This window comes from Trachemys scripta, chromosome 18 (genome assembly GCF_013100865.1).
Source record: "Trachemys scripta elegans isolate TJP31775 chromosome 18, CAS_Tse_1.0, whole genome shotgun sequence".
Lineage (NCBI taxonomy): Eukaryota > Metazoa > Chordata > Testudines > Emydidae > Trachemys > Trachemys scripta.
In genome coordinates, this window is record NC_048315.1 from 1754408 (window position 1) to 1823534 (window position 69127).

General features: G+C 62.6%; 1 protein-coding gene across 2 annotated transcripts; it reads right to left on the reverse strand.

The window, feature by feature from the left end:
* Positions 1-1664: 1664 nt before the first annotated feature.
* SEZ6 (seizure related 6 homolog) lies at positions 1665-59516 on the reverse strand. 2 transcript variants are annotated; one of them, XM_034752755.1, is made up of 17 exons: positions 59286-59516; positions 26254-27081; positions 25115-25245; positions 19346-19538; positions 14389-14574; positions 13809-13977; positions 11874-12040; positions 11558-11752; positions 11182-11320; positions 10565-10761; positions 9844-10038; positions 8483-8674; positions 7875-8072; positions 7370-7408; positions 6175-6292; positions 5704-5806; positions 1665-5250 (listed from the first exon to the last, which is right to left on the reverse strand). In XM_034752755.1, exons 1-17 carry the CDS (start codon positions 59368-59370, stop codon positions 5221-5223), a joined length of 3165 nt encoding a protein of 1054 aa, XP_034608646.1. In that variant the 5' UTR covers positions 59371-59516; the 3' UTR covers positions 1665-5220. The 2 variants fall into 2 exon arrangements, with proteins under 2 accessions (XP_034608646.1, XP_034608645.1); XM_034752754.1 differs by having other exon boundaries at positions 1665-5266.
* Positions 59517-69127: the final 9611 nt, after the last annotated feature.

Consider the following 69127-nt stretch of genomic DNA (forward strand, 5'->3'; position numbering starts at 1 on the left):
GAAGCTGCAAGAGGCCTTATGGCGGTGGAAGGGCTTTTCGACGAGGAATGCTCTGCAGCGTTTCCTGCAGACAGGCTTGGATTCACCTGATCCCCTCTGGAAGTTTGTCCATACCCAAGTCCCCAGCGCTCACACTTCCCTCGGCCTTTGAGATCTGCATGCTCCTGGAGGAGCGCTGCTGGCATGTGGTTTATAGCCTGAAATCCGGCTCTGGGTGGATGGAGCTGGGGCTTGAGCCATTCATGTTTTTGAAAATGAGTACCTAGGGCAGCCTTCCCCTGGCATCGGCAGCTGAATAGACACCAGTGAAGAGATGGAGCACAGGCCTGCAACGCTCACGGCAGCCCTGACCATAGCGGAAGCAGGCAGCTGCGCTCCCAGCTGGGTCCAATGCATGGTCTACAAGGACACAAGGGGGTCCAGGAAGGTCCCATGGGGCTGCCCTTCTCCTGTGTCCTCCCATTCCCGGAGCTCGGCTCTGCACCATCACGCTCCATCCAGGACAGTGCCCAATTTCCCCAGCCGGGGGTGGTTGGTGTGTTGGGACCCTGAGTACGTCTGCAGCAGGGAGTGAGGTTTAGACATCGCCCCAGGCGGTTTCAGCGGGTTCGCCCTCAACACATACAGGTGGCTCTTTTGGCTGCCGGAGGGATGGGGAAGCATGACAGGTGAGGACAGGACAGAAAATTCGGGCCGCCTGCCGCTCTCGTTCCAGGGGAGGAAGGTGTGAGAAGGTTCCCTGTGCTCACAGATTGCAGGCCCCAGGAACACGGCACCACCACGCAGAGCAGGTTCTTCTAAAACACCAGTTTATTAAGGAAACAACTGAAAGAAAAGCCTGGCTCTTCTCCCCAAAACGGACCAGCGGCTGAAAGCTGTGACTGTCCATGACATTTTACACGGGAAAAGCTTCCAGCCCAGGCTGGGGCTTGCCAGGCCCAGGGGCTCCGGCTGGGTCGGGGGGCAGCAGCACTAAGCCCCCCTTTCCTCACTGCCCTGCACAAGCGCTCTTCCCCTCATGGAGACCGTGCAGAGCTCCCTGTCCCTCCAGCACCGGTGCCCCTTGCTGGTGGGATGCCCCGTCCTGTCCGTCTCCACAGCCCAGCCTGCTGCTTCTCACTCCCTTCTCACAGAGAACAGCCTGGCAGGCGCCGTGGCTGGGCTGGCGGGCGAGGGCAAGGGGCCCTGGCAAACGCGGGCTGGGAGCCGCTTGGGCTGGCGTCTCTCTCAAAGCCCCATCAGGGCTCTCTGGGAAGCAGCCGCTGCAGCCAAACACTCAGTCCTGTCCTGGCGCCACGCTAGGCTCTCTGCAGCAGCGGGACAGCCATTCAGAAGGGCCCGAGAGGCAGAGGGGGGTGGGCTGGGCTAGACGCCCGGGGGGCCAGGAGGATTCTGGCTGCAGGCTGGAGCTGGTGGCCACCACCTCAGGGAGAATGGCATCTTGAGCGCAGGGACCCTGGGCAGGTGCACCTGGGTGGGAGAAAAGGTCTCCCTGCCCCAGCCTCCTGCAGGGGCTGGGCCTGGATCCAGGGACTGCACTATCAAAGGCCACACTGCCGCACCAGCACCTGCCCCAGCCCACGCACACAACTCACCAGGGGTCTCCTTGAGCCACATGTGACCGAGCCGGGGTCCCCCCCCCCCCCCCCCACACACACACATCTGCCTCCTGCCGGGCATTTGGCTGGAAGAACGCTGGCAGTGGCTGGCGGAGCCCAGGGCTGGTTGTGCACAGCCAGAGCCTGGCGAACTGGCAGGGGCGTGAGCTGGCTCTGGGGAGCTCGATACTCGCCTGCCCTCACTGCTTCCCATGCCCCAGGCAGCCCTGCCCAGAGCCAGGCAGTGGGCAAGTGACCAGACACGTGGGTCTGGAGTTCACTGTCCTGGGGGCTTAGGGGCAGGTTGGGGGGGTCCCTCAAGCTGCCTCACAGGGGCTAATCAAGGTGCCCCGAAGCCCGCAGGGCAGGAGTCACGCCCAGGCAGGATGGCTGCCCGTGGAGCTGTGTGACCTGCCCTCGTTGTGCCTGTCCCCAGCCTCTCTAGGTTGGGGCAGGCGCTGGGGTGAGCAGGTGAAGCAGTGTGACCTGACGGGGGCTGGCAGACCAGCGCCAAGGGTGGAGCCCAGCCACCTGGAGGTGCCACTTCAGGGTGGGGCTGTTGGTTCCCAGCCCGTTCCTGAGCCCCTGGAATCACAGGCCCCCTCTGGGTCTGGGCGGGAGGGTATCATGCTGCCCGCCACTGACAACCTGGGGGAAGCTTGGACTTAGCTTGGGCCCATCCTCCTCCAGTGCCCCCTGGGCAGCCGGGGGCTCCCCTCAATGAGACTCGGCCGTGGGGCTGAGCCGCAGCCTGGGGTCGCTGCTGCCCCTTCTGCAGGCCCTGAGCCTGGTGTTGCATTGTAGTCCTGCGGCTCCCATAGAGTGCAAGACCCCCCCGTCTCTCTCTGTGCCAGGCCAAGAGACCGTGCCCTGTGCTTGCCCACTCAACCCTGCCTGGGCCACCCCCTTGCTGGTCAGCATTAGCTGCTTTATGCCCTCCCCAGACCATGGGGCAGCTAGGCCAGAGCAGGTTAGAGCTGTCCCTGCCCCAGGGGCCGGGTCCTTGGCCCAGGCCCATCTTACCACCACTTCGTCTCTGACCTGCATGGCAGGAACACTGCAGCCGCTGTGCCCAGGGGATGGCCAGCACCTCCTCATGGCCTGCATCTGAACACGCTGCACTGTGCTGGGAGCCATCTCTGTCAAGGCTGGGCCCTAGCCAGGGCCACTGGAATCTGCCTGTTTGGCTCAGGAGCACCCCTTTAAACCGGGGGGAAGGGGCTTGCTCCCTGGGCTGGGGATGCCCCCACTCTAAGCCATGTAGTTCTCCCACGAACCCCACTGCAATGGCAGCTTGTTGCACCCTGCGGGAAGATGCAGGCCTGCCGCTGCTCACACAAAGGGAGTGCGGGAGAGTCTGGGCCCTGCCCTTCGGGCTTTCTTCTAGATCCCAAGGCCACAAAGGTCCCTTATGACCACCCAGCCTGAGCCCCGTACAGCACAGGCCTGAGACCCGCCCCAGGAATCCCTTGGGCAGAGCTGCTAGAAAAACAGCCCATCCTGATTTTAAAATGGTCAGTGACGGAGAATCCACCCCAGCTCTGGGTCAGTTGTTCCAACGGGAATTCCTCTCACTGCTAACAATTTCCACCTTACTTGTGCCAGTGTGAACTGCTTAGCTTCAGCTTCCAGCCGCTGGCCGGGTTAGACCCTTCTCTGCTAGATGGAAGAGCCAGCGCACTATCAAATGTTTGTTCTTCCTGTAGATACCTGTAGACTGGGCTCAAGTCACCCAGAACCTTCTCTTTGCTAAGCTACACAGTCGGAGCTCTTGGAGTCTCTCACTAGGAGGCAGGTTTTCCAACCCGTTCCTCGTTCTCGGGTCTCTTCTCTGAGCCCTCCCCAATTTAGCACCATCCTTGACTTGTGGACCCCAGAACTGGACCAGGATCCCAGCAGCGGTTGCGCCAGTGCCACACACAGAGGGAAAAGCTTTTTGCAGTCACTGCTTGTAACACAGCCTGTAACACAGCCTGCAGTCTCTGCTCCTCCACATTGACATTTAGCAGGATTCAAACACAGTTTACCAAGCAATCCCTATTGCTCTTAGCAGTGACCTGGCCTCTTCATTGTGTACCACACCCCCAGTTGTGTATCATCTGCAAACTTTATCGGTGATGATTTGGTGTTTTCTACTGATGATGTTAAATAGCACAGGGCCGCGAACTGCCCCCCGGGACACACACCTGTTTGATGACGATTCCCCACCTACAATGACATTTGCAGACCTATTACTACCAGGTTGATTTTACAGAATTCTAACGTGAATGTCGTTTTTACACTGGCCCCGGAGGCTGGCAGCAGGGGCAGGGCTGTGTTACTGGCGGGTGACTTAGGTGTCTCACACAGCGAGATGCAGTGCTTGATATTCAGGGCACAGTGCCATGCCAGCATTCCTCTAGCCTACGACCACGAGCCACTGAAATGCCCTGCATTCTGCTACCCCTGCTACACACACAGAGGGAGGGTGGGGAGTTGCAAACACTCAGCGAGGTACAATGTGTCTCTGAGTAGTTCCAGGGCTGGGTGTTTTGCTCCCATGAGCCAGGCTCAGAGCCTCCTTCTCCTGCACCATCCAGTAGGTGCCAGAGGAGGGCAAACTTGCATTTGGCTTCAGCAGCTCATCTCCCTGGCTCCCCAGACTGCACTGTTATCCCGGCTGGCCAGCTGCCCCAGCTCCCTGGCTGCAGGCAGGATTCGGCTCTGGCTCCAGGGAGCGGTACGGGGAGCAGGTGCTGGAATCCAGTCACTCCCCGGCTGAGGAGCAGGAGACAGCGACTGCAAAACGTCCAATTCCATGGCATGCATACTGACACTGGGCTGTCCTGGGATATGGGGGGAGTCCACGGCTGCAGATTGGCAGAGTCCATGGGGCAGCGCACAGCTCTGCACGCGGCTGCCTCAGGCTGGCTGCACACTCAGGGAGGCGATGCTGCGGCGCTGACACTCGGGTCAGATTTTCCACAAGCACGAGGGCAAGAATCCTCCCGGCTGAGAGCGAAGCTGAGGCCCTGGAGCCAACTCGGCAGCAGGCTCCTCTCACCTGGAGTACGCAGGGCCCGGTTCAGACCCCACGAGCTACAGCTCAGCGCCTGGGACACGAGGGGCTGAACAGGTTCGTGGGAATAAAGCGTCTCCTTGGCTCCCTTTCCCCTGCTCTGGGCTGGGCCAGGCTGGCGATGGGAGGGAGGCTGCAGAGCCCAGCCCCACGGGCACGGTGTTATCCCCGGTCGCTGTGGGCAGGAGCGGGAGGCCGTGTGGCTGGCTCTGGCCTGGCCTGGCAGGTCCTGTGCGCAGCTCAATGCGGCGTGACAGAGAGTCCAGGGCCCATCACACCCACATGGAGCCCAGAGCCTCCCAGTTTCTCTGTGCACAGACCCTGCTGGGCTGGGGGCTGGGGCTGGGCAGGGCAGCGCCGGCAGGAAGGGGCCAGGCCGGGGAGGGGAGCTGGGCCGCTGGCTCCTCCTGGAAAGCGCTTGGGCAGAGTCTCTTGGGGACAATATTTACAGTCCCTTCCCGCAGGACGCCGGCGGGGTGTCCGGAGGGGCCCGTCGGCATGGGGGGCCGAGGACAGTGCTGCTGGGGCGGCCCCTCCTCCCGGCTCGGCTCAGCTCAGCTCGGCCTAGATGGAAACTTCATATTCCCTCGTGTCCTGGAAAGGAAACAGACTGCAGGGGGTTGGACACTTGCCAGCGCTGCCGGGGTGTGCTCTGCCCAACCCCACTGGGGGCAGCGTCCCCACACTCGTTCCCCCCCCCCCCCCCCCCCCGTTCCCTTCCTCCCTCCCCCCTCCTCTCCCTCCACCTTTCCACCCCCCCCTTGGGGCTCCCTTTGCAACCCCCTCCTGGGGTTGGCTACTGCTGCACAGAATGACCCTCTTCTGCTCCACGCACATACTGGGGGGCTGGGGCAGACCCAGCCAGGGCCCAGGGCATTCCCCAGTGAGGGGTATGGGGCTGCCCGTTTGCACAGCTGCTCTGCAGCCCTCCAGCCAGGGCCGAGCCAGCCCCCAGCACCCAGCAGTGCCCCAAGCACCTGGGTTTACTCCCAAGCTGCCGACAGCCCAGGGCTGCTGGGGCCCGACTGAGCGGGGCTCAGGACTTACTCCTGTCTCGTAGGCGGTGTTGTCAAAGGCCGATTCCACGGTGATGTGATCGTAGGGGTGAGAACCAGACAGGGGCAGCTGCAGGGACGGTTTCCCCTGGAGCCTGCAGGGGACAGAGACGAGCAGGCAGTGACCCAAGCTGGCAGAGCACTGATGGGCTCCCACTGACAGACAGGGCTGGGCAGGGCGCAGATAAGAGAACATGGGGCCCAGGCGGGGCAGATGAGTCCCGGGGCAGATGAAGTTGAGCCGGGGCAGATGAGAACATGGGGCCCACGCTGGGGGGCAGGGGCAGACAGGGCTGGGGACTGGGCAGGGGGGCAGACAGGGTTGGGCAGGGACAGACGGGGCCAGGCAAGAGGCAAATGGGGCCAGGCAGGAGGGCAGAGGGGCCAGGGGCAGACAAGCCCGGGCAGGGGCAGACGGGGCTGGCAGGAGGCAGACTCCCCCCTCCCTCCCCGTGGCACTCACTTGGAGAAGTAGAAGTAAATGCCTCCAATGAGCAGCGCTACGACCAGCACTGGCAGGAAGATGGCGATGGCAATGTTGGGGCCCTCCTGCGGGTTCCCCGAGGGCGAGACCTTTGCGACTGCGGGAGAGACAGGGAAAGGGGGGGGGTACAGAGACCGGGGCAGCGGGCAGGGGAAGAAGAGAATTTACCAGACTCTTTGGGTAGCTTGGTGGGGATGAGGGGAGGGGGGATCCTGCCCCCCCCTTCTCAGGGCATTGGGGTTCCACCCCTCTCCCCCCCCAGGCACTTCAGTGACAGGTGCCCTGCATGGACATGGGACCCAGCCTGCTGTGCCTCCTCCCCGCTCACAGGGGAAACGGTGCCTCCTGCTGGCCGCCCGCATCCTGGCTCTGCGCTCGCTGCTCAGCCCAGCCCACATCCCCAGATAGCCCACCCCCAGGGGCACCCACTCCCACCCACACCCCCATGGGCACCCCCACAGACACCCACATCCCACCCGCACCCCCGGGGCACCCCTCCCACCCGCACCCCCACAGACACCCGCATCCCACCCACACCCCCACGGGCACCCACTCCCACCCCACCCCCAGGGGCACCCACTCCCACCCGCACCCCCATGGGCACCCCCACAGACACCCGCATCCCACCCGCACCCCCACGGGGACCCAGTCCCACCACACCTCCATGGACACCCCCATGGGCACCCACTCCCACCCGCACCCCCACCGGCACCCCCAGGGGCACCCCCTCCCACCCCCCCCCCAACCTGCACCCACACCCTTACCCCCAACGGCACCCCCTCCCACCGGCACCCCCACCTGCACCCCCACCAGCACCACTCCCACCAGTACCTGCACCTGAACCCTTTCTTTGATCCCTCCTTTGCTGAGTCTCCCTGGCCGGCCCCTGCCGGGTGAGCCGTCCCTGTGGGCAGAGCTGCACCTGCAGGCCCCAGCAGTGAGGCCAGCCCACCTGCCCTCTGCCCCCAGCACCACCACTCCCTGCATCTACATCTACATCTCCACCTGTCCTGATATTCAGTGTCATCTCCCCACCCGTCTCCCGGCCTCAGTGGCTCCCAGGCCACCCCCCTCAAGGCCCCTGCCCCACATCTGCCCTAGAGGGACCCTCCTGCACAGCAGCCTGTGGAGAGCCTGCAGGGAGAGCCGAGTGAGACCTCTGCCGGGTTCTTACCGTCCAGGTTGCGGTTGCTGTAAAATTCATCGTAAGCGACTGGAAGAAGAGAGGGATGAATGAAAGGCGGGAAGGGGGGACAGCAGCTGGGCAGAGCGAGGGGGGCAGGGCTGCTGTGGTTATTAAGTGTGAGCCTGTGGCCGGTGCTTCGCTAGTGGCTTGGCCCAGCGTGGCCCCCCTGCCCTGGGGCTGACATGGGCACATGCTCCCTGCGCCGTGGGGCGGCAGCGTTAGTCAGGCTAGAGAAGGGACAGTTGGCTTTGCAATGCCAGGGAGAAGCTAGCGCTGGCAGTGGCCGGGGCGCCACGGTGGGGGGTGCGTGTGTCCCTTGCACACTCACCATTCGGTTGTGGAAGGGGCGGGGGAGGAGCTGGCGTGCCCAGGGCGCAGTGACCACAAGGCAGTCCCTGCCGGAGAGGGCAGTTCTGCAGGGAAGCTGAGACGCTGGGGGCTCGGGGACTGGCTGGCCCACACACACTGCTCACCGGTCCCCGGGCAGACTCACCGGCCTTGCAGATGGGGGGAGAGCTGTTCCACTGCGAGGGGTGGCCGGGCACACAGCGGAGGCTCCCCTCCCCCTGCAGCACGTAGCCCGTGGCACATGAGAAGCGCAGGGTGGCCCCCGCCTGGTACAGTCTCTTCTCCGGGGTCTGGACGCCGTGCTCTGGGGCGCCCGGGTTGTGGCAAGGCTCATATACTTCCGCTGCAAACGTGGAACAGAGCTGGGGTGAGACGCACGCCTGCAGCTCAGCCACGGGGTGGGGCCGGAGCTTCCTTTGGGGGCCGTGGGGAGCCTCCCACACGGGGCTCAGCCCTGGCCCAACTGCTGGGGGACTCTTGGCGGGGCTGGGAGGTGGGCAGCTTCTTGCCAGGCTGCTGCCCAGGCCCTGGGGGACAACCCAATGGGATGCTGTGCCCAGCACGATGCCACCTGCAACGCCCCCTTCCCGAGCATCCCATGCTTCAGGGTGCCAGCACAGGCTGTAGGGCCAGGGCTCTCCCCAACCCTGGAGACAAGCAGCCAGGTGCCCCGTGACCAGTTTTGGGGGGAGGTCCCCAGCCAGCCAGCTGGAGCAGGACCCCACGCAAGCAGCTGGCAGAGCTCGGACTCACGGGTGCACTTGGGGAGGCGGTCACTCCACTTGGGGCCCCCGGCCTGGCGGTCCCGGCAGGTCAGCAAGCCGCCCCCCGTCAGGACGTAGCCCTTGTCGCAGACGAACTGCACGGTGGAGCCCACGGGGAACTTGGAGCTGGAGATGATCCTGCGGCTGTGGTTCACGTCCCCGGGGTCCTTGCAGGCGGTCACTGTGCAGGGGAGGGAGGCGAGACTCACACCAAGCTGAGGGGCAAGGGGGAGACGCCTCCCCGCACGGCTCAGGGCCTTGGGAGGGCTGGAGCCAAGTTGGGCAGTGGCCCTTAGCGCTGCAGAGTGTGGGGGGAGGGGAAGCGAAGCTGCTGGGGAGGGGGGGCTGCAGCCCAGAGCCGGTTACTGCCCCTGCTCGGGGGAAAGGGGGAGGCTGCAGCCCCCGCAGCCTGCAGAGCCACGCCATGGCAGGCAGCATGGCTAGTGGTCGAAGCACAGGGGACCACAAACGCCTACAGTCTCTTCCCAGCACCCCCATCTATGCCCTGCGGGGCGAGGCCTCCAGCCCCTCTGCACCCCAGAGAGGGACACAGTCAGACCCTGGGCGCCCGGAGCCCTGCCCCAGGGCTGCAGTGGGCAGGTGAGAGTCAGGCCCTCTGGGGCCAGCATTGAGGGCACAGAGCTCCAGCAGGGGGAGCTCTCGGCCCAGCAAAGCTGGCCTGAGCCAGGCAGCCTGGGCACAAAGGGGTGCAGGGTAGTTTGGGGGAGGCGACTGTTGGCGTCCTGGCAGGGTTCCGGTCTGGGGGGCTCTTGTACCCCAGCCCCATCCTGCTGAGTGCCGCCGCCTGGGGGGCAGCCCCACCCACCCCTCCCAGCTGGGAGCCCGGTTCGGAGCTGAGGGGGGAGACAAGGCACTGTGGAGGGTCCCTCCCAACCTATGCTCCAGCAGCAGCAGCCAGTGCTGGAGGGAGGCCAGGCCTGGCCAGCTGATTGTCCCCTGGATGGCAGGGGGCCCAACCAGCCGGCACTGGTGCAGAGGGGCCAGGACCCTGGCAGAGCTGGCCTCCATGGCTCCTATGCCGCCCCTCCTTGCATGGCTGCCTCTCCGCTCTGGCAATTGTCCACTGCTGCAATAGCCAGTGGGAGCGCGGGCAGGGGGAGGAAGGGGCTTGGAGCTGCGGCCCAGCCCTCCCTGTCTGTGCCCTGTGTCTCTGGGCTGGGTCTGACAGGTGGGCCAATGGCACATCTCCTGGAGGCAGCAGGCGCTGGGGGGCAGCCCAGAGGGCAGGGCAGGGCAGGCGGGGAGGGGAGGGGACCCCCGGTGCAGTCTCTGGGGCGTGTGGGTCTGTGGCACAGCCTGCCCCAGCAATGGCCCGGGCCCTGCGCTCACCTCTCTCACAGGTGGGCAGGTCCCCGCTCCAGGTCAGGTCCCAGTGGCACATGAGCAGGTCCGTGCCCACGAGCTCAAAGCCGGGGTAGCAGTGGTAGTTCACCATGGTGCCGTGGATCAGCTCAGGGTGGGACGTGGTCTTCCAGCCGTTGGGAATCTCGGGCAGCTCGGGGCACGTGTCGTTGCGTGGAACCTCTGCAGGGAGAGATGAGTGAGACCGCTGCCAGCACGGGGGCCTGGCCACACAGGCCGGCTGCAGGCTGGACTCCTGGGTTCTATCCCCAGCTCCGAGGGGTGGGGGCGTCTAGGGATTTAGAGCAGGGGCCAGGACTCCTGGGTTCTCTCCCCAGTGCTGGTGGGGAGTGGGAGGTCTGGGGACAAGAGCAGGGGGGCAGGACTCCTGGGTTCTCTCCCCAGTGCTGGTGGGGGGTGGGAGGTCTGGGGATGAGAGCAGGAGGGCAGGACTGCTGGGTTCTCTCCCCAGTGCTGGTGGAGGGTGGGAGGTCTGGGGGCGAGAGCAGGGGGGCTGGGGGACAGGACTCCTGGGTTCTCTCCCCAGTGCTGGTGGAGGGTGGGAGGTCTGGGGGCGAGAGCAGGGGGGCTGGGGGACAGGACTCCTGGGTTCTCTCCCCAGTGCTGGTGGAGGGTGGGAGGTCTGGGGGTGAGAGCAGGGGGGCAGGACTCCTGGGTTCTCTCCCCAGTGCTGGTGGGGGCCCCTCACCGAAGAAGTGGATGACGAAGCCCTGCTGGTAGCCGAAGACAGCGCCGCCGGGGTCCGACTGGAACTGGATGGTGACGTCGGCCATGGCCGTGTAGAGCTTGAAGCGGCGGTGGGTGCCTGTGTACTGGCCCAGGATCCGGGCCGTCAGGTCATCCCCATCGTAGAACGTGAGGACGTCGCCCTTCCCGATGCGCAGCCTGCGGGGAGAGAGGGGCTGGGGCAGACGCCCTGCGAAGGGGACCTGTAGAGCCCGGCTTAGCTGGCCCTGGCCCTAGGGGGGACTCTCCCCTTCGGATGAGTGGGGCTCTGTGGGTGTGGACTTCACTTGGGGGGGTTCAGCCAAGACTATCCTGGGGCAAAGGGACCCCAACCCGGCCCTGGCCCCTTTGCAGCCACAGACCCACGGGGAGGCAGCTGAACTAGCCTCTTGCACAAGGGACAAGGGGCAACCCACGGGGCTCACAGCTCTACCAGCCATCCCCAGGGCAGCTAAAGATCGCCGGCCTTAGCCAGCACCCAGGGCAGGCTGCCCTCACCCCCCGCCCCGGGGCAACCCACAGGCCCTTGCTCCTCCGCCTCCCTGGGGGACCTGCCCTGGGCAGCCTCGGCTCACTCACACTTGGACGTCCAGCATGATGCGCTTGTCCTCCTCCACGTGCAGGCCCCAGATGCAGTCCTGGCCCTTGCCATAGGCCTCCGGCCAGTTGGGGGACAGCACCACGCCCGCCGAGTCTGTGATCTCCCCGCTGCACACAGCTGCAGGGAACACGACACTGAGCTCCTGGCCCTGCAGCCCAGAGCTGCGGGTGGGAGGCCTCACAGCAGCCCCCCTTCCCGTCTCAGCGCGCAGCACAGGGGGCGCTCAGTGCAGGGCCTGGGCCCCGGCTCCGCACAGGCCTGGGAGCCCAGGGGAACAGCGCCCTGCCTGCTCTGTCCCCCCAGGCACCTGCCTGCCCCCTCCCCTGCCGCCTGGCTTGGCCTCAGCAGACAGACCTCGGCACGCCGGCTCCGTCTCGTTCCACTGGGGGTCGCTGGGGTCCACGCACTCAATAATGATGGAGCCCTGTTCCAGGGTGTAGCCGGGGTCGCAGCTGAACTCCACGCTGGTGCCCACGGCATAGGTGGCGTCGCTGGTGGTGAAGTTCCCGTACTTGACGAAGGGCTCATAGCAGTGCCCCTGCTCGAAGGCTGGGGGCAGAGGGGCAGGGGGTTAATGCTGCCACCCGAAGGGGGCTGGGATCACAGGGCTCGTTCTCCAGGGCCCCAGGCCAGGTGTCTCTCCATGCCCTGCGGGGGTCTCAGGCCTTACCTTCGTAGCGGAGCGCCACGCCGGTGGAGGCGCCGCTGCTGTCGGTGGTGAGCTCGAGGAAGAAGTGGCGGGCAGTGCTGAGCAGCCCCTCGATGGGCAGGTACTCCACCTCGTACGAGTCGTACACCGGCGGTGCCTCAATGTCCTTCCCGTTCCGGATGATAAGCCTGCCAAGCAATGGGCACAGTACCAGCTGGGGGGAGGGGGGCACAGGCCTTAGCAGATCCCCGCGGCCTGGCCACTGGGTACTAGGGCTCTGTGGCTCGGCCTGCTGGAGGCCTGTGTGCATCGGGAGAATGGGGGGAGACGAGGGGCAGCTGCTGATGCCTGGAGGCAGGAGGGCAAAAACCACAGGGGCAGCGTGTGACGCTATATAGAAATATTGTTAGAATATGATTATAGCATCACTAAGATGCAAGAGAAGGCATGCGAGGTGTCATTGGAAGTTATGCTTTGCTGAGTATGATTATCCTATTTGTATGCATGGATCATTTTTGTATCTAAAGTTAGGAATATTGACTATACATCTGTACTACAAATACGTTTGCACCTAGGGAACGCCCCCAGACAGAATGCAATCAGTCTGGCTGCCTAGCTGGGGACAAGTCAATGGACTATTAGAGAAAACAATAGGCCTTTGAAGATTCTAATCTCTCACCTTCCTGGGATGCTCAAACAACCTCTGACTTCTGGCTGCTTTGACACTGCAGGGTCATGTGATTAAGTCCCCTGGTACTGGACTCCATGATAGAATAACAATATTTTTCTACTGGGGAATAGGGGGGAAACCACACTGGAAAACAAAGGATTCCCGCCACATGTAAAACCTATTTAAGGCAGGGGAGGGAGATAATCAGTGGTCATTCTTCACTAACTCCCTGCCCAGCATGACTGCTGTGACCATCAAAGAAACAAAGACAAAGGGTGGGGGGAGGGGGAAGGACTGAGCCCAGGCTGGGAAGGTGTCTGCCTGTGAAAGGGACACCTGGAGTTTTAAGCTGCAAGCAAGAGCAGCTTGTCTTCCAGAACCTCTGCAGCCTGCCTAAACCAACATTTAGGGTGAGAAATTACTACTTGTAACCAGCTTCTTTTCTATCTTAAGCTATCATCGTTTTTGTTTTATTTGCTGGATAATCTGCTTTGATCTGTTTTCTATCCCTTATAATCACTTCAAATCTATCTTCCGTAGTTAATACATTTGTTTTTGTTTTCTCTCAAACCAGTTTGTGGAATTCATAACTGGGGAGTGGGGAAAAGCTGTGAATATCTTCCTCCACATTGAGGGAGGGGGCGAATTTCATGAGCTTATGCTGTGCAGTTCTCTGTGCAGCGCAAGATGATATAATTTGGGGTTTGCACTCCAGAGGGGGTGTGCACTTGAGTGCTGTGCTGATTTCAGGGTCTGTGTCGTTCTGCACCTGGGCGAGTCCCTACCTGTGTGTGCTGGAGGAGGCTTGAGGGCTTGGCTCAGCAAGACAGTGTAAAGGGAGCCCAGGCTGGTGGAACAGGTGGGCTCAGTGGTACCCCAGTACATCAGGTGGCACCCTGGAGGGTGGGTAACCCGTCACACAGGGGAGCTGTGGTGCCCTGGGTATCTCCTCTGTCCCCTCTCCTAGAGGAGCTCAGTGGGAAGACAGGCCCAGGCATGGAGACGCGAAGGGCAGCCCCTGGTTGGGGCGGAAGCCCCAATACCTGTCGCTATCCAGCAGGGCTGGCTAGAGCCCTGACCAGAGAGCAGGGCAGCCTCAATGGCACAGCTGCTCTGGCATGTGCCATCGGTGGGTTTCAGAGTCAACATCCATTTGCAAACACATGTTGCAAGTCCTACACAGAATGGTAGGGGAGCTCTAGCCCCCCAGGCCTCACAGACATGTCCATCCTGCTCCCCTGAGGCAGCACCCTTCCCTCGTATGGGCCCCACTCCCTGCCCCGCACCTGTCATCATCCTCAGCCAGCGAGACCTTCTCAAAGTGCAGGTGCAGGCGCTGGCCCTCTGGGGCCTCCAGAAGCCAGTGGCAAGTCAGGTTGTTGCTGTAGTTGCCTGGGAAGCCGGGCGAGATGATGCGTCCGATGGTGGCATTTCTGATCACCCCCCCGCAGGCCGCTGCAAGGGGAAGCTGAGGGTTAGGAGCACTGGGGAGATGGCTGCCAGGCAGTTGCTTGCACAGACAGGGGCATCAGAGATGGGGCCCGTCAGAGCGCCCTTGGCCACATACCGCCTGGCTTTGCAGCAGTGGGCAGAGGGCAGTGCCTGGAGCCGGGCTGTGGCTACAGGGCAGTGGTTGGAACATGCCCAGTGCTTAGGGGGCACCCCACAGCCCGTGGGAAGGTGCCGGGGTGTGGGACCCTCTCTTAGGAGGAGGCAGCCAATCAGGAGCTGGCGGTCTGGGGCCAGGCTCAGGCTGAGAAGGCCAAACTCACGTCCCTTGTGAGCAGCTGAGGCCTGCTCTGGTGAGGCCCGTGCCTGGCCAGGGGGGCATCCGGCAGCACTGGGCAGCCCCTCCCCCCCACTCACCCACACAGACGGGCTCCCGGCTGCTCCAGAAGGGCCGGGTGGCGTTGAGGCAGGTGAGCGCAGGCGGGCCCTGCAGCTGGTACCCCGTGGCGCAGTAGAAGTGGGCGCTGCCCCCAGGGTGCAGGCTGGTGACGGAGACATCACCGTAGGCCGGTCGGGAGGGGAAGTTGCAGCTCAGCAGATAGGCTGGGAGGGAGGAAGGGAGAGAGAGGGGCATTTAATGGCAGGGCCTGGCAGGCTGAATGGCGGGAGCGCTGTGCTCCCTGGCTTGGCATGCCTGGGGACTGTAGGGGCGGGCGCCTGGTGCCTGTGGGGCTGTGTGCCCAATGCCTGGAGGGGTGGGTGCCTGGTGCCCGCAGGGGTAAGAGGGCCGAGGCCAGGGCCACAGGTGGGGGCGGGACCAGGAGCGGAGCCCCTGGGTGTGGGGCCAGCAGCCAGGACCCCAGGTGGGGGGGCCAGAAGTGGAGCCTCGCGTAAAACCTGGGGGTGCTGCAGCACCCCCCACATCCCTAGTTCCTGCACTTATGCCAGGCTGGGGATCAGCGGGATCCTGCCCCACAGTGTGGGTGTCACGCCTTCCCTCTGAGAGCCACAGGGCAGGAACTGGGCTGGGAGGAGGTAGGCTTTCTCCCCTGGAAGTCCCAGCTGCTGAGCTGTTTTCTCTCCTCTCCCCCCATTGCATGGAGACCCAGAGCCTCTGGAAACAGCCGGCCCCATCTGGGGGCCGCATCCAGTGGGCGCAGTTACAGGTGGGTCGGACAGGGTGTTGTTCCTGATCCCAGCCAGCAGGTGGCAGCAAATCCTTCTATCTGGCCAGGCAGCTGGCCAGAGGGGTGCAGCCCCCAGGCCCTGCCCTGCCCGAGGGTGCTGCCTGCCCAGGGACACGGCTCTGCCAGGCTGCAGGTGGGGGGCCAGCCTCCTCGATGCCCCTCTGCCAGGGGAGCTGGCGTTCCCCACCCCGCCAGGAGCCTGCAGGGATGAGCCTTTTGCCCCCGCTGATGCCTTGGGAACCCCGGGAGCCACGGGTCCGGACTGAGCGGGCTGCTCCCATGGGCTGCTAGCATGCCAGAGTCCCTGCCGCCCTGGGGCAGGTGGCGCTGCAGGGCGTGGGCAGGACACAGGTGAAATCTGCCCAGGTCACACTGGGTCTGCGCAGGCCGGGGGTGCTGGGGCCAGAGCAGGGCTGGCAGGACCTTTGCAGCTCCACTCTGGCCGAAGGGCGCTGCACAAGCCGGGTGGGGAAGGCAACTGACAGTGAGGGAACATGCTGGTGCCCGGGGGAGGGGCACAAATGTGGCCCTAGCACCCGGCTCACGTTGCCCACACACCCGGGCACAGCCACGGTGTAACAGAGGGGACACTGCTAAGCACTCTCCTGCCACGGCCAGTCGCTGCTTCCCAGCCTCCGCGACTCAGGGCTACACACTGACTGCCAATGAGCTCACAGCCTCTGCTTGTGACATCACTCCATCTCCGCAGCAACAAGCTGTGATGTCACAAAGAGGCGAGCCTGACCTCAGCTGGGGTGGAGGAGGGATTTGGAAGAGGGAAGGATCCCAGGGGCACTCCAGTCAGAGCACCCACAGCAGTCAGAGCACCAAGCCAGCACCAGCGCCATGCAGGGCAAAGTCTAGTTCTAGTGCAGAGGAAGGGCAGGGCCCTGGGCCCCTTTGCACTCGAGCATGAGGCCCCGCCAGGGCCCCTTTGCACATGAGCGTGAGGCCCCACCAGGGCCCCTTTGCACTCGAGCGTGATGCTCCGCCAGGGCCCCTTTGCACATGAGCGTGATGCTCCGCCAGGGCCCCTTTGCACGTGAGTGTGACGCCCTGCCAGGGACCCTTTGCACACAAGTGTGACGCCCCACCAGGGCCCTGTGCCCCTTTGCACACCCTGGCAGCCGGCAGTAGTGAGGCCTGAGCCCAGACTCCTGCACTCAGGGGCTGCAGCCGACTGTGCAGTGTCTGTGGGTGATGGGGGTGAGACCACACTATTGGGGGGGGTCACAAGCAGTCCAGCGCCTGCCCTAGGAGCTCCCCACGGGGGAACCAGCAGGGGAGGGGAGCAGGGATGGGCGCGATGGCCAGTGGTAGCCAGCCCAGGGCTCTCAGTAGCCAAGGGCCTGACCCAGTTGTCTGGGAATCGAGGGTGACTCTCAGCTCATGGAGCAGCTCAGCAGTCCCCAGCAGACCAGAGCTGGGCCTGTCTGTACAATCCCAGGTTACAGCTCAGACCCTGGCCCTGGCCCTGGCCCCCCCTCGGCCTCAGGCTGGGGAGCACAGCGGGCGCTCGGTGCGCTGGCAGAAGGGCCAAATCCCAGCAGGACGCTGCCCCTGAGCAAGAGGCAATTCCTCCTGCAGAGGGTGCTGGGACCCTCTGCAGCCGTGACCTGCCCCCCCGTCCATAGAGTCCCTGCCCCAGGCCCATCGCGGCCATAAGCACCTGCGGGGGGGCCCTGGGGTACCCGGGCATCCGGCTGGGGGGTACCACAACCCGGCGGGTGGGAGTGACTGAGTCATGCCCAGCCCCCACCTGTACCCAGAATCCCCCTGAATCCGGAGGGGGGGCGGGGGCTGGGCCCATCAGACATGAAAATAAAGGAGCGTGAAGTGCGGCTTTTCCCATTAATTTGCTGCACGTTGCCATGACGACCCCGGCTGAGGGACGCGCTCGGCACAATCTGTCATTATTTCCCCATTAATAGCGTCAGGGCGGCACCAGGCCTGTGGGTGAGTGAGGGCAGGTCAGGGGGGCAGCCCACCCTTCACAGGAGATTCTGAGGCAGACAGAGACCACCCCCCAGCCGAGTGCCCCTGGGGGTATTGCTTTGCTGAGGAACCTTGGGCAGGTTAAGGAAACAAAGGACCATGGGAAATGGGAAAGGAGGTGCCCCCATCCCTGAAACCCACCGAGCTCTGCCAGTGTCCCTTAATCCCAACCTGCAGCCCCAAACCCACCGAGCTCTGCCAGTGCCCCTCAATCCCGACCCACAGCCCTCGATAGCCCAGCCATGGGCTCTCCCGATTCCCCAAAGCCACCAAGCTCTGCCAGTGCCCCTCAATCCCAACCCGCAGCCTTTGATACCCCAGCCATGGGCTCCCCCGACCCCCCAAAGCCACCGAGCTCTGCCAGTGCCCCTCAATCCTGACCCGCAGCCCTCGATAGCCCAGCCATGGGCTCCCCCCATCCCCGAAACCCACCCAGCTCTGCCAGTGCCCCTCAATCCCGACCCGCAGCCCCCGATAGCCCAGCCATGGGCTTCCCCCAGATCCAACAAGCTCCACACCCCAAGGGTCTGGACTCCAGCGCCCCTCCTGCCCCCCGCCAGGCCCTGCCCCTGTCGTGCTGCCCAGCCATCCGTCTTCAGCCCATGCTCCTTGGAGCCTCCCACCTCATTGGCTGGCTCGGCGCTGACTCCCTCGGGCTCTACAGCCCAGCTCTGCCATCAGCCGGGTGGGGGCGAACCTGGCAGCCCCTGGGCTGAGACACGGAGCAGCTGGTGGGCGGGGAGTGATGCTGAGCCTGGGGACGAGGGGGCTGCACATGGTGTGTGAGGGGATTCACTCTGGGGGCTCGATGTGGGCATTGCAGGCAGAGGGGGCAGGGCGAGGGAGGAGACAGGCGCACAGGGCAGGATCATGGCCTACCCGAGGCTCTGCTGGGTTCCAGGCCCAAGGGGAGGGGCAGGGGAGAAAGTCCCTGAGCTCCAGGCAGGCCTGTAGGTGTGTGGCTGGCTCCCCCACCAACAAGCGCCTCTGCAGAGCACACAGGAGGCTCCCCGGAGGCACGTCCCTCGGCTGGCCCCGTGGCACATGGCGCCGTGCGGGAGGAGCGGCTCCACCCTGCTATCAGCGACAAGGGGCCTAACTTTGCCGGTAATTATGTTAAATGAGCCCGTAATTGCTCACACCAATTATCTCTCCATTAGCGCGTCTCTCTGGTTGGTGCCCGTTTAACCTGGCGATGTCGCAGATTAACTCCGCCGGCAATTCCAGAGCTTTAAACAGGCTAATTGGCCCTGGCTGGCTGCAGCTGTGCCCGGGAAGCAGGTTCACCTGCAGGGGAGCGGGCAGGGCCCGCCCTGGGCGCAGACCCTTGGCAGGATGGTGCCATGCCATGCACTGGACGCAGGGGCGAGATGGCTGAGCTCTGACCCAGGGTTGGCCTAACTCCCCGAACTCTGGGAGGGAGATGCTGCTGGGTGTCCCAGGCTGTGGGGGCAGAGGGGTGGCGTGGTGGCCTGGGAGGAAGAGGGGGGCTCTGGGAGGGACGGGGGGGGTGTATGTGACCCACACTCAGCCAGAGCTTGCCTGGCAGCTCCCAGCCAAGGTGAAGTGCCAAGAGCCCAGGTGCAATGCCAGGCTGAGCTCTGGGCAGACACAGCCCACAGGGGTGCCATGTTACATGCCCAGTGCGCCCATGGGCTGATGAGCCAGATTACAAAGGGACTCTAGATTGGCTCCATGGGAGGGGAAAGGGCCCCTCCCCAGCCTCAGCTGCCTGGCCCCCCTTCCCTAGGGGCAGGGGCATGCCCGGCCCCATTGCTAAGTCAGGTGGCCTCTGGGTCCAGCACGTGGCCTGGAGATGAAGCCGACGGACACTGGCTGCCAGTCCCCTTCCCAAACCTGCCAGGCTGCCTGGCCCACCATCTCCTGGGAGCAGCCCCACACTGCTGTGGGGCAGCACTCCTCTCCCGGGGGTGGGGCTGGCTCGTGGGGCACTGGGTCTATGGCGCAGGGCACCACATCGCGCCACCCAGCCCTGCTGCAACACCAGAGCTCTTGGCCCGCAGGGCTCTGCCCACCGGTGCGGGGGCAGCTGTGTGACCCTGCTGCGCCCCACCAAGGGACGAGGCCCGCTGGCTGCAGGAGGGCACCGTGTCTGGCTGGCGTGTGGGGGGTAGGATGGCACAGGGACCGTGGCTCCGCAGGGCACCGCAGAGAGCAGGCCGGGACTGTACCTTGGAAGCGGAAGCGGAAGGTGCCAGGGCTGGCGGGCTGGGGGCTCCGGAACCGCACGCTGACCCGATTGGTCGGGCTGCGGATCACCTGGCCCCTCATGAGGAAGGACTCGTTGGCCAGGACGACAGGCTCTGCGCCCCCGAAGGTCTCCATGGCGACCGTCTCCCCTTCCAACAGGCTGATGTTCAGGACCTGCGGGAGGAAGGGGCATTGTCAGTGGGGCACCAGGTTATTGCCAGCACGGGCACTTGCCCCCGGTCCTGTCTGGGCGACTGGCACAGCAGGAGACTGCGTTGCCCCCACCCCAGCTAAATCTGAGAGCCTGGGGGGAGTGACCTGGCCAGCTGCCCCACACCCACGGGCTCCAGAGACAGCCCACAGCCCTCTCCTGCACCAGGCCTGCCAGCTCCCTGGGGGGCAGGCAGTCACCCAGACTGCCCTGGAGAGGGGCCGGTGCTCACCCCCATGGGGCCTGTTTCCTCTTCTGGAAGGGGATGTGCCTGCCCTGCCCAGCTCCTCCCCCGACACATCCCCCCGCCGCACCCCAGAGCCCCAGTGCCAGGTGGGCACGTCTCTCTGTGCCTTTTCCCACAGCCAGTCAGCGAGCGGTGAGGCCTGAATGCGCAGGGCCAATGGCAGCACCAGCTTTCAAACATGCTTAGCAGCCCTGTAAATCTTGGTGCTGGGAGATGCCTTGGACAGGCGGCGCTCGGAGTGCTGCTCCCGCACGGGCCGGAACCGGCCCGCGGGCACAGGGGAGAGCCCACACGAGAGCTGTCAGCTGTGCCCTGGCCCCGCCACTGGGCTCAGTAGCAGAGCTGGGGACAGAACCCAGGAGTCCGGGCTCCCGGTCCCCCCTGCTCTAACCCACCGGATCCTACTTCACGCTGAGCTGTGCTGCCCACAGGCTGTTTCTCCCAACCCGCAGCAGGCCCAGCCCTGGCTAAGCCCTGTCATGGGCCTATCGCTGCAGTAGCCCCTGGCTGGTGCTGCCCACGCTGCCATTCGCTCCCCCAGGGACACCGCGCCAGCTCCCCCAAGCAGCCTTTCAGTGGCAATAACGCCTTCGCTCCATTGCCATGGTAACTAGTGGCTGTCCCAGCCGCGAGCTTCGGAGCTGTGATCACTGCCAGCGCATGGGGCACGGTGCCAAGGCGCCTCCACGGGCTCCCTCAGCTTGCCACGGGAGCGGGCAGCACGATGGGCCCATCCATGACCTGCCCCCCCCAAAGCCTGTGGGGACTGGCCCTGGGCATTGTCCTGGGAACGCCGGGGCTAGCGACTGCTGGGGGCAGATCCGGGATCTGAGCCAGAAGGCAGCTTGGCCTCATGGAGGGGTGAAGGGACAGGCCCCAAGTGTAACTGCTGGGTGCCCCAGGCCCAGGGGTGAGGCTGGATGGACAGGAGGGCGGCTTGTCCCTCTGGAGACTCCGGGTCACCCCTGGAAGGGGGCACAGCGGTGCCAGTCCCTTCTGCGGGCTGCCGGGGCCACGTGGCCCATCCCCCAGGGCACAAAACGTCCTGCACCTGGCGCAGCCACAGCATGCAGCACCTGAAGACAAATCACGCCGTGGCTTGTGCTGGGCCTGGCACTGGGAGAGGGCAGTCACTGGGGCTGCAATGCTGCCAGCATGCAAGGCAGGTACGGGTCACAGATGGTACCTGCCTGCTGCAAACCCCTAGTGGAGACACCATTTGCACGGGTCCAATGAAATCAGGGAGAGCTGCACGGGTGCAAACCACATCTCCGTCACTGGTGCCTGGGGCAGCAGCACCAGAGACTGGAACGCCAGGGAGGCCTGCAGCCCCCTCTGCCAGGGACAATGGCTGCTCGTGCCAGCAGTACAGGGGAGCTCACAGCCAGCGTGCAGGGACGGAGGCTGGCAGAGCCCAGAGCAGCCCCCGCAGGGGCTCCAGGTACAGGGGGCTCTGCGGGCAGCAGCTCAGACGCCAGGCAGGAAGGGAGCCCTGGGAACGGCACGTGGCAGCCTGCACATGGCTCACGGGGGGCACGCACATTCGCTCCCTTGGCCTTAACCGGCAGGCGAGAGCCAATGGGAACCGGGGACGAGGCTCTGGGCACGGCGCGATGGATCCCGGCCAGCGGGAGATGGAGAACCGCCAGCACAACGAGCTCCAGATGGCGAAGAGACACAGCCAGCTGGAGAGAGGGGCCCAGCCACCGAGCTAGCAGAGCAGGGAGCCTCCAGCAGGATCCACACAGCACACAGACACTCCCCCCAGCACGGGCACACGCACACACTCATACACCCCTCCCCCGCGTGCACACCCCCCCCCCCGCGTGCACACACTCACACACCCCCCCCCCCGGCATGGGCACACGCACACTATAACCCCCCATGCAGACGCATACACATTCCCCCATGCGTGTGCACACACGCACGCACGCCCCTCCACATGTGCACACACACACTCAGCAGCAGTGAGGAGAGGAACGCAGCAGAGGGGTCCGTGGCAGGATGCTGCAGCCGCAGGCCAGGCTGAGTTTGGCTGCGTGTCTGCAGGTTGCTGCAGGGCTCTTGCCTGCCAGCCCCAGCGGTGCCGTGCAAGCGCCACGTGACTCACAGCACGGCAGTCAAAGCGCAGCAGCTCGCCCCCGGCCCCAGGGGCTGCTAGCGTGCTAGAGCCTGCAGCCCACCCACATGGGTGTGGAGCGGGGGTGGGTCCCACAACAGGCTATGCCCTGCTCTAACTGAACTGTTTTCACACCGGTTGGATCACGCTGGGCACCGTTTGGTGCAGAGGCGGCCTGGATGGGAGGCAGCTGGAAGCTGGTTTATGCAATGGGAGCTGAGAGCTGGCCAGGGCACAAGCTCACGCTGGGTTCGTGCATGTGATGCCTTCCCCGCAAGCGGCTGCCTCGTTGAGTAACAGCTGGCTGCTCACCTTTGGGGGCAGGGCACACACAGGGCACAGAGAGCCGCAGCCCGGGTTTCGTAGCTTCCTCTGGGCCAGCGCAATCCCGTCGAGTCCCCGTGCACCTCCCCATCCCACTTCCAAGGGCTAAGGGGCTCCTGGAGTGAGAACGCGGCTGCCCTCCCAGGCAGAACAGACCGGGCCCTGCCCAGCGCTCTCAGTCAAGCTGCATCGCATTCACGTAGGCCAGCCATGGATTCTCACGGCGGGCGCGGTCACGGCTGCCACTCAGCCACGCAGCGTGGAAATGCAGACAGATTGCCCGGCACGGGTGAGGAAATGGAGTTCTCTCCTGTGATTGTGCCGCAAATTCAGAAACTCCAGCTGGGGTGGGCGGTGTCCTGGACGGGACCCTTGGCAGCAGCCAATCCTCCCCACACTCAGGTGAGCTCTGGGGCAGACACAGGCGGAGCACTAACGCCTCCAGCCTTGTCCAGGCGAAGGCAAGTAACTGCCCCACTCTCCCTTCACTGGTTTCAGCATCCCTGGGCCTTGACATCTGCAGCTGTTCCAGCCAGCTGCGAGAGCAGAGCAGTCCCCACATGCCCCCGCGTACCCCACAGCCTCATGCCCCCTGCTCTGGGGGTCAGGATCACCCCAGCTTTACAGGGGGGCACCACGGCTCAGAGAGACTCAGCCAAGGTCTCCCAGCACTAGGAATTTGACCCAGGTGTCCTGAGTCCCACCCGGCTTGGCTCTGAGCCACTCGCTCGCTGCTGGAGGTGAGCGAGCATCCACACACTCACGGGCTCCCGGCTTGCTGGGAATCCTGGGAAGGTTTAACCTTGAGGTTGCCTGGCAACAGTTTATATTTTAATGGATCGTTATAAAATATAACAACCCCTGCCCCGTTTGGGACTCTCCCACTGGTGGCCCGGGGGTGGGGCGCCGGCGGGGAAGTAGGGATGGCGTTTCAGCCCGTTCAGTGGTCACGGAAAGCTCCGAGGCCCTGTGGCTGGGGGATGGCCGTGCAGCCCGGCACACACACTGCAAGGACCAGCCCCTAGTCCCTAGCGTCCATCCCCACTTCCCTGGGGCCAGCGGGGAGGTTCCAGGCCCCGAGGCCTGGCTCCCGGCAGCCCTCTGCTGCAACGGCATCATCACTTATCCTGAGAAACCCCAAGCTGTTGGCTTGTCTCATTAGGAGGTGATTGGATATTAACGACGTTAATTAAGCAACGCTAACAACGCTACACGGTAATGGAGAGCAGTGCCGGTACACACGTTCTCGCCCCACGCCGCTAATTACCGCGAAGTACCTGTCGGGCGGCGGGGGGTGGGACGCCGCGTGTGGGCCGGCACCGTGCTGAACTCCTCGCCGTGCTCTTCAACTGCCGCGGGATGGAGAACGACGGGTAGGGGGGAAACTCCTCGCCTGTCTCCATGGCGATCAGCTTCCCCGCCCCATAGCCAGCCCCAGCGCAGCGCTGGGCTCACCCTGCCATAACGGGCCACCCCCTCCCACTGTGCCAGGGCCGGCCCACAGGCTGATCTCCCCCCAGCCCCTCAGGATGCCGGGTGATTGTGGGCTGACCCAGCCTGGGTCTGGGGGATGTGAAACCAGAGCCTGGCGTAGAGCTGGAGCATGACAGAGGCCCACAATGCCCAGCCCCGGGCAAGCAGAGCCTGCCTGGTTCTCCTCCCAGTGCCGCCGCCCTGCCCTCTCTGCGTGGGCAGCCGGCGCGTCACCCACCCTGTCTCGACGGACGGGGCCTGTGTGGCAGGTGGAGGTGGCGGGTTATTTATTTATTAAGATGGAGTCTGAAAGCTCTGCTGTTGCCGAGGTCTAATTAGGCCCCAGGAGGGGGGCTGGCTGGGGGCTGGAGCGCATTGTTCAAATGTCGCCAAATACCACGTGCATTGATCTGACATTCTGTTACCCTTTCACGAGAGCAGCGCTGCATTCGCATGCCCCTCGGTTGAGGGCTGGGTTTGCTCCGCAGCGGCAATTCCAGCCCCCCTGCAGCCACCTCCTGCTGGACGGGCTCCTGAATTGCGCCCCGGGTCCCCTGCTATTCCCCCTGGGGGTCCCTTCCAGCTCGCCAGCCAGCATTTCCCTCCCGGGCGGTTCTGCAGAGCCAAGAGGGAAAGTCCTGGAGTGCTGGGTCATGTGCCGGCCACAGACCCCATCAGAGCAGGGCTGGCCTTTGCTGCTGTCTCCAACCCACGGCACCGTGGCTGTGCAACCGCCCAGCTATGAAACACGAAACACCTGCCCAGGGACTGCCCAGCGCCTCACCTGCCTGCCTGGCACCACCGGGCTCAGCTGCACCGGTGCCCAGGCACGAGTTCCAAAAGGAACAATTGCCCCAACCCCCAGAGTGAAAATCCTCCCTACCCACACAGCCGTGGGTGACCCTGGTTCCTGCAATGGTGCCCATGCTACTCACTCCTGCAGCCATGGCAGGGCCTGCCCTGCCCCTCCAACCTGGCACCGCGGCCCAACTCCCTGTCCCACAGCTGGAGATGCCCCCTGCCAGGTCGTGAGGGGGAGGCCCAGCATGCTTTGCGCAGAGGGATTTGCATATTGAGTGCCCTCTGGTACCACTAGCGCCATCTGTTGTGGGGGAGGAGAGATGCAGGGTGCTCAGCAGCTCCGCCGGGGCGTTCTCAGCGTGAGGCTTAGGGGCTAAAGGCAAGGGGGGGAGCCAGGTGTTTTGGCGGTTTGAGGCACTTCGCTAGGATTCCATTCGCGCCGTGAGAGACCCACCCCGCCCGTCCCCCGCGCTGTGCGGCCTCGAGCGCAGGTGTGTTTCCCACTCAGGGCCTTGGGGCCTGCAGGGTCCCCCCACAAGCTGGCAATGCGGCATTCAGGAGCCCCCGGTACCGACCTTGATCTCCACGCCATAGCCAGGGTACCCGGAGATGGTGTAGGTGCAGTCCAGGCTGTCATAGGGTGAACTGACCGGCTCCGGAGACTCCAAGGAGCCCTCAGGGCCCGTGAGGTTCCAGTTGCACGGAGCTGGGGGCAAGAGGAAATCATGGGATCAGACAGGCCTCACGCCTGCTCCCTGCTCCGACGGCCCATTCCACCCCTCCTCCCCAAACAGAGTCCAACATCCTCACCCTCCTCTCGCTCACCCAGGCTCCGGGACACCTTGTGCTGATGACAGGGTGGCTCATGGTCTCGTCCCCAGCCAGGGAAGTGGAACCCCTGGTTAGCCTCATCCCCGGTACCCACCAAGGGCCAGAAGCAGCCTGTGCCCTCCCTCCCACCAGACCCATCGCCTTAGATACGAGTTTGCCCAGGCCAAGGCCCCATCACGCCCCATTTCACATGCAACTGTGGCGCTGGGCCAGAGGCCCTGGGCTAAACTGGCCTCCCTCTAGGGCGCGTCTATACTGGGCGCAGCTCCAGCAGGGGTGCAAAGGCGGGAGCGCTAGCGTAGACCAGGCACTGGTCTCGTCTCCAGTACAGCTCCCACCGCACCCTTCCCGGTGGGGCCACGGCCACAGCCCCCCACCACAGGAGGGGCCGCACGCCACAGCAACTGCCGCCCCCTCCTGCTGGGCCGTGCACCCTGGGAACCTGGGGGCTGAGTACTGCTAGCGGAGAGGTCAAAGCAGCTGATGTCGGCATGGCGGGACGGTCCTTACAGCCGTTCCATACCTGGACAGCAGCTGTCCCATCAGGGTGCTCACCAGCCCAGTCCCAGTGGAAGCCAGCTCCCAGCCGAGGCAGCTGTGTCTCCTGCAGCCTGGGACCATCTCCCCGCCATGTGGTGACACGCTGGCTGAATGCCTGCCACACACTGGGCGTGGAGCGATGCAGCCAGTCAGAGCTGTGCCCAACTCCTCCTCGCCTTCCCTTGTGTCACCAACATGTCGTGACTGCCCTGCGCGACGGCCCACTGACACCCCAAAAGCGGGTCCAGCTCTCTCCGAAGACCGTGCCCCCACCCCCACCCTCTCTTTAGCAGGCAGCCTGGCCTGGTGCCCCTGGCCCCTGCTGGGGTGGGAGTGCCCTCACCTGGCACCTGCACCGTGGTGATGGTGGTTGTGGTGATGATGGTGGTTGTGGTGGTTTCCTCGTCGTCCCCAGAAATCGTGGCTGTGGTGGCAGCCTCCATCCCGGGCTCCTTGGCCCTTGGCAGCGCTGGGCTGGGTGCCCGCGGTGAGACAAATCGGGCTGTGGGGGTGATGGCGGTCGGGGTGTTGCTGGTCACCATGGTGGTGGTGGCTTGACCCGGGTTGGGCAGGGCGGCCTGGGAGATGGCAGGCGCGGGGGTAATGGGAGGCTCCGTGGGGACAGAGGCAGAGTTGCTCTCGGGGCTGGCTGGCCGGGGATCTGCCCATGACGCCATGTGGCCTGCAGCCGTGGTCAGCAGCTCGGCGGTGAACGCTGGCTTGACCATTTCTGGGGTCCTCTCTGCGTCTCTGGCCTTGGCCTTCTCTCCCACCAGGGCCGTGGTGCTGGTCATGGTCACGGGGGCCGTGGCTGGCACAGTGAGGGATGTGGTCAGGTCAGAAAACACCGGAAGGTCATCTTGGTTTGGCAGGTTGGCTCTGGGGGTCTGGGTGATCCGTCCTGGCATGTCAGGCATGACTGGGCCTGGCCCCCCCAGGCCCCACGTGAGGAAGGGCACCTGCCTCAGATAGTCCTTCTTCGCCAGGGCCTCGTGCAGGAACTCCTCCAGCAGGGGGTGATGGTTGAGCAGCGTCAGCGTGGGGGCTGTGGTGACAAAGCGGACCTCGCCCTCCAGCTCGTCCGGAGTGGGGGGCACCGTCTGGTCCCCCTCAGCCTCAGAGCTCCCCGCTGCCTTCCGGCCCACCATGTTCGGCTCCTCCGAGGCAAAGTCTGGAAGGAGGAGAGAGGCGGCTGAGAACACGGGCGGCCAAGGGGGAAGGGGCCAAGGAGAGGCGGGGAGCTGGGCTGCCAGAGGCCTGGCTCTATGAACCTTGGCATCGCACCCCCCACCCCCAAGGGGACCAATCGTGGCAAGTCACGGTGTGGCGGCTGGTGCTCCGGGGGCACCCAAGTGCTCAGAACACCCCTGTCCAGCCAGCAGGAGACCCCCCAGGATGGGTGGTGCTCAGACCAGCTGCCAATTCCCTCCACACCTGCTGACAGCCACAAGCCTCTGCCAAGCTTGTGGGGACAGATGCTATGTGTGCAGGGGGACAGGTCCCCCCCAGCACAGCGCCCTCAGAGCAGTACTCCCCTTCCCAGAGGTGTGGGGGGGTCTGCAGAGCTGCCCCCAAAAGGCCCTGCACTGCCCTGCTCCTGCTGGCAGTCATGGCTTTTACACCACATGCCCTGGGCCGCTGGCTGCTGAACAAACTGAGCCATTGGCCTCCACACTGTGCCCAGGGCCCCAGGGGAGGGCAACTGAAGCCCTGCTGGGAACACCAAAGGCCCCAGCTTCTCTGAGAGACAGCACGCCCCTTTCCTGGGCAGCAGGCCCCGAGTAAGGCTCCCAAGCGCTCCCCAGGCCAGTCTCAGCAGCTGGCCGTGTGCCCTGCCCAGCCTGGTCACTGACGGGAAGCTGCTAGGAGCTGTGCTGAGCTGGGCCAGCCCATGCCAGTGCCCCACACATTGCAATGGTGCCAAGGGGGCACAGCTCTTAGCCCTGGCACCGGTATCCTACAGACCCAAACTATCGCACTTGGCCCTGGCACTGAGAGACACAGCAAGCAGCTCCATCGGGCAGCCAGGCTGGGGGCCCTCCATGGGGCTGGGGGCCCTCCATGGGGCTGGGGTCCTGAGCCAGGGCCTGGAGAATGGAGGGGACAGAACGCTAGCAACAGGCAGCTGTGTAACTGCCCCAGAACTGCGCCCACCCCGCTCCTCCTACCCAGACAGGCTCCAGGCCTTACCGTCCCAAACCAGGGATTGGATTGGAGCTGACCCCCCCATGACTGAGACAAACCCAGCTGCCAGCCAGCCCCCTCCCCACCCAGGCAAGACAGGGGTGCTGTGAAGGCCCCCTCCCCATTTCCTGCGAGGAGGGGCGGGCAGCCGGGAGAGGAGCGGGAGCCGCGAGGCGGAACGGTATCTAAGAGGAGGCGCCAATCGCTTTCAATAAAGCTGATGACTTTATCGGGGGACGTGTGTTTCTGGGTAAACAGAGCCAGGGCTGGAACGTCACTGACTGTGCAATCAGCAGCCGGTTTGGCAGCCCGTCCACGCGGCTGATGGGCGCTGCCGAGGCTCTGGGGAGATGGCGCTTCCGGACAGCATTGGGGCCCTTATCCTGCACGTGGCTGCTCCGGAGAGTCATGCCCAGCAATGCAACACTTGCTAATGGATGGGACGCAACAGTTTGTGGGGGCAATGCCCCCTGCCCTCCCCAAACTACGCCCGTGTCTTCAAATAGCTTATTCCGGCAACTGGGTCTCTTGATGGACTCATCCGCCCTCCGCCCCCGACCTGGCCTCACCAGCCCCCACCTGCCCAGATCCTGAACTGGGCCCTGATGTCAGGAGATTTTAACTCTAACCACATCTGGTTCTTTGCTCCTGGGTCAGTGCCTCAGGGCCTGTTCCCAGCAGCTCTCCCCCAGCACGAGGGCTGGGAATGCACTCTTTTCCGAAATGCCAGCCGAGATTTCCCCCCAGTCACCTGACTCCAGGAGCTGGGACATTAGGCAAGCAGCAGACGTGGCAGGAGCTGGCAGAGTGTCGCTCTGGCCCTCCCGGGCCAGCCGCACGGGGTAGGGTGGGCAGGGCAACCCACACGGCTCCATGGCAGGCGCGCTCCCCTCCTGCCAGCACCGCAGCCTCATTAGTGGCCCTCCCTGCACATTATCTCCTAAGCTATGCAAATAACCTGTGTGTGAAGCCATTTAAAGTATTTAGACTAAATGAGAAAAGGCTTTCATCAGTCCTAATGAGCCATTGAACATGGCTCCCTGGCGAATTCGCTCTCCCTCCCTCTCCTCCCCACCACCGCTTGTGCCCCAAGAGCTGGCGTGTGATCCCATCTCCCGGGGACGGCTCCCACACATGCCCTGCCCTGCCTTACCCAGCAGGGGTGGGAGGGTGGGGGGACAGAGCTCCCAGAACGCCCCCTCCCCCGTAACAGAAAACATCACAGCTCAGCCATGCGGTCACTGGTGACACCAGTGCTGCCCGGAGACTACGCCACAGTAGACTTATTGTAGGGCCTACGTAAACGGTGGCTGAATTGTTTACTCTTTCCAGACAAGCAGGGAGATTGCTTTGGGGAGTGGAGAACCCTTGATTTTCCCAACGGGAAGGGCGTTCCTCATGTGCTAAGGGGGGTCATAGCCACATTACACTGTCTGCCTGGGCCTCGTGCAGAGCCGGCTGCTCGGGGTGAGATGGGCCCTCGCCAGGCCTCAGGCCTTGTCTTCAGCTAACTCTGCCCTGCCCCTTGGTCACACCTGGGTTGGGTTGTTCGGAGCTGGTGGGGAGTGAGCTGCCCTGATCAGGGCGGGAGTGGGGACAAAGCGGGGCGCGTGTAGCTCTCAGGTCCCCAGTGTGGGGCAGTGACTGACCGCCGGTGAGGGTGGTAACACCTGTCGGGAACATTGAACTCCAACTGCAGGAGGAGAAGAGCTCTGCTAACGGAGCTAAGGCTGGCGCTGGGAGCTCCTGGCTCAGAGAAGGCAGGACGGCCATGTCGCGGGGAGCTCCCGCCCCCTTCGCCCCCCGGCCAGAGTGAGCAGGCAGCCCCCCTCGCTGCCCAGCGCAGCTCCCTCAGGCCTGGCAGCACCGGGGACGTGGCAGATGCACGTCAGGATGGGCGTGGCAGGGGCCATTGTGCCACCTGCCAAAGGGGAGCAGGAGACTCCCGCTAACGTGCTGCAGCAGAGTTCAGCTCCCGGGGAGGGCGGGACAGAGAGAGCCAAGGACGCGCCCGGCAAGGGCCAGCCATGTCCCAAGGGCCCAGCCCGCGGAGCACGGCGCGTGTCTGCAGGAGGCAGCGGCACGAGGTGGCCAGGCGGCGCGTGCTCCGAGACAGGCTGTGTTAGCGCACAGGGCACGTCCTGGCGGAGCGCTTACACCGCGCGCCAGCACTGATGACATGATACTGCCAATTAGCAGGTAATTATACTGAACGCTACCAAGGGCAGGGCCCTTCAAGGATTAATCGCCACGTGACTGCCACTTTGAAGGGACTATTAAGAGGCTTTAGCTTCAAAGATTGGGGGAAAAGTTATTGCTCCAGTTCCTGAGTCCTGCTGAATGGGGTGCTCAGAGAGTGGGTGGGGGCTGTCAGCCAAAGGCCCCCCCCAAGCTTTGCCAGTGCCCCTTACTCCCGACCCACAGCCCCATCCCCACTATCACAGCCCCAGGCTCCCCCCTCAATGCAGTCCTTCAGCACCTCATGCTATGTTAGTCCCACTCACCCTCACCCCAGCTAACGCCCCTCGACCCACAGCACCCAGGGCGTGGAGGAGATGCTGGCTGTGGAGAACGTCTCTCCAGGCCACGACAAGTTGAGTTCCCCCCCACCCCATTTTCACTTGTTACTCCAGGCACTTCTGGGGTCACTGGACTCGCCAGACCCGCCTAGCCCTGGCCCTGACACTGCCAGTTCTGTCAGAGGAGACATAAGGAACAGCTGGCGAATGGCTGTTTCCTGCCCTGGTACAGCCGGATTTACGTCCCTTCCTACTTTATAATTAACCCACTTCATGGCACCAGGCATTCTCCTTACCATGGCAAGGCCCCCTATGAACCCAGGTGTCCGGAGGCCAACAGCTGGTGTGCTGGCCCCCAGCACCACGTGCATGTAGAGCAGGGTTGGGTGGCAGTTGGAGGGAGCCCCTGCTCTGCAGCCTCCAAGGCCAGGGGCCGGGATGCGCCCCTGGGGCCGGCGGGCGGCCTTTCAGGGGCGTCCCCAAAGCGCCGGAGGAGCCTCGCTGCACGGTAGTGGCCAGGAGAGGCCCTGCCCCCCGCCTCCCTCGCTGAGCAGGGAGAAATATGCCTTGTTGCAGAAGTTCTAAGAGGTTAACTTGCACCCAGCACGACTGGAATTATTTTTTAATAGGATCCATTTATTATACCATAAAAGTTAATGAGTTTATACTGAAGGGCGCCAGAATCCCTTTTAGGTTTTAATAGGGGATTAGCACTCCAGCCCAAGCCCTACACCGGCTCATTAACTGCTGCCTGCAATGGCTCCCCACTCCAGGGGGTGGGATCTCTGGGGAAGCGATTCCCCCAGCCCCCTGGCCTGGCGTACTCATGGACACAGCCAGTCAACGCAGATTCCCCTTTGTCACCAGGCCTCGAGTGGCCCCACAGGACTCAGCCACCTGCAAAAGCTTCTGGGAATTTGCCTGTCCCGGGCCAGGCATCCAGCAGTGACCCCAGGGTCACCGAGAGCCGTGTGGCCATAGCCCTGCACGGAGCCTGACCAAACCTGGGGCAGATGGGCAGAAAACAAGGCCGTGTCCTGTGGGGTCTCGGAGCCAGACAGCCCAGGAGCAACCAGGGAGTGGCTGTGCGGAGACCAGTGCCAACAGAGGGGTGCCAAGTGCACGGCCCCATCTCTCCTGGGCAGGGGACACACTGGCAGAGAAGGGCAGCAGGGTGCACTGGTGCTATCGGGCGGTGCCAGCCCTAGAGAGGGAGAAGGCTCCGGTGCTGGCACTCCGCCCCGCCCTGCCGGATGCTGCCCCCAGCCCCGGAACCAGCCGGCTGCTGGGCTCAGCTCTCCCCGAGTGGGTTATTTTCTCCTCAGCGCTCTAAACGGCTGTGATAACTCTGCTCCTGCTGCTCGCTGGATGGCTCTGATAATGAGATGTAACTTCTCAATGGGTGTTTTGTGCTCCAGCAAAACGTGTAAATAAATTGAAATGCTAATAATACCCCATCAGGAGAGATTCACTCCGCGACCCCCGCAACCTCATCAGCGCCGGCTCCTCTGTACCAGAGGCTGCCGGCAGACGCAGGGCCAGCCAGGCGGCCCATTATGTAACGCTGGGCTGGGAGAGCCCCTGCGGGGGTGGGACGGAGGCAGCCGGATATTTTGGTGAACACCGAACAAGGCTCTGCAGGAAGAGCCATCGCTCAGTAGTGCCCCCGCTCCCCACGGCGGGCGCTGGCCAGAGGCGCTGCTGGGCAGTCCTGGAGCGAGTACCAAACGTTTCCCACCATGCCCTGAGCAATACGCTGGGCTGCAGGCAAGGCAGGACCAGAGAATGGGGATGCAACGGGCTGCACCAGGTACCCTACGGGTGCTGTCAATGCAGAAGGCCCCTGGGCACCGCCTGCCCTGCCCCCACCCTCATGCCTGGCACAGGCTGGGTCCCAGCCCCGTCCCACACCCCTTATGCCACAGCTGGGCACATGCTAGCCCCCCACTGGAAGGGGGAAGCCAGCGCTGGGTCACCGCACATGAGGTGGCCAGAGCCACCAGCCAGGAGGCTGGGCTAAAGGCACCCTCTTTGCCCAGTGGCGTGTTTATTCCCCGGAGCCCTCCGCACTCATCTTCCCACCTGCCACTGAGAACAGCCATGAGCCGCACGAGACGCCTGGTGCCCGGGTCCGCCAGGCGGGTGGAGAGTGCTGAGCCGGGGCGGGGCTGACTGAGCCCTAGGAACCGAGTCGGGACTGCCTGGGCTACCGGCCCCCTGCCAGCGGCGCCAGGGACAGCGCTGGGCAGCAGCACAGAATAAACCTCACGCGCAAAGAGGTGGGATCCCCCGGTGACGAAACAGGCACAGAGATGGATTCATGTGCTTGACATCACACAGCGAGGAGGTGGTATGGAACCCAGGAGTCCTGCTCCTCCCCCCGCGCCAGCCCCCACTCCCCGCCCAGAACGGGGGATCAAACCTGAGTCAGGCTCTGAGCTCCACACTCCCCCCAGATGCATCTGAAGAAGTGAGGGTTTTTACCCACGAAAGCTTATGCCCGAATAAACCTATTAGTCTTTAAGGTGCCACCAGACTCCTCGTTGTTTTTGTGGATACAGACTAACACGGCTACCCCCTGATACATACTCCCGCTATTCGGCTCTGCACCCCTGGCTGGGGACCAAGCGACTGGAAGGGGAGACCACGCCAGCAGCGGGGCGAGCGGGGGGGTGGGTTGCCTCAGGAAAACGGCTCAGATGTGGAGCTGCTGGAGGCAGGGATCCGGCAGCGTGGCTGCTTGTTAGCGGAAGGCCCTTTAGACTGCGGGATTAGGCACTGAGCTGGTAACAAACACTGGCAGATCAGCCCGACGCTGCGGCTAATCGCACATAAGTCAGCACTGGCTTCTGCTGAAGGAGGCTCGTCTGCTCGGCAAAGCCAGGAGAGAGAGAGAGATCGGCTCTGCCAGGCTGTGGTGCCCACAGTGCCCTGGGGCGGGGGCTCCCAGCCAGGGCCGGCTCCAGCTTTTTTGCCGCCCCAAGCAGCGAAAAAATCAAAGAGAACAAAGAAAAACCCGATTGAGCTGCCGCCGAAGTGCTGCTGAAGAGGAGGAGAGGGAGTGAAGGACCCGCCGCCGAATTGCCGCCGCAGACCCGGACGTGCCGTCCCAATACCGGATGGACGTGCCGCCCCGGGCACCTGCTTCCTTCGCTGGGGCCTGGAGCCGGCCCTGCTCCCAGCACACCTGCCATGGGCGCTGGGTGCGCCGCCGCCCCGTGCCAAGCAGGGCGCTCTGGGGCCAAGGGGCAGGCGCTGCCAGGAGGGCTCTGCAGGAGCGAGGGGGTCAGGAGCCAGGTTCCCGAGAGCGAGGGGCCCAGCTCTGTGCCAGGCTCCGCTACTGAAGCTTTGCCGGGCACATGGGAAACACTCCCTCCGTGCTCCTATTACTAGCGCAGGAACAATCCGCTGGGGGCCGGGGCCACGCCTGGTAACCGGGCTGGGGATGTGGGGGCACAGCACCTTCGCAGCACAAGGGAGGGTCTCAAGGCCGCGGAGGCTCCCGAAGCGGCGCCCCCCAGCGGAGAGCGGGAGGGGCTCAGAGCCCCGGGGTGACAGCAGCCCCAGGACGGCTGCCTGCGCCTGGCTCCGGAAGAGGAGGAATATTTGCCTCCTGTGCACCCAGCAGCTGCTCAGCGCGGACGCCATGCTCTCGCCACAGAGCCTGGCAGAGGAGAACTCTCCCGCTGCCCGAGCTCGCTGGAGACGGGACAGTCGCTGGCTGGAGCCTGGGGCAGCCGCTGCACAGAGAGGGTGGGAACGAACTGCCTTCTGGAGTCCTGCTGAATCCGGTGGGGAGTTCTCGGGGCCCCGGGCCTAGGAGGGGCTGGGAGCAGGAGCCCTGAGCGCACAGGCCCCGAGGGGCATGGGGAGACGGCAGGTACTGAGTGATGGGGCCACATTCCCCATGGGACAATGGCTGCACCGCCCAGGACCCCAGGCAGCAGCGGCAAGGTGGGTGCCACATGGTACGCCAGCCACAAGCCAAGACACACACACCCCCGGCCCAATGGACGCTGGCCCTATGGGGGGCCTGGCACCCGTCACTGTGCTAACGCCCCCAAGCAGCCAGGTGGGTTTCAGATCAAAGGGATAAAGATGACGCTTTCTCCAGCTGCCATCCAGGGCAATTGATGTCCTGTGCAGGGCGGTGCCAACCGAGTGCCAGGCCGAGGTGTTGCAGGGGCCAGGGCAACTGCCGCTAAGAGAGGAAATTCCCCCCAGGCCCACAAAGCCTCTCCCCACCCAGGCATGTCCCCGCTGCTGGCAATGGGCGTTTATACAGACACCACCCAGAGCCCGTTGTCTTCCCCTTCCTCTAGTGACCGCTGCACGGCCGGTGCCCCCCACCGCTGATCCCACAGGCCCCACCGTTGCCACCCACACCCTGAGCACAGCGCGGCGACGGGACCTGCCTTAGGCCAGAGAGAGAACCCAGGAGTCCTGACTCCCCGTCCGTTTCGCTAACCACTAGCTGGCCCTGCCCACCCTTGCTTGTGCTGTCATGGGACAGGCACTAATGAGGCCTCAGCCCATCAGCAGAGCCCTCCGGTGCGCGTGTGCAGGCTACTCCAGTGCAGATTGGCACAGAGATCCTGACAGCTCCCCCTCCCCGGGACCTGGGCTGGCAGGGCCTGGCTGGGCTCTCCTGGGCTGGCCCTGGATTGCAAGGGGCACCCTGGAGCTGAGCCCGCAGGGGAGCTGTGCGGAGGGGCAGGCTCGCGGGGAGGGCACTGCAGGCTGGCTCCCAGCAGCCTGTCCGGTGCTTGGCACACACCACATGTTGCCAGCCGGAGCAGCTGGTCTGAGGGCCTAAACTTCCTGAGCGCCAGTCTATTAACAACGAACGCACGTTGGGGCTGCTGGAGAATAAGCCTCTCTGTGCTGTGTGCGGCAGGTGAAGGGGGGGCGGGCAAGCGGGGGGTTCCCAGCAGAAATCAATAGTGTCTAGTGTAAAAAATAAACAAACAGCAGCTGGGAACGTGCTCAATCGATATCGCGCAGTGCACGAAGCAATAACCTAGTGCCTGGCAAAGCGAGCGAGACGGGGCAGCGTGCATGCCGGCCGGGGGCCCAGCCACTGCCGCTCTGCACTGCTGGGGCCTGCTGGAACAGGCAGGCTTTGGGGGAGGGATGGTTTGACCGTCAGCATCTCTGTGGCACAAGCTCCCGCTGCACATTGCTCCCTGCCCTACGCTGCTGTCCAAGAGCAGCTGTGCCCCAGAGGTGGCTGCATTGCAGCAATCCTGGGGCCTCTCCCACGTGCTCTGGAAGGCCGGCCAGGCAGCAGGGGAGGAGGGACGCGCTATCACTCAGTGCTGGCTGAGCTCTCTGCGCCCCCCGCGACCCCAGCCAGCAGAGGGGACCTTTGGTTTTCTTTGTAATTGTCTAAAGCCCTGGCTGGCAGGAGCCTTGCCCAGTCCTCACTCATTAACCTCCCCGCGAACAGACCCTGTCTGTGCAGGAGCCGGGTGCCGGCTGCCATGAAAATGAGGCAATTAGAGCGAGCAAGCGGCCCTGGGCAGAGGGCAGGCGCAGAGAGTGGGCTGGCTGGTCGGCTGACAAAGCAGCTCCCTGCAGCATGGCCAGGACCACACCAGTCACCGCTCTGCAGATCAGAGCCCCCCGCTCCTGTCAATCAGCCTCAGGCCCATGGCAACAGCCCCCAGGACCAGCATGCACCTGCAAGATGCACTAGCCCCCTGCAGAGCCCGTGGAGGACCCATGCCGGGCACCTTCCTGGGGCACCCCCACCCCAACCCCCACACAGCTGTCCCTTCCTGCACGGAACCCTGTGATCACGGGGGAGGCCGCTCCTTGGTCTATCCCCGCCTCCGATGTCTGCAATGACCTTTCACGGCATTGGCTGCCAAGCTCGGAGCAAGGAGGCCGGGGACGCAGGCAGGAGGCCCATGGAGGCACGGAGGGCTTGCTTGGAGGGGAGCAGTCTGCCTGGGTTGTTTGCTTTGTGGGGCCTGGTGAGATACTGCCCCGCCCACAGCTCCTCCCCACAACCTGCAGCCTGACTTTGGGAAGGGTGGGAATTTCTGAGGCTTGAGAAGTTCTCGGGAACAGGGTGAAGCGGGGGATGGAGAGTCTCCCCCCACCCCTCCACTCCCGCTGCCAGCCCGCCACCAAGGTCCCTCCTGCATGCGCCGCGGCCCCTGGGGCCGGGAAGGCTGACAGCAGAGAGACATGATGGGAATGCAAGAGCGAATCGTGCTCTGGGTCAGCTCTTGTTCTCCATCAGCGCGGAGCTGCAGGGCAACTCACATTGTGCAGCCAGAACCGGCGTGGAGCTGAGAGCCGGGGCAGGACGCTGGCCGCCCCGGCTGGGAAGCCTCTGTCCCTGCTGCACACTCTGGGGCACCCCTAGTGTCTGGAGCAAGGTAACCCCTCCAGGTAGCACCATGGGTCTGGCCCATCAGGGCCCTGCCACACCTGCTGGAGTGAACCATGTTGCCAAGCTAGCAATGCATTATGGGCCACAGTATGCAAATGAATCCTGCACAGACTGGCCACAAGCCGGACATTGCAGTCACACGGCTGCTGCGCCAGGAGAGGAGCTGGTGCCGCAGGCAGCTTCCATTGGGCAGGTGCCCCCTCAGCTCACACTTGCTGCAGCTGGTCAGCACGGAAAGCTCTAAGCGCTCAATGCATGGGGAGCCAACATGCAGCAGAAGGGGCTGCCTCTTCGCAGAGCGCTGGCCTGGCCACTGCACCCCCAGGCCCGGCAGCATGCGGGGTTGTGGTTTGGCTGCAGCCTGGGCCCTGTACTAGTTTCTGTGCTTCAGGCCGCTCCTGTGAGCGGGAGAGTCGTTCTCCGTGTCCCCCCACCGCCTGCTCCAAATGACACCTTCCACCACATCCTGCCCTTCAGGGGCCACCTATGTTCTCTCCGCCCTGGCCCTGGCGAGACGGCCCCACTCCCCTCCCTTGGGTTGGTGGGGTTAGGGATCCAGGGAGCCAGTTCACATCAGCTACACCCAGCTGGTGCTGGCCCTGCACAAGGAGAGGCAGAGAGGGCAGGGCAAGGCAGAGTGAAGCCCCAGGCTAGATCACGGGGACCCTACTTTATGCACTCCAGGAGCAGCAAGGTGCAGAGTGCACAGGGAGGGCAAGGTGGAAACCAATCTGGCTACTGGGCGAGGGGCTGGCTGGGCAAACACAGATCTGAGCCCCTCCCTACACACGCACCACGGTGCCTCCTGCTCTGGGGTTGCCGGGTCGATCCCCAGAGCCAGCACTGGTGGTTGGCTGACATCTCTGCAGATGGTAGCAAAAGAGATGGGAGGAGGGCCTGCTGCGTGGAGTGAGGGGGCCTGGGCAGCCGGGATCACAGGCCCACAGAGCCTGACTGGTGTTTGCCCCTCATAGCTGCTCTGTCACACCTGGTTTCCATCAGGCAAGCTGCGAGTCCAGCAGCCTGACGGGCTGATGAATCCAGGTGGGGCCGGGCCCTGGAAAAGGTCACTATAAATAAAACATGGCTACGCTGCTCCCCTCCGGCCACCTGCTGACCTTTTGCTGCCCACAAGTTCCCACCCCCTGTCTCCAGCTCCAGCCACACAGAACGGGGCAGCCTGGAGCCCTCCTGGGCCAGCCGGCTGGACACAGGCCTGGCACCAACGTACCCTGCTGTCCAAAGTGCTCCCCAGGTTTTGCTGTGTTGGACTCCGTCCCACTATGGAGGTGACATCGCTTCCCACCAACCCTGGCTGCTCCCAACGCCCCAGGCCGGTGCCGCTCGCTGCAAGGTCCATGGCGTGCTTTAGAGACACACCATAAAGAAAAAGACCCAAACAAATCCCCAATTAAAATTTATGCAAAATTGCGCCCGGCGCTGGTTGCTGTAGGGCAGCGGGACTGGCATCAAAGGGTCCAACAGCAGGGCAGGCACAGGTGACCCAGCCCAGCCGGGCGATGGAGGAGCGTTCTGTGCGCAAAGCTGGGCCGGGCGCTAACGAGAATGGACAGGAGCCCTCCAGCGACGGGCGCTAACGAGAGACGTGACAGGACAGGAACGATGAAGCTTTAATTCTTGCTGGTCTTACTCAAGCAGAAAGCCCGCGGTGCTGGGGTGAGGGCTGGTGCCAGGGCTGGTGCCAGGCAGTCACCCCCACCCCTCTGGGCTGTCCCCGCCCGGGCCAGCCCCCTCCCTGCCTCGCCGGGCCATGCTGGGGGCTGCCCCCTCCCCACAGGGCTGGCTCACACAAAGCCAGGCAGCGCCTTGGGCTCTGGGGGCTCCTGGGGCTGGAGGGAGCTGGCTCCCCAGCCCTGCTTGGTCCTGTTTGGGCCTAGATCCCGTCTTGCGCAGCGGATTCTGCCCCCACATTCCTTGCCTCCCTCCCCCCATGCCTGTGCCCTCAGGAACAGTGCCCAGGGACCCAGACACAGACCCTGCTGCCGCCGGGGCTTCCCGCCAGCTGCTCTGGGTGCGAGGCAGCTCTCCTGGGTCTGATGCCTGGAGCCGCCCACCCCCCCGCTCTCAGCCCCTCGCCAGAGCTCCTCCCTGCAGCACTGCACTGGTCCCCACTGGGAGCCTGGCACTGCGCTCCCGCACGCATGCAGGGAGCGATCCACGCGCCGCCCCCGGCTCCCGCCGAGCCCTGTGGTGGTACCCGGGGGCTGGCCCGGCATCGCCTCCAGCGCTGGAGCTCCGGGAGGCCGCGCCGGTTTAATATTCCTGCCGGCGCACGCAAGGAAGCGTTTGACCTTGTGTGTCTTGCGATTCTCCTTGAATTGAACAGTCATTTACCCACTGACACGTGTCACATGTCGTCTCAATAGGCTCCCTCGAGCATCAAGGAGAAATACAGCGATGACAAATGACGGCTGACATATCAACTGCAATGTTTGGAAATTACAGCCATGTAGCGGTAATGGAGCTATCCTGTCAGAGCTGTGCTACAGCCGGCCGCGCCCGCACCGGGGCCACACCAGGACGGGGCGCAGCCGGAGCACCTGTGGATCCCCTCCCAGACACCAGCTGGGGAGGGGCTGCTGGTTCCCAGCAGGGGAGGGGAGGGGAGGGGACTTTCTGGGTCACTCGACAAATAAAAAACGGGAGGAGCCGAGTGAGTCCCAGCAGACGGGTGGCCAGGCGGTGCACTGGCCGAGGCTCGGGGGGGAGGAGTGGGTGGGAAGGGGGGAGGGGCAGGCTGCCGGGAATGGCCACTGTGAGAGGGGAGCATCGGAGCCTGGGGGGGGGAGGGGGCACAGCGCTCCAGCCCGGCTCCAGTACGCCTGCAGCCAGCGGGAGGCCCCCATGCCGGCCTCCAGCCAGCCCGGTGACCCTGTGGGCCCTGGCACTTCCTGGGAATGCCCCGAACTCGACGGTCTCTGTGGGCTGGCTCAGCTCAGAGCCGTTTGCTAGCAAATGGTGCACCAGCGCAGCCTGGCTGGGCAGAGGACGCTGGCACTTGGCCAGGGTAGATTGGGAATTCCTTCCCCCACCCCAGCTACAACCTGCTTGGCAGGACCAAGCCCCAGGGAGCATTCCCCTAGCGGGGCAGTGGAGGGAGGATGCGGGAGCACGGCTTCACCCTGCCACCTTCTCCCAGCCCAGCTGTCCCATTGCCTGGCTGCTGTCCCAGCCTGACCGTGCCATGGGGCTCCGTGCCGGGGGCACCACAGGGCAGGCGATTTGCTACCCGAGGGCCCCTGGAGAATGGGAGAGGCCTGCTGGGCTTGTCCTATCCCCCACGTCCTCCCTGGAGGCAGCTAAGCCGAGGGGCTGGCAGTACAGAGGGGCAGAGGTGCTGGGCAGAGCCAGCTCCTAGCAAAGCAGCTAGCCTCTGTCTTTCTCCACGTCCCCTCCCCCACCGCTGTCCTAGGCAACCCACGCCCAGCCTGCCTGGCAGATCCTGCTGCAGGCCAGAACCTCAGGGCTAGAGCCCCAAAGCACCCCCCACCCCCATTCCCAGCTCCCCCGGCGGCCCCACCCCGTGTCCGTCTAATCCCGATTCCCCGCTCTCCCGCCGGAGCTAATGCATTTGTACAGCAATTTCCCTGAGCAGTGGCGATGATAAATGGCGCGTCGGCTGCTATTTCAGCCCCGGGAGTCATCGCCAGGCACACACAAAAGGAGCCAGCCAGGCTTACAGTGACATTTTCTCCCCGAGCCAGCGTCACTTGAAACAACCCCTCTCTCTTCTCATTGCAGGCAGCGCGGCCGTGACCTCCTGCAATGTGTACTCGGGACGTGCTGGAGCCGAAGCCGGAGCCCGACTGGGTTTGGGGAAGGGGAAAATAAGCAGCTACAAGAGACATTAAAACAAGGCACGAGCGGCATGGCGAAATAGTGACCCGCTTCGCACCCACGCTGGAGACGCCAGCTGATAGCCCCTGCCACGGGGCTTCTGCGCAACTTTCCAGCCCGACACCTTCTAGCCCCCGCTGGAAAAGCAGCCCCCGGCTCTGCTCCATGGGGATCCCCGTGGGCATTGCAAACTGCCCCGTATGCCAGCTGGGGCCGGCAGGCAGGAGAGCTCCCCGGAGCGGAGCAGAGCGAGCCGCTGGGGCTGGGCGCCTGGCAGACGCTGCGTCCCACACTGCAAAGGCACTAGAGGGGATGGAACCCGATGGGCAGAGTCGCGCCAAAGCAGTGGAGGCACTGGCGTGAGGAAGGAGCCTGCGTTAGCCAGGAAGGGGGACCAGGCAGCCTGCCGGCGCAGTGCAGGTTTCTGCCATTCCTCACCACGCGCGCCAGGGGTGGCTCAGAGCGTCTATCCTGTACGAGACACAGGGCAGCTGCCCAGGGGGCCCATGAACCACGGGGGGGCCAAGCAGAGTCCATTGGTGGCGATCCCTCACTCACGTGCCCTAGGAGCTGTGCCCTGGGCGGGGAAGGACGCCTAGGCTGGCTCTACACTGCCTGTCTAGCACCAAACCATCGCTCCCTGGACTCTCTGGCAGCTGCCAAGCCGCAGTGGCACGTGGTGGTGAAGCGAGTCCAGCTACCCAGCACCCGTGGGTCCCTCTGCACGTGTAGTCTGGCAGGGCCCTGGACGGACCAGCTCACTCACGCTCACTTGGCGGGCGCGTCATGAAAATACAATTTCCGCCGTGAGGGAGGGGTCACTCCCAAACAGCTGTTCATGCCTGGTCATTCGCTGAGCGAGGTGGGCAACTGGCTGCCAGAGTCACATGGCAATATTTCTGTTCCCCGATTGGCTGGCTAGCGTATCATTTCCCGCACGCACCATGTACCCACAACAGCGGCCAGAGAGAAGGTCGAACAGCCAGGAATGGGCTGGGCTTATGCCCAGGCCTGTTCTGAGACACCTTTGCCCAGCATCTGGCCAGCTCCCAGTGCCAGGAGAACAGATGGGAGCTCAGATGCCGAATACTTAGATCCGAGTTTTGTATTTGCAGCCACGCTCCCGCTCCAACCTCCCTGGAACCCAGCACGACCTCCTTATGGGGGGAGCTGGGCCAGGCGGCAGCACAGAGCTGCCCCAGCTCCGATCTGCTTCCCCAGTGCATCTGATCTCCCGAGCACACAGCAGCGAGTGGGGCGGGGGGCTTGCTGACGCTGCGCCTTGGCTGAAATCCTGCAGCGTTCAGCACCCAAAGCCCGGCTGCAGGGAACAAAAGCCACTTTCTTCCCCGCTCGCTCGCTGCGATCACATCTCATTTCAGGTCAGAGCATGAACAGCAGCGGGGAGAGGCAGAGGCCGGGCACGCGGGGCGAGCTGCAGTGTGGGGTGCAGGCCCCTGGCCCCGCAGGCTAGGGGGCAGCTTGCAGTCACCAGTGCGTGAAGTTAGAAGCCATCTAGCGGGGGCTGAGGGGGGCACATGAGAGGGTAGGTTACTGGGCGGGCTCTGTGCCCATGGGCAGCAGCTGGTTGAGTTCTCCCCCCATGCGGGCTCTGCTCAGAGCTCAGTGGCCTTTGCTGCAGCGCCCAAGGTCGGGGGCCGGTAGCCAGGCCGGCGATGCTAGAGCTGTGCCAATGAGGGGATGCTGGAAAGGTGCCAGCGAGCACACTAACAGTGCGGCCGGGGAGCTGGGGATGTTTGCTGGCCAGGATGAGCCCTGGGGGCAGCCCACGCCGTGCCACGAGCACGGAGAGCCTCGCTGCATGGGAAGGGGCTGTTGGAAAAGTGTGGTGGGGGACTGCTCAGCAGTGGGTGGAACAAGGGACGTGGTTTCTAGTCTCACCTGTGCTGGGCTAGAGGGGGAGGGTTTGAGGGCTCCTGGATCCTATTCCCAGCTCCACCACAAGCTCACAGCGTGACCATCTTGTGCCTCAGTTTCCCCAGCTGGGGTGAGCAGGAAGTTCCTTACCCCCAATTGTGAGCTGGGTGCTCTGTAACCGCACGCAGCCCCCGCCGCCCATGTGGCCCTGTGCCCGGGGTGCGGACAGGGCACGGGAAGGCCTGACGGGTGCCAGGACGGCTGCTGGCAGCGTGGGATCCGTATCATGTTTCCCGAGGTGTGTTTGTGAAGAGCCACTTGTGCTGCTGCTGCTAATTGGCTGCGCTGCAGTGGATTGCGAGCACGGCAACTGCTCTCCCCGGGGCCCCACTGTTTGCAAACACGACGGCAAAGCAGGAGAGGGGAAGGGCTGCGCCCTGCAGCGTGGCCTGATGCGGAGAGACAGGCAGCGCTGAGCACGGCTGGGGCTCCAGGGCGACTCTGCTCTGCCCCCCCACACACTTCACCAACCCTCGTCTGCCAAGGAGACCCGAGACCCCAGCTCTGGTGCTTCCAGGTGTCTGGGAGCTCACGGAGCCACCCCATGCAAGGGCCCTCCCTGGCCAGTCCCAGCCCAGCAGTTCCCTAGGGTCAAGATTTCCTTGGAGCCAGAGATCTGCCTCCCATCCTGTACCAAGCCATGCGCACCGCCAGTGCTGGGTCACGCTGGGCACACCCCAGCACCTCCTGTCCGAGGGCTCGCCGCACTTACAGGGAGCTGGGCACGGGCCCATGACGCAGAGGGGAGGGGACATGTGCAGGGGCCTATGGGGCTCACCTGCAGGAGAAAGCTGTCTCCAGCCGGGGCAAAGCAGCCAGCGGGCTGTAGAAAGAGCCCAGGTGGGTGGATGGAGAGAAACCAAAGGCACCAGGGGCTGGCAGAACGGGAGCAGGCCTGGCCGGGTACCATTCCCCCTCTGCCACGCAGCAGGAGAGCACAGTCGGTTGTCAGCTGTGCCTAGCCTCCCTCCGACACAGCAGCCACCGCCCTGTCCTGTGAGGGGAGAAGGTGCATGGAGGGAGCAGGTCGCCATGGGAACGGCCCAAGGCAGCCCAGAGATAATCCGCAGGGCCGAACGCTGCGGAGGGGGCAGCGCAGAGGGAGCGTTCAGAGGCAGACAGCCTGGAGCCCCACCTGTACCCCCAGCTCCCAGGGCAGCTCACCCCCCTACCTGCCACACAGGGAGAGGAACCTGGCCCTGCCTGGGTTGGCGGTGGCGCACTGCCAGCAGCTGCGATTCTGCAAGGGGCGCAGTGCCCTCCATTGCCAGCACGTCGGCGGAGCTGGCAGTTAGCCAGCCTCGAGCTGGGCGCCTGGCTGCCTGCAGGGCACGTCCAGCCGCCGTCCCCAGTGGCTGGGATAGGATCCAGCGCATGTCGCAACTGCAGGCGTGCCCTCGCCAGCCAGCAAGGACGAGAGCAAAGGAGTTTTGCCCTTTACCAGGCTCCCCCCTCCCCCTCGCCCCCATCTCTCTGTGACACTCACAATAATTGAAATCCACTTGCGTTAAGCGTGCGAGATCTGCTTGTTCCCTTTCCATGTTCGGCTGCTCAGCCATGTCATCATCCCCTGCAGCCACAACTCCTCAGCCGCACGCGGGAAGTTACTCGCATGGCCTGTGAGCCAGAACCCAGCCTCCCCCTGCAGAGCACTGCCAGCACATCCAACCCCCTGCCCCCACTGCCAGGGGCCTGTAACCAGCACGGTAAGACTTGGCCCTCAGCACTAACCGGGATTTGGCTTCAGGCAATTAAGAAGCGACCCCTTAAAGCAGAGACCCTGGAGCTGGCAGAGCGAGAGGCTCCCAGGTAGCTGGCATGGAGCGCGAGCCTGCCATGACCAGCCTGGCACCAGGGGTGTGGGGCTCTGGGGCACGTTCCCTACCTCTCCCTGTAGGCCCTTCCATCAGCCCAGGTCTCAACAGGCCCGGTGCCCTTTCCCGGCACCATGGGGTCACCCAGCCCTTGGAGGCAGCTCCGGAGCCCTGCTCAGCCACCCGCAGGAACCAGCAGGAGAAGGAAAAGACACACCCACATGCCAGGGCCTGGCACCTCCATGGAGAGCTGGGGAAGCTGTGCTCGGTGGGCACCAGCCTGGTGTGCCATGGCGCGGGGCATTCTGTGCTCGGGAAGGGAGACGAGACCACATATCCAAACGCGCTTCCTGTTCCAGCCTCAAACCTGGGTCTGAGTCACTTGCCCACTGATTGCAAACACAGCACTCTGCGCCGTCCAGGATCCCCACCTTGTGTTTGTATAGGACCTACGATAAAGGGCCACTCAGCCAGCTTGATTCTGGAGCCATTAAAGACCCATATTCTAGCAATAGATGTAGACGTTAAAGTCACCTCTTCCCTCCCCCAGCATCCCCGTGTCCTCTGCTGCCACACGCTGCCCTGAGCCGGCTCCATCTGGCACCTGTGCTGGCACCTGTGCTGTCTGCAGCTTGCCTGGACGGGCAGCACTGCCAGAATCTTCGATATTTCATTCGCAAGTGGGGATTGTCTATTACATGCGTTCAGGCAGACGCGTGCAAGGAGTTTAAAAAGGAGATTAGATCCCTGCACCTGACAAACTCTCACCCTGCGGCGCTGCTGGGGCATGGGGGGGGCTCCCTGTACCACCTGCACTGCTACATGCCAGATGGCCAGGGGCCCTACAGTGGCAGAGCAGGAAGGGGGGTGTTTCTCTTGGGACCCAGTAGCCCCACAGGCTCAGCTCAGTGCACCGGGGACCAGACCCGCGTTGGGATCCCCCTGCCTGGCGTTGGCCGCTGGAAGCCTCCTCCCTTGCTGACTAAAATCCCCTGCTCTCCCGTGCCCTCCGGGATCAACTCAAGTCTGTTTCGGATTCAACTGAAAGCAAAGGATGAGCAGGGACAGGACAGAAACGCCCCTAAGTGCGCGTGGGAAGAAAATCTCCTCTCGAAGGAACAACTGAATATGCGGAGTACACAGCGCAGCTCTGCCCCCCTCCCTCCACACCCCCCTTACACCCGGAACACCGGAGACAGGCGAGCCCCTTGACAGACAGCAATTGCTCCCCACCCCGGCCCATGGGGAATCCGCCACAGAGGAGGGGAGACTTGCTCAAGGTCACGCAGCCAGTCAGCGGTGGAGCATGAACACAGGCTCCCGGCCCTTTGCTCTCACCACCAGGCCACACTGCCTGCTGCAGGGACACTCGGCTTACAGCAGGTGCCCCTGGCTCCTAGACAAAGCCGGACGTTCAGCCAGTGGCAGGGAAGGCTTCGTCTACATGAGAGAGGAGAGACGTTTCCTGTTTGCGCCCTACAGCGCCCGTAACCCCCTCATGCCCTCGCCGCGTGCCAGGCTTGGCTCATGCTCCCAGGGCCTGGGCAGCCAGCCCCACAGTGCAGTGCTCCCGGAGCCGGGGAGAGCTCACCAGAGGCCACTGCAGCTGAGGAGGGGTGAGGAGCGCGCTGGAGCGGTGGCGGGGCAGACGTGCCACCATCCTTAGCTGGGTGCAGGAGGCTGGTGCAAGCACACTGACTCGGACGGGCTGGGCCAAGGCCTCCATTCTCCGCTGCGGGCCCAGCCCGAGAGTCTGGGGGGAAGCGAGGGAATGAAGAGCAGCTGCATTTCGACCAGCTCACCAGGCGGATCTAGCCCAGGGCTTCCATACACGCGCAGCGACCTCCCGAAACCCAGCGCCTGGGCGGGCAGAAAGCAGCCCAGGCAGAGAAATCCTATCACAGGCAGAGTGAGAGAAGAGAATTCACTCTGGAGAGGTCACACAGCTACATCTGATCTTGAATTTCAACCACCTCACTCCATTTTCCCTGGGTCACAGCCATCTCGCTGCTCATTAATATTTGAAACCTTCAGCACATCTCATTACCGGATTTAAATTATATATGCCAGAATGCCCATTGGAATTTGCAGCATGTAGGCCGGGTCTTAATGCTCCTTCAGTAGGCCTGCAATTGAATGCAGCCTTAATCTAAACAAGCAGAGACCTCTCCTGCGCCCCCAGCTGCTCTCCAGAGACCCACCCAAGAGCCCGGGGGAGCTGCAGAGCTCGGGGCCGGGCAGCAATACGGAACAGCATGTGCCCACACCGCTTCACCTCAGTGTGCTCAGCAGAGAGTGGAGACAAGGGGGTCTTGCTGCAGCTCAGGGACTGGGGACCCTTTCACCGCTAGGGACTGGGGACCCTTTCACCTGTGCCAGCTCTCAGGACACCCGCAGGAAGGGCAAGGACTGAGTGAGTCCCTACCTCCTAGCTGGCCGGTAGAAGAGGTCACTCTGGGAGGGGAGCTGAGACAGTCACAGGCGGATCCTTGGTCCTGTTCTGCAGGAAAAGGGCACCTGTCTCCAGGACTGGACTGACCCCTTTGGAGTCACGAGGCGATGGGTCAGAAGGAAAGGAGTGACTGTGTGTGACAGAACTGGGCTATTGCTTGGCGGTACCCCAGCTCCAGGTTGCACCCTGGGGAAGCACATCACAGTGCCAGGAACTGCCCCAGCCCTGGGCTCTGTGCACTTTGGGACACGTGGTGGGGGAGGGGGCGATGGATTTGCTGCGATGGTACTGGAGATCCCTGCTTGGGGGGTTAGATCTAGCAGCCCTGGAGTGAGGGATTGGGCCTGCTCTCGTTAGTCGGGGCTGGGGGTTTCAGAGGCAACGGAAGGAGCCTCGCCATGCCTCCAGGGACAGACTGACAATATCCTGCATGTCCGAAGGAATTTAATTCAATCGAGCGCAGCATCTGAGGGGACCGTTGTATTAACAATGCAATTGTGGCTGTTATTGTGGGGCTGGCTAGATGTACCTGTTCTAGGAGACTGGCTAATGCAATCTCTGGTTGGATTAGGAACTTCAAAGGGCTTTTGGGAACAATGCCTCTGAAGTCGATTTCCCACTTACAATCCTCCCTTTTCAAGCTACCCCCGGGGTGAAAAACCCATTATCAACTAATTACCTGCGCCTGGAAAATCCAGCCCAGAGACCCCTGACCTGTCTAAAGGGTGGACTAAACATGTGATGAGTGAGCTAGTTCTGAGCTGAAGCTGCGATGAACTTGTAACCCCCACAAGCGACCCTTGGGAGGGGATTTGAACGGATGGCTCCATGTTAGGGGTGGGGGGATCTCCGGTAAGGTTATTAGTATGTGGGGAGGTTCTTTCACTGTTGTAATATATTGTCTCTTTGGTACTTTTACCTTCAGAACAAAGCAGGCTTCACCGGAAGAGCAGCGATTACACCTGCTGCCCATCTCCAAGATGAAAGCAGGCAGGACAAAGGGTGCTGGGAAATACAGTGAAGGCAGGAAACTGCCCCGGTCAGCAGGGAGAGCCACGCGGGTCTCCGCCCACAGAGGCAAGGGCTGGGGCGCAGGAAGCAAAGAGCAGGTTGAGGGGAAACATGGAGCCCGCCTGGGGCTGCCACGCCCCCAGTCCATCCCCACTGCTGAGCAGTAGGGTTTAGACCACCTAAGAATTTTGCCTCAAGCACCTATGCAATTTACTGCTCAACTGGACAACTTCCCACTGCGTCCCCCACTCAGAGGGCTCATCGCATCTCCCCCTTCATCCTGACCCGGGCGACAACAGCCCCTCCCACGCCCATGTGTCGCTCCCACATGGGCTCCAACCTATCTTCCTATTTAACCCCCAATAACTCGCCCCAGTGGGGGGCGGGCGCCAGTGGAGGAGAAGCAGGCAGGGACAACCTGCAGGAGCCTTGCAATTCGCTCCCATCTGAAGGAACTGGGTGGCGGAGGGCTGCTGTGTCCAGAGTTGAAAGGGCTTTGAGATCTCCGCAGAGGTGCTGGACGGAGGGCAGCTCACGAGCAGCATCAGTCATGGCTGCAAGCACAGAGGCCACGAGCCAGAGCCAGCTGCTGTTTACCCCGGGCCGAGCTGGGGAGCTGCCGGGGGCCAGTGCCTTTGAGTGACTCAAAGCAGGCGGCCCCAGAGCCGGGCTGGCGTGCGTCTCCACAGCTCATTGCCGGGGGTGCTTTAGGCACCCACAGTGGCTCCCTTGCCCGGTTTGCTCAGCCTGCCAGGGCCGGGGCCACTGCTCAGCGCTCGCCCAGCTTCGCTTCATTGCTTTTACTTCACAAGCTCAGCACTGAAGGCTGCCCAGGGCCTCTCGTGTGGTAAGTTTACGCGTCGGCTGCCAATTACTCCAGAGGAATCCATTATCACACTGTTTGTAGGCAGCTTTCAAAGGCAATCTTTCAATTGTGTGCATTTAAAGAATTGATTGGAGGCTAAATTATCCTCTTCTCCTGGCTCCAGGAGAGGGAACTTTTCCCCCATCTATTAACGCCCAGGCTGCCAGCTTGCCTCCTGGCCTAGCTCTTCGCTGGCCGCCGGGGCCTGGGCCCGGTGCCTCGTCTCGCCCCCTTAGGGGCTTTTGGAACCAGGCACCGAGGGGGAGTTCATGTGCCCACTGCCTGCATCTCCGCGGGAGAGCCCGACACCCGGGGCGCAGGCCCAGACCGTGCCCCGGGGCCAGCGGTGCTGACGAATCCCCGTAGGCCCAGCCTGGCTTGGCTCACCAAGCTTTCCCTGCAGCGCTTTGGGCGGGAAGCCCCACAGTAACCAACGCCTAGAACGGCGACCTCCACACTGGGCCCCCTGCCACGGCCAGCCCCCTAGCTCACTAGTCCCACGGGCACAAGTGCTCCGAGCCCACGCTGCCCAGGGAGCCTGCTCTGGGGCCAGCTGCAATCTACAGAACGACGCTATCCAGACTGGGGTCGCCCCTCCAGTGGGGAAGGCCTGTCCCCATAATGCACCTGCCTTGCTGTGCAACACCCTCTCCTGGGACCCTCCTTCGCAACTCCAGCTGCCGGATTGGGGTTGGCCACCCTGCCTGTGTACCTAATCCTTGTATCCTGGCACTTGCAGTCCCGGCCTGTGGCAGAGAGTTTCACAGGTTAATTGTGCACCTCTCCCAGCAAGTCCAGTCCTTCACCCGCCCCGCCCCGCCCCCCGGCCAAGCACCGTCTCTCCAGAGCCGTCCCCACGTAACCCCTGTGCTGGCACCGCAGCAGCCCAGCGACACACTCCTCCGAGACGCAGGACGAACACATATTCAACTCATTGCTGAGCCAGATGTTGCCAGGGCTCCTCTCCGGATGCCCCGGCTTCCCCAGCTCCTCCCGGACATGAGCACCACCATTTCCAGCTCCTGCTGCACAGACAGCCCCGCTCGCTGGGCAGGATGCCCCCCAGTGCCGCACCCTGCCACATCTCGCCCTCAGGGACGGGCCTGCCCAGGCCTCCCCATCACTGGGACCCTGTGCCCCTCCCCGTAACGGCACAGAGCAGGCGCTGCTCTGAGTCCACAGCGGCTCCGGCCAGGGCCAGCGGGGCTCCCGGCTCAGAGCTGGCTTTTGCCGACCGGCGGGAGAGGCCAGCTGGGCTCTACCCTTTTCGCATGTCAGTGCCGGTACCCCTGAGCCGGTACCCCTGAGCCAGAGAAGGGAGGCACCTGGGAGGCACCGGCCCCACACTCCCTGGGTGGGCTCTGCTCCCAGGGCTCTCCAGGAACCGTGGCAGGGCCAGCAGGTCTGAAGGCGGCTCGGCGAGCTGCCCCTCGGGCTTCAGGGAGGGCTGTGCCAGGCGCAAGGTGCCTTTTGCAGGGGCTGGCAGGGCGCAAAGCGGGGATGGCAAATCCTCTGCTGTGCGAGGGGGATTCCTCCTAGCCCCCAGCCTCCCAAGGCCCGGGGCTGCCCTGCACGGCCCCCTGCACGGCAGGGAGGGGCTGCCACCAGCCTTGGCCGGCTCTGAACTGACTGCACCAGCTGCGTAATTGCTGCCGCCACCTCCCTCGCCAGGGTCACGTTTCACCGGCGGCTGCCCCCAGGTTAGACGCGATTCCTTCAGAAGCGCAGGGTCCCCGCGGGCCAGAGAACAGCAAGGCCGGGCTCGAGCTGCCCGCACTGGCCCAGACACACGAGCAGCCTCAGATCCAGGCCGCAGATCAGAGATCCTCCTCATCCACCCGCCGGCTGTGCACCGCCGTGCCTGCTGGCTACAGCATGGGCCGGGCCTGACCACCTCAAAGGGCCACTGGGCCCCGTCTGCGCCCGCCCACGCCCTGGGGGGCCGAGAGGAGCCTGGCTGGAGCCCAAGGCATCTGCTCCAGGATGCCCAGAAGGTGGCAGCCTCTGTTGGGGCAGAATCCGAGGCAGGAAAGGTGCCTCAGGGACAGCGCAGAGGGGAGGGGGTTGCAGCGCTGAGCTTATCCCTTCCTTTCCCATAAGCTCCTGATTTACAGCCACCCGCAGCCGAGCCCTGGGCTCCCCCTCACCCAGCCCCACTGGTGCCCCCAATCCCAGCCCGCAACCCCCTGCTAGCCGAGCCCTGGGCTCCCCCTCACCCAGCCCCACCAGTGCCCCCAATCCCAGCCTGCAACCCCCTGCTAGCCGAGCCCTGGGCTCCCTTACCCAGCCCCACCGGTGCCCCCAATCCCAGCCTGTAACCCCCTGCTAGCCTAGCCCTGGGCTCCCCCCCACCCAGCCCCACTGGTGCCCCCAATCCCAGCCTACAACCCCCTGCTAGCCGAGCCCTGGGCTGCCCCCTCACACAGCCCCACCGGTGCCCCCAATCCCAGCCTGCAACCCCCTGCAGGCCCAGCCCTGGGCTCCCTCACCCAGCCCCACCGGTGCCCCCAATCCCAGCCTGTAACCCCCTGCTAGCCCAGCCTTCCCCTCCCCCCTGCCCCTCCCTTCCCAACTGAGCTGATCCACCCTAATCCTCTGGGATTACCCAGCAGGCACCAATGGCCATTCTGATGTAAGGAGCCTGTTGCTACCGTCAGCTCTGGGCCATCACCAGGGCACCCCGGGGCCACCCTTCCACAAGCTGCAGTCCTTTGGGTTTGTCTCTCTTTGCGCCCTGGCTTCCTCTGGGCATCCCCCGGAACATGCACTGCTTGGGGAATGGGGCTGGCAGGTGGTGGCTGCTCCACACTCAGCAGGGGGTGCTGTCACACCCATGGGTTATTACTTCGGGGGCTGAAGGGCTCTGTGGGCATGGCAGGGCCCAGCTCAGAGGGAGGAAGCCACCCAGGCCCACGCTCCCAGGAACGTGCCCCATAGTCCTGGCGGAGCATGCCCCAGGGCTCCCAGGTGCATGGGTTGTGTGGCCAGGGCACAGCTCTGGCAGGAGTGCGGCAAGCTCCAACTGCAGCAGGCAGGACACTTTGTCAGGGGCCTGGTTAAACACCAAGAATGCACAGGCCCCAGGTTCTGAAGCGCAGGAGATGACACATACCCCGCCACCAGAGGGTCCCCTGTCTCCTGCATGTCTGGACTGGCCCCAGGACACAGGCTGGGGAAGGTGGTGTCAGGGCTGGGAATGCCCTGACAGAGGCGTGGGAAGCTTGCTCAGTCCCTGCCTTCCTGCACCCAGCACCGCCAGCCCCTGGCCAGGCACAGGGCAGAGCCGTAGATGCCGAGAGAACCCGCGAGGTTCAAAGGCCACCAACAGGTCTTCTCACGGGTGGGACGCACAGCGAGGGGCGGGAAATGTAGCCTGAACTGCAGGATCGGGCCCTGCCCTAAACACGTCCCCTGGGCCCTGCCCTAAACAATGCGGGGAATGCTGGGGCCTCCCAGTAGGCCGCTGCGGCGCCGGCTGACTGGCAGAGGTCCCCGCGGGGATGTGGAATTGACGTGTATGGAACCACTGAGAAAGGACTCCAGTCGAGATCAAGGTCATTTACCAGCTGGGGCCCTGCCTTTGCCCTGCTGTGCTGACAATCCCATGGGGGTGACTCTTCCCCATCACATGGGCCAAGTGTTCCTTCCCTGGACAGCCCACAACAGGCCCGTGAGGCCAAGCTGGGAGCGCAGCAGCCCCAAGTCAAGACGCTGCCCCTCAGGGCCACCCCGAGCCCCAGACGCCAGCCCCCAGGGCTGCCCCATGCACCCCAGGATCAGCCGCTCCCCACAGCGATACTGGGCAAAAGACGACAATTGCCCCCCCCCCTCCAGTTCGCCTCCTGAGGTCCCTGGAAATGAAAGTCAGAAGAAGCCTAACAAGGATGCAGCTGCCCCCTTGCTGCCTGCCCTCCCCAGCCCTAGTCTGGGCTGTGCCTCCCTTGGCTGGGGGCTCTCTGGGCAGTGTCCCACTCTCACATGGGAGCTACAAGGTGTCCCAGGCTCTAGACGATGCCCGATGGGGGCCAGGCCCTCCAGCCCCGAGGAGCGGCAGGCCGCCCTGTGTTATGCAGGTGGAGCAGAACGCACACATGGAGGGTTGGGGAGCACCAGAGGGGCCCCCCCGAACTCCACCAGCCCGTGACCAGGGCTCCATTTTCCTTAATGGCCGAGGAACTGCAGGCTCACGACAACCGCGCCCTGACAGCAGCAGGCCCAGGTGCAAGGGGCCTTCAGGTCCCCCAGCTCCCAGCTTTGCTCCTGACGTGCCACCCTAGTGCCACCTCAGCCCAGGCAAGGAGACGGCTGGGGGGCCCAGCAGCCAGTCACGGCCATGCTGCTGTGAAGCGACGCATCGCTTTGCGGGCGGTCCGTCCCCAGCACGAGCCCCTCGCTCAGATCCAGTGCTCAGCCCTGGTGCCTCGTTCATTACAAACTCAGCACTGCTCAGCTCCCCCGAGGGCTGCAGCACAGGGAGGGGGGCAGGAGGGCTGCCCATCTCCGCTCCAATCCCACCCACCTCCTGCTCGGGAAGAGGCTGTCAGCCCTGGAGCTGGAGGCGCCTCTCGCCGGTGTGCCCTCCCTACCTTTCATCTGCTTGCTGCTCAAAAGAAACACACATGCAGAGTTTAATTAACTTTATTGATATTCAGAAATTAGGAGAATGACTAAAGGTAATTGCTCATTAAAAATCATTACACTGACACAGCAGGCACCGTGCAGGCAGCCTCCTGCCTTGCAATTACGGCTAGAGCTTCGCTGCGGCCTGCCCGGACCCCACGGCCACGCTGGCCCTGCACCGGCTACAGGGAGTGCGGTTCCAAGTGCTGAGCCATGGAAGTGGGGCACGGCTGGACCATCAGCCTGGCCTTTCCCAGCTTGCTGTCGTGCTGACCAGCTCCCCAGTGCCAGAGCACCACAGTGCCCCCAGCCCTGCCTCCTTCGCCACCCTGCATGAGAGGGGCCCCGGCCAGAGCAGGGAGCTGCAGGGCCTCTCCCCAGCTCCCAGCCTCAGGGTGTGGGGAGCTGACTCTAGCTTGGGGATGGTTCCAGTCTAGCTCATGCAGCACCATCCTCTTAGACCGACCCCAGGGACCAGCCTGGCATGCTCCAAAGGAGAGATGCTCCACTGCCCATCACTGCTGAGCCCAGGGGAGTGGGGACGTGGCATCTCTGCCCTCAGGGGGAGGCCCAGTCCCTTGCTGGCACCTCACACAGCAGCTCCTCCCTCTCGGCTAGGAAAGGATTGAAGAACCGTTTCCCCTCCGGCCGCCTCCCACAGACAGTGGCCACTGGCTGTAGGCGAGCTGGGCCCGGGCAGAGCACGAAGCCGGGGAGCCCAGTGTCAGAAGGGGGCTGCCAGGCCACTGCCAGTGCTGGTCTCCCCACCCCCTCCGCAGCCCAGAGCATGCAGCACCCTTCGCCCCTCACATGCCAGGCTCCCAGTGCGGGACGCGGGAGCCAAGTGGCTGCTAGCAGGGCTGCATGTGCAGGGAGAGTCCAACCTTCAGGGTGGTGGCTGGTGCAGCAGCATGGGCCCAGACGTGGCAGCCAGAGCGCTCCCCAGTACTTACCCTGCCTGCTGGGGTTTACCTGCATGGATGGGGGCTGGGCCGCCACTGGGATAATGCTGCTGAAGCCCCCCAGAGCAGCAGGTCATGGCATGAACTCCCATTGAACTGAATGGAGTGGGTGACGCCTCTCACAGCAATTGGTTCAGGCTCTCTGCAGACACTGGCAGATGTTGCTGTGTCGGTTACATGCAGGACATGGTTTTGAGCTTTTCTCCTCAACCACAAGAGCTTTTTATTTAAAAAAGGAAGCAGAGGTCTTGTGCTGATCACCTGACTCCAGGAGCTGGGGCCCTAGGCCTATGGTCCCTGAGCCTTAAACCAGCTTTGAAACTACACTGACTTCCATGGAGGCACTCCAGAGACACACTGGGACAGGCCTAACATTTCAATATTGACCCAGCCAAGTGCTTCAGACTGTTCTGAAACTCAGCCCATCTCCCCCCACCCCGGCAGCTGCTTTAGGAGGCAGATTTGAGGCACACAACTATGGATGGGAAATCAATTAACCTTCCAGCTCCAGCAAACACTCCCCGGCTGCGAACTCCAGCGATGATGACATTCCCCCAGAACAGCACCATGCAAAGCATTGTGGGCAACAGCTGCATATCTGCCAGCCAGCCAGCAATGTCGACGTCTTTGCATTGCTTACAAGGCTGAATTACTGCCGACAACATATGGTGCTTTATGTAACTAGCTAGATACGGCTTCTCCTTGCATCTCCACTATTAACCACGTTTGCTCATGCCTTGCCCTCCGCCAGCGAGCTCTGCTGGGGCAGGAAGGCCCTGAACAGCGCAAACAAGTCTGAAAGCGACAAGGGAGCCCGTCTACCAATAAATCCGAGGGGAGAGACGTACTGCACTACGAAAACAGCTAGCTCTCTGCAAGTAATTACCCACCAAGCCAAAGGGGCCCTGGCAGCTCCCTGCCCGGCCACTCAGGGTCTCTGGGAAACACAACAGCCTCCAAAGGTCAGCGAGGTGGTAGTTAGAAATTGCAGCTCACATTCCTGCCAGGAGCTCAGCACCAGTCACCACCCTAAGAAGCCAGCGGGACCCAAATATCCCATTTCTACTCTTCGGAGGAGCTGCTCACAGCACACATGGAGTGGGAACAGCACACGGTACAAACTCCATTAACTGGGCCCCCAGCAGCCCCGGGACCAGATCCTCAGCACAGTTCCATTGGCCAAGTTCCCCCAGCCCCCGTTGGTTGAGGCCCCCCCTCCTGGCTGCCAATGATGCAGAGGAAGGTCCATCACGCACATACAAATCCTCCTCCAGAGGGGAGGTGCAAACACGCTCATCCAACCCTCAGCAAGTTTAATTACAGCCTCCCGCAGCCTCAGCTAAACCGCATATATTTGGAGAACTGTAATTTCCCTGCCCTCGGAGTGCCGAGCGATGCAGCCTGAAAGCCTAGCCTCCCGCCCCCTGCCATCCAACGCGCTCCGAGAACCGCCTTGCAGGCTGAAATCCTCCTGCCTGACACGGAGGACTCCCCCCAGCCCCTGCCATATGGCTGGCTTAGAGCATCCCTCTCCCACTCAGGGTGTCATTCCTATTGCCATCTGGCTGCCTCCAGCGCAGCAAAGCAGCGACGGAGCAAACACGGCAAGCTCTGCTAAGGTGGGCTGTTTTTTTCCCAGGCATCTTCATTTCAGGGAGCGTTCAGGACACGCACCACCAGGTTTGGAAGGGGGAAAAAAAGAGTTTGACACTTAGCAGCTCATGTTCCCGCTACCTCCAGCGCCCAAGGGAAGCCGGCTGCTGTTTGCTTTTCCTCCGGCTAGCTCGCAGCAACCTCTGGTTAACAAAGAGGTTCACCTGGCAGTCACCCTCGCTCCCCAAGGATGGCCCACTGCTACCCTTAGGCTGCCCGGCCTCCTCCCACCAAGACACAGTTCCATTGGGGGCTGGAGCGTGAGGAGCCAGAGACACTCAGCTCCTTGGCCTGTAGCTTGCAATTAAAGCACCAGCCAGAAGCTTGACATGGTTTTCAAGATGGCCTCTGCATTTCCATGCAGGGAAGCACTGGAGCACTCTGAGTAATGCCAGCCTAATATCAGCCTAATAGGGGAGTATTTGGGGAGAATTATTGAGCCAAGGCTTTATAGACTAACAAGTGTTCTGACTCATGTGAGCTGCGAGCTCAGTCCCCGAGCAAGGAGAGAAGCAAAGCTCCAAGTCACAGAGAAATCAATCCCGAAATACCCAGAGCAATGAGACTACAGGAGCACTGCAGATTTAAGGGCATGTCAGACAATGTGGCAATTAAGGAAAACCCAAGGGGCCAGTCAGCCCTCTGGAGATGCAGGCAGGGTAGGGGAAAGAGGCCTTCCCAGGCTCCTGGGAGAGTCCTTGCAGCCAGCATGAAGCAGCGTTCTCCCACGGCCCCGGGGGTCCTCCGCTCTAGGCGGGGGTGGTGGGGAACACAGGGGCAGCTCACCACCCGAACAAGGGCCTGAGCCAGACCCCGTGGGGAGACTCTGATTGGTTCCCTGGGCTTCGGATCAGGCCCAGCGAGCTAACAGTGTTTCCCTTGGCGAGCTACCCAGAGACATGACCATGTGCCACGGCGAGGTAATACGGCCTTCCTCCCTCTCTCCAAAACGGTAACTCTGGCCTCCCCGGCAATGTCTGGCCCAGCGCGGATCCCTGGGCAAGGAGCCCCGGGCAGGGCTCACACTCGGGAACCGTCCAGCTGCTCGGAGGATCCGCAGTGAGCAGAGCAGAGGGATTGGTAACCAGTCTGTGGTTCTGCCTTCCCCATAGCTCCGCATGTCCGTCCTCTGCTGGCGTCCCGGGAGAGGCGCCAGAGCCTAAGAGCGGAGCGGAGATGGGGGGCGACTGGGATGCCAGGCGTTATGCCCCCAGTGACGTTTGTGATGGCCTGGGCTGTGCAGAGGTCACAGAGCCAGGGGCCACTGCAGCAGGATGGGGCAGATGCCCCAGAAGTACTACTGGCAACCGAAGGCATCACAGCAGCACCAGGGGGCCTGGGCTGTGCCCTAACCCTAGTGGGTATAAATGGATGTTAGAAGAAAAAAAAGCTACTGAACATCTAAGCAGCCGGGAGGAAAAGGCACCAGGGAGGAAAAGGCACCAGGGAAGGTGTATTACCGGCTCTGGTGGGGGTTTCTCTTTTGATCATGTCCAGCATGGGAGCTTGTTATTGTATTAATACCAGAGACTGGGAAGAGCCAGGCCAGACCAGAGCCAGGCCTCCCCTCAATTAGCCACTGCCTGGTGGCTCTCCCATGTTACTGGCAGGGCCGACCCGCCAGCCCACAGAAACCGGCCCTAGAGCGTCAGCCCCGGGAAGCAGCACGTGGGGGGGCTCTGGGAGCCAAACCACCATCTTAGGTCAGCAGCTGGGCAGGATTTTCGCCCCATCGCCCGCCCACTGCTGCCCATGGGCTGAGGGCACACCCGGAGCTGTGGGGAGCGCGGAGCCGGGCAACGGGCGCAGCAGGACAAGTCGTTCGGCGAAGATCACAGGAAGCCTAAGGAAAGGAGGCGGCGAAGCGCGGGCTCCTGGCGAAGGCGGCGGGAATTGGTGTCTGGCAGCCCCGCTATCAGCAGAGGGCGGGCGGTGCTGCGAGACCCGCAGCCAGAAACACCCGCTTCAGCGAAGCGGTTCGTGCGGAATCCGGTTTCACCCCAATCGCAGGAGGCTCGGGGTAAACCAGCTCCGTGTCCCCCCCGGCCCGGACAGGCTACTCCTGTTTGCAGCGCTACAAAGGAGCTTTACCAGCAGTCCGCGCCGTGCCGGGAGGGGTAACGGGGCGGCCAAAGGCAGAGCAGACTCACACGCGTTTACACGGGCAGCTCCACTCATTCGGAGCGGGCGCTAGAGCAGCCGCGCCGGGACCTGCAGGGAACGGCGGGGCTGTTGGGGGCAGGCGCGCCGGGCCAGCCTCATCCCCCCACGGCTCGGGCCAGGGGGGTCCCAGCCGAGGCGGGACCCCGCGTAGGAATTACAGACACTCGGCAACTGACGTCCGAAGGCAAAAGGATCAGCTACGCCCAGCCCCGCGCCCCTAACAGCGGGCTGCGGTGCCCGACACCCTGCGCACCCTGCGGCCGAGCGAGCCGCCCAGAGGCTGCCGGAATTGTTCCCCGAACGCCTCTCCCTGGGCCGGGCGCGGCTGCGTCCCGGCCGGGAGCCGAAGTCCCCAGCCCGCTCCCCACCCGCGAGCGAGCTCCCGTGTCTACCCCGCAAACCCGCCAGTCTCCGAACTTCTGCCGGGCCCGGCACCCCCCAGCCCGCAGGACCAGGGGCCCCAGAGCGACACCCGGCCCGGGGCACGGACCCCACCCCGAGCCCGCTCCTCGCAGCGCCTGGCGGGGTTAGTCCGGGCAAGGGGGCCCGGCTGCCCCACCGCCGGATCGGCCGCTGCCCGGGGGGCGCCTCGGCTGCTCCTGGCCAGCGGGCTCCGCGGGGCGGAGGATCCCGGGGAGCCGGCAGCCGAGTTGACGGGAGAGCGCAACTTGGCAAAGTTTGGCGCACCCGCCCGCGCAGGCCGGGAGCGGCCGGGCCCGGGGGGACCCCTCGGGCTCGGGCGGATCCGCAGCCTCGGCCGGGCCGCGCCGTGCGGAGCCCCGAGCCCAGCGGCGGGCGCCAGGCAGCAGAGCCGGGGCTGGGACCGGCTGCCCGGGCTGCGGGGGACCCGGGCGAACCCCAGGCGGCCGGAGGCGGGGGGGACAGCGGGGCCCCCCGGAGAAGTTGGGGGGCGGGCGCGGAGCGAGCTCTTACCTCGAGCCTGGCCCTGGAGCAGCGCGGCGAGCAGCAGCAGGCAGCCGGCGAGCCCGCGGGCGGGAGCCCCCGGCGCGGCGCCCATGGCCGGGGCTCGGCGCGGCTGCAATCCGCGCTCCCCGCGCTCAGCTGCGGCTCCGGACCCGGCGCTGCCCGTCAGCACCGCGGAGAGCGCCTGGCGTCTGCTCCGGCGAGCCGCTCCTACCGTAACGCTGCGAGTAGCGCGCCCCGCCAATCCTGCGGGGACGCCCGGCCGCCGCTCCGGGGGAGGGGGGCTGGTTCCTCCCCGCTGCGCCGGGCTGGGGGGCGGGGGCAGCGCCGGCCCCGGATCTGCCCCCCCGGCGTCACATGGCGCTGCCAGCGCCCCCCCTGCCCCCGCCCGCAGCGCCGCCGGAGTCCCGCACACCCGGCAAAGTTGGCGGCGAGTTGCGGGGCGCACGCACGGGGGGCCCCGCAGGGGTAACGCAGCCGGCTTTGGAGCGCACAAAGGAGGCAGCTGCCGGCCCGGGACAGGGCAGCGCCGGGCTGGTGCCGCGGGGATCTCAGCGAGTGACTGCGGAGAGCCGGGCTCCTTCGGGCGGGGGGCGCGCAGCCCTTCTCGGGCTCCCTCCCTTGCCCCCGGGCCGGAGCCCGCGTCTCCTTCCTGCCGCCCTGCGACCTGCACAAGGTTAATCGCTCGCGGGGCCAGTCAAGCAGATTGACAAGGATAGCCCCTCCCCCACCCATCCCTAAATCGTCCTTGTTTGGTTCCAGCGAGTTGCCCCAGTTGGTATTTTCCAGGCTGGAGGAAGGGCAGCTCTGGCAGGAGGCTTCCTCGTGCCTGCCCCCCTCCCCCTTTCCCCCATCTGTCAGCCCTGCCTTCTCCTGGGGCAGAACCAGACCCAAGGACAGCCCTAGAGATCCGGGGGATTGAATGCTTACTGGATTCAGACCCATTCTGGGTCCGGCCTCTGGGCCCCTGCTTTGGATTTCTCCTCCTTGCGTTGAATGGTAACCTCCTCCTGGGGGGAGAGCAGCGATTTCCAAGCGACAGAAAGAACTGCTGGCAGCAGACAGATGGCGTTTGGAGTGAGCTCGGAGAGCTGCTCCAAGCTGCTCGCTGGACACGTTTGAATGTAGTAAATAAAATAATTCAAATAAAAAAATCAGCTGTTTGCTTAATGAAATCCCCCCTTAGTCAGAGTCCAGCTGGCTTTGGGTTCGGGCAGGCACCACACCCCAGGGAAATGGCTGCAGCGCCCTTCCAGCCTGTACCTACCTCCACGAACACACAGCAACAGGCCGCCGAAGGAGCCGTTCTGCAGCCTGTCCATATACTTGGGGCCAGGGCTTTGTCTTGCCCCAGCGTGGCCATGCACCTTCTCCCCCTGAGCGCGGCATTGGCCTGTCACCCACAGAGGCTGCACTTCCACCCGGCAGCTGGCAAAGTGCTGCAAACCAAGCGTAGGCATCAGGCTGCTGGCAGCCCTCCGCTGGGTACCCTAAGCGCTGAGATCCTAGGAAGGAATCTGCTGCAAATCATGATTCTCTTCAGAAGCAGAGCGGCCTTTCCCAGTAGGCAGAGCCTGACCCTCCCTCCCACGTCCTGGCTGAACATGGGATAGAAATGCTGAGATGAAAGGGAAACGTTTCTTTCCAACATCCTTGCCTAGCACCTGGCCCCTCGGCTGGATAGGAGGGCATTTCGAGGAAGACTGACCCTCTTACTCCAGGTGTATGTCAGCATAACCGCACTGAAGGCAACCGAGTTCCTGCTTTATACTGCTCGAACTCTCCTGGCTTTGGTACCAGTGGAACTCCACGCCACTGGATTCCTGCACCTCGTTCTTAGTGGCATACACACATGGCTCTGGTCACTTATTTCTGCTCCCGCTCTGACATTGCTGGTACACCCACGTTCCAAGTGAGAGCAGGAGAAAACCGCTCTAGCCTGGGGCAGTTCTAAATCACACGTGATTCAGAGTGGGAGGAAGTAGCCTCTGTTTTTTAAATAGATGTACAGACAAGACAATACTAGCTATTGTTCGCCTAGGCAATGCAGAGCATTTGCAGTAACCCTACAATACGTGAGGGGAGAGCAGACCAGGGATCCAAGTAACACTGGATTCTCAGTTACCATTTTAAGTGACAAAAAAGCAACTGTTTTGAAAGCCCCAAGCAGCTTAGATGCTGGAGCCTCCATGGAGAGCTGAGTTTCATTGCGGGATAGGCACCCAGCACACATCTGCAAAGCACTTTCAATGCTAAATTTGAAACTTTGATCCTCAGTAGCTCTATAAATGTTTAATGCAAAAACGCTTCTGAAAGGACTCAGAAGATGTGCAGTTTGAAGCCAAATTGAACTTTCTAATATTATGATATTCAAATAACTTTAAGCTGCTTGGCACTTTCCAGGGCACATACTTGGACTCTTAATGAGGGGGGACGCCTTTAAAAATAGCTGTTGATTTAAAAATAAAACAAACACCTGATTTGCAGGTACCGTCAAAGCTTTATTGAAGGGAAGCGATGGGAAGAGAAATGATGTGTGAATGCAAATACAGCTCAACAAACAAAGCAGCAAATAAACTCGCAGACGAATAATCAGCCCCTTTGGAGCCTGCTGGAGGTGTGTGGATGTGTGCGTGTGAGACAGTGTCTCGGTGTGTTTGCATTTATCTGAAGTGCATGACAAGCTGAAGACTGAATTTAATTGAAAACCTCATCATTTCCCCATGGCTTGTCTCACAGCTGCGTAAGCTCAGACAGCACCCGAGTTTCTGGGTCCCCCCAGTTATCCGAGGCTCCTGGGGTCAGGGGTGGTTCTTCACTCCAGCCCAATTCTTTACAATGCCAGTGGAAGCCGCCGAGCCGAGACGCAAGCGGAAGCTGGCAGGAGGTTCTTGCTTGGGTGATTTTTGACCTTTGGGCAAATGGCAAATGTAAAGCGTGGCCCAGCTGTGCTCTGAGAACACCCAGGGCACCAAGCACCAAGGCAGGTAGATCGCAACAACTGAGCATATAGGGCACATTCAAGGAGTTAGCCAAGGGCGAGAAGTGGAGGGGGGAGGGGCCTCGGAGAGTGGAAAATGGCAGATTAGGAGCCTGGTTTCTAATGGATCCTAAAAAAACCGATGCAGCCAGGGGGAGGGTCTCCGGGCTGCTGCTTAGTTGCCCCCATGAGGGCTGGCCAAAATGTGTACAGGATGGCAGCCTGGTGAGCCCGGAAACACCCGGGCTGAGGAGGGGACCAGGGAAGTGACTGAAGGATGGGGTGGGGGGGGGGAAACCAAAGGGCAAACTGCAAAGGTGCTTCAGGTGCATGAGGAGATGCTGTGGAAGTGGACCCAGCTCCCAGCACTGCACAGAGACCAGGTGCTGCTGGAAGTCCTGTCAGCACGTGACAGGAGGGGGCCAAGGCCTGTGCCCAGCAGGCTCCAGGCAGCACTGAGCAATGCAGAGAGGGGGAGTGGGTGGCTCGTCCCCAGATCAGGCCATTCACATAACTACGGCCATCCCTGGGGATGGAGGGGAGCTTTAGCCAAAACACAGAGCCTGATTCTCCACGCCTTGCACTTCACACCATCACTGACTTGTGCAAGGTGAGTGCCACGTGCTTTGCACTGGAGTTGATGGCCGTACAAGGCACAGGACGAGAGAGGACCGGGCCCACATTGTTAACAGATGCCGAGAGTTGTTAATTTCCCTCCTTCCCCTTCGATCCTGGAAACAGCAGCTGGGCCAGCCTGAAGGCAGATGGGAAAGGGGGCAGGAACAAGGGACAGACCAGGAAATCCACAGCCGAGACACAGGGAGGGAGGAGGCCCTGCTAACAGAAGCCCTGCAAAGGACTCATGGCCTCCTTTGAGTATCATTTAAAACACCCTGAAGGTTCCCCCCTTTCGGCCTCAAACCTTTTTTTAACCTTTGAAATACCAGGAAGGTTAAACTAGTCCAGAGTGTTGCTGGAGGCGCCTGCGGGTCTCAGTATGGGTATGCAAGTGCTGGCAGCTTGGGAAGGGCCGGAAGATGAATCATTAGCAAAGAAATCCTTTTCCTGAAGAGTTCATTAGGCCTCAGAGTTGAATACGTGTTTAAAAGCCAAGAGGTTTAAACAGTCCCTCCTCTCTCAGCTACTCACCGTTCAGTCACTGTTACAAGCAGCAAGCTCTTGTGAGTCCAGGCACCAGCCTGGCCTGAGTGTGTATCGTGAAAAGAAGCAGGAACACCCCGCCCCGCCCCCCCCCACTTTTTAAAGACAAACATTTCTGACCTTCTCTCTCCATGACAAACAAGCCCAAGCCCAGCTGTATAGTCCCTTTGCATGTCACCATTAACAAGCAAGACCTTCAGGGCAGAATATTTAGAAACACAGGAGCGAAGAGCCTCTGGGAGTCAGGAAAACATTCCTTTTCCTGTACTTGGCAGCACCACAGACTAAAGGTAATCTACAAGGTCACTACGTATCACACAGGCAGGCTGCTGCAATCAATATGGACCTGCCATGGGTATCAAAGATAGAAGACATCTGTCAGAGGCAGTAGATTGGTCTAGAGGAAGCTGAGGGCTGGTGTCTCACCAGGATCAGCATCGGGGCTGGTCTGACCCACTAAGGAAATCAATGACCCAGAGGAAGAGCCATGCAGGGCTGGAGTTGTCAGTGACACAAAACAGATGAAGCCAGGGTACTCTGTTATTATTAATTATTATCGAATAAGTGCTGACAAGACACAATGAACAGACAGTGCCTGCTGGGGAGAGCTGGTGAGCTAAGCCAGATGTAGAAGGGCAGACGCAGAGGAGGAGTGGACCTGGACAATTAATGTATGTTCATGATTTATTTCAGTTGCCTTTGTGTGCCTTTGGCAGGAAGTAGGAACAGAGTGCCAAGAATTCCTGCATTCTGATCTCAGCCCTGCCTACTATAGGATCTTGGGCAAGTCAGAACCCTTATGTGCCTCAGTTTCCCCATCCATAAACTACAGCTAATAATCCTCCCTGCTTCACAGGTGTGTCAATGTCTGCAAAATGCTTAGGGACAGGGAAGAGGGCCCATTAACTGAGGAGGGGGAGAGCTTTCAGGATGGCAGGTCAGCAACAGTGAAGGGGTTTGGGTAATTCCAGCTCGCCAAAAAACTTCTTCCACTTGTGTTGAGTTTCAAGAGACGGAGGGCCAGATGCCTGGGCCCCAGTTCTCTTAGGAAAATGAGAAAGCTGCTGCTCGAGGCACCTCCTCCTGCGAAACCATGGGAGGCAGAAAAGCCCAAGCCCAGGGCTGTGTCCACGGGCTGGAATGCCAGCTGCTCTGAGGATCTAAAGCTGAAAGGTAATTTCCGGGGTCTGAAGTACATGGCTATTTCTACCAAGTTGTCAAGTGTTACTGATTCATGCAATCTTGTTAAAAGATATGAAATCCAATCCCCCGTCCCTCTCACGGAGCCAAGGGGCTCAGCTCAGATCATTAGAGCTATCCAGGAGCCTCAAAGTCCCACATCTCCGGCCTGACACTTGATTGGATGTGAGACAGCCTGTTGTCAGGACCACTCTCCTCCTGGCATTCACTGCTCAGATTGGCAGCAGCTCTCCTGTCATCTCCTCTCCTTCGCTCACAACTTTCTGTGCAGAGCATTTGCTCTGGCGCAGATGAGAGGGATATTGTCAGTGCTTCAGCAGCTGCCGGGGCTGACCTCAATCCGAGCCAGCCCGTGTAATTCTCATTCCCATCCCAGAGATACGAGGGGAAATTGCAGCTCTGAGAAATGCCCTTTCAAGCACTAACCCGGGCTCAGCAAGTTATCAGCACTGCAGATTTAATTCTGAGCAGAGACGCCATCCAGGGCGCCCGGGGAGCCAAGCACCGGCCTCGTCACCCCGAAGCCAGGTGAAGGTGGGCAAGGACACGCAATCCGGAAGGAGATAAACGCTTGAGCCGATTGGCTTGGATTGTCTCTCTGCCACTGATTTAATGCGAGGGCTGCCACCCCTTGAGGTCCAAACGAGGGGCCACGTAGGATGATCCGGAGCCCACTGCAGTGGCCAGCTGGCCGTGTGTTCTGGGCACCTGTCTAGTGTTCCCAGGACAGCTACTCAAAGAAGGGACGATCCTGGGAGAACTGGGACACGCAACAGCCCGAGCTAGGATTGCCTTGTATGAGTCCAGACTGGCCAGAGCAGACGCGTGATGCTCCTTGTGGCCTCCAGGGCGGCGCAGCAGACACCTTCCCCGTCTCTTCATGCACAGACAGGGGCTCAACCCGGCTGGATTTCTTGTAAGTTGCCACTTCCCAGCTGCTGACGGCTACACAAGCTCCTGCCTCCTCTGTCCCTGGGCCCAGCCGCCAAGGCCTGCAGCCGCCTCCCCTTGGGTGAGCTTTGTTACAATGGAGTCAGGCCCCAGGTGTGAGCAGAAGCCACTGGGGGTGCCGGGGTAGCTCACCGCACAAACCTGCAGGGCTGGCTGCGTCCCGCAGCATTGCAGGGCCTGTCCCCAGGCGAGCCCGGAGAACGGCAGCTGGCCCCCCAAGTCTGTGAATTCCCAGGTCATGGCACGATGGTCCAGGCTGCTTCCCCAGAGCCCAGTGGGGCTGGGTTTGAGACCCAGCTCGGCCACTGTGGGAGTCAGTCCACACTTTGCTGTGACGGATCGGTGCCCGTGGCCCTCTGGCTGAGCCCACTGCAGCCAATTAGCAGGCTCTTGCCGGAGCCGTCCCAGCTACAGGGTAGCAGCTGCCTGCCTGCCACAGCTGAACAAAACTGTCACATGAACGTCCGTGCCACCAGCCGCTTAGTAACACTAACCTCCAACGTGTCATCTTTCTATCTCCATGGGAATCCCACGCAGCCGGCTGGCTCTGAATCGCACCAGCGCTACGGTCAGGCAGCACGGCTCCTCCAGCTTCAACCCACAGAAGCCAAGAAGCACCGAGTCATCTCTGCCATGCAAGAGACCCTGGGCTGAGAGCGCTCAGAGCCGCCGCGTGGCCACTCAGGGCCAGCGGGTTCCTCCTCGGCTAGTCTGGGTTTGTGACATCACAGCAGCTGTGATGTCGTAGAGGCCAGACAGAGGCTGCATTGAAGGAGCTCGAGGAGCTGGAGCCCAGTTTGTAGCCAAAGCCCGGGTTCCTCGCCCGCCCTGTCCTGTCAGAACTGGGCCGTGTCTGCCAAGCTCACTGGTCCGCTTTGCTTCCCCTGCGCTACGCTGTTCGTCCTCCCAGGACAGCAGCCATTCTGCACTCAGCCAGGCTGGCTGAGGGGACACATGGGGCTTCGCGTTGGCTGGCTTCGAGCAGACACATACAAGACATTTGGAGCGAACGTCCCCTGTTGCTCTTTGTGTGCTCGAGAGTGAGGAGGGGAGCGAGGCGGAAGCCGAACCATTGGGAGACGGGAGCTTTGCCAAGCTCCCATGAGGCAAAGCTTCAAATCACGTTCGCTGGCCCAGCAGCTCTAGCAAAGGAAGAGCTCTCTTGTCTCTTGCGGGGATAATAACCAGCTGTCGAAAAGGCTTCCTGATGGGTCTTTTAGTATCCCCCCCCTCCTGGATAATTACAGCCCGTTGAGTCACAGTCCCAGCACTGTCCAGCACCGCCCACCAACGTCACGCCAGCCTCGCTCATCCGCAGCGTTAGCACGGACTCCAAACTTCCCCCTTCCTCGGCAGCGGGCAGAGAAAGGGACAGAAAATGCAAATTCTCCTCTTGTCAAATCATCATCAAACTGGTAACCAACCCATTCCCCCTGCCCCGGCCCCGGTCCCCAAAACAGACTTGGAGCAGCCTGTGCTTGGTTTCAGCTCTTCCAGAGCTCACTGAAATCCCAACTGATTAGAAAGAAGCACTTGGAAATTGGAAGCAATCTTTATTTACTGCTTCAACTCTGGCCCTATAAAGGTGGCAGGAACCATGCTGCCTGTAGCAGGGAATGAGAAAATCAATCAGATCACCTGCTGCATATTTGTTTGCTAATCAATTTCCTGAGCTGCTTCTCCTCCACGTGGATTAGGGAGATGACACAGGGGCTCGGAGCATTGCAGACAGGTCAGATCAGAGCAGGCTTGCTGAGCAGACCCAGAACATGCACAAACTGGCAGCTGAGACATCGTCAGAGAGACTAGATCTCGGTTCCCTTGGTTATCGGATCAACTGGAAAGAGGCGCTGAGAGCACAGGACTCAGCTGGGGACTCCCAGTACATCGGCTTGTTAATTATTATTATTATTGTGCTTCTGTTTAAATCCTGAGCTCAGCAGGTAATGTCATGCCCCGGAGCCCCTCCCCACGCAGCTCCCGAGGAAAGGACAATGCCAGGGCTGGTCGAGTGACGCAGGAGGCAGGGTCTAGCTTCCTAAGCAGCCAGGGCTGGCGTCTGTGGGACCCCAGGCCCTGGTTTTGCCTGGCAGAGTTACTGGTGGGTTCTGTGCGCACCCAGGCCTTGGGAGACCCTCCCAGTCTTCCCTGACTGGTCCAATAGATTCATTGTGCTAGGTCCGTTCATTATGTGCACCACTGGAGCATCCAGAGCTTCGAGTCAGGCTAGGGACTGTGCTACACACACACACACCAGTCTGTAGGGCCACTCCCTCCCCCCCACACACAGCAGAGTCAGCGGCTCATGGCTTATCAGGGCTAGCTAGACCCTGCCCCCCCGGCTCTGTGTAAAGGGTGGGGCGGAGCTGCCCAACCACAGGAGAGCCCCAGAGAAGTGGGTGGGGCCTGGCACAATCCCCTCCCACGGGGAATAAGCTACTGCTCCCCTCCCCCATCATGCCAGCTAAGTGGGGGTGTGGACTGGCAGCCCTGCCATGCCTCCGGCCATCTCCCTAGGACTGTCCCAGCACCACTGGGAAGGAAAAGGGAATCCAGTGGACCAAGCTGGCGGGTGCTGCCCATGGGCTGCAGGTCACCCAGCGGCCCCCAGTGACGGGCAGAGCCCGGGAATACTAATGGGGCTCAAAGTGGGACGTTCACAGACACCCGGGAAAATACAGCATCGCATTAAGCAGCAGTGACCTGTGAACCAAGTAGCACGACTCATCCCCCTCACTGACTCAAACCTGGGGGCTCTGCAGCTGGATACATCAATGTATTTGGGGGGAATCAAAGGCTTGTGCGGGTCAGTAGCAGACACCCCCGGCAGACAGCCCTCCTGCAATCCAGACAATCAATGTAAACACACTACAAGTTGCACCGAGCAGGGGCAATCGATCTTGGTCTATGGGGTCGTCCACACAAGCTGTGCCCCTGTAGCACGTCAGTGTAGACACTACCTACACCGATGGGAGGGTTCTCCTGTCGCTGCAGTTAATCACCTCCCCGAGAGGCAGCAGCTAGGTTGGCGGAGGAATTCTTCTGTCTACACCAGGGTTAGGTCAGTCTAGCCCCGGCTCTGGGAAGGTGAATTTTTCACGCCCGGAGAGACCGAGCTATGCCATGTCATTCCAGAGGAGACCAGCCCTTGTTTGGAGTGACGTGAGCACGCTAGGCCAGCGAGCGGCTTTGAATTTCTGCAGTACTAGCGGAGTTTCCTTCCGTCACCAGGCTGCTCTGATTAGCCCACGTTTGTATCTCGCTGGTGGATGGAACCCCTAGGGGTGTAAGTCAGTCTGGGACTCCGGTGCCAATTTATCCTCGTCCAGAGGAACCCTGCACAGCCCGGGCACTGGACTTCACGGCTTGGCTAGACACTAAAAAGCAGAGCCTCGGGAAAGACCTGGATTTATGGCTCATCACAGCACTCTGTAGCCCACTGACCCCCGTCTCCTGCTGAGTGTTAACCTCCAATGGGCTCGTGCAACGGGTGTGAAGTCCTTACACTGACCAATCCGCTCCTGACTCTCAGCGCCCCGGCCCCAGCCTTAGGGAAGGG

Coding starts and splice junctions, on each gene's coding strand:
- SEZ6 (XM_034752754.1), bottom strand. CDS start 59,370: ATGGGCGCCGCGCCGGGGGCTCCCGCCCGCGGGCTCGCCGGCTGCCTG. Junction 11,321..11,557: donor GACGGAGCCGGCGTGCCGAG/GTCTGTCTGCTG, acceptor TGTTCCCTGCAG/CTGTGTGCAGCGGGGAGATC. Junction 8,073..8,482: donor CCGCCTCCCCAAGTGCACCC/GTGAGTCCGAGC, acceptor CCACGTTTGCAG/CGGAAGTATATGAGCCTTGC.